This window comes from Anopheles gambiae, chromosome 3, assembly GCF_943734735.2.
Source record: "Anopheles gambiae chromosome 3, idAnoGambNW_F1_1, whole genome shotgun sequence".
Lineage (NCBI taxonomy): Eukaryota > Metazoa > Arthropoda > Insecta > Diptera > Culicidae > Anopheles > Anopheles gambiae.
This window is the reverse complement of record NC_064602.1, coordinates 87491445-87552392: the sequence shown is the minus strand read 5'-3', so window position 1 is coordinate 87552392 and position 60948 is coordinate 87491445. Positions and strand designations below refer to the sequence as shown.

The following is a 60948-nucleotide window of genomic DNA, read 5'->3' as shown; positions in this document are numbered from 1 at the left end:
GAGAAGAAAATGTGCATCTTAGTTCTTCTTTGGCTTAGAATTCCTGATACAATTTTCAGATCAACACTTCATAAAAACCTTCGTTTGTGTAACCACTGAACCAAATCTTATTCATATCCTAGATGAAGGATGCATATTATTTTTTGTTACTGAGTTTCGAGTTTTAACCTACCGAAAACTACAATTAAAATGTTGGTGCTCCTACCGAAATGTGCCAAAATAATCTGGCCACACTGGCTACAGCTGTCATTTGCTTGTTGACGTTTTTTTTTACTGGAGCAAAATTTCAAAGCCGCAGCAACGCGCGAAAAATAACGAAACAGTAAAGATTGTGTGTTGATCATAGTTTGTGTTATTTTGCCATTGAATTGCTATTTGAACCGCAAAACCAAAGTGGGTATAGGGACTAGGTGGGCTTATAGGTTTGGCGGGAAGGCCATATTGGACGAACGAATGACAGGAGGGGATTCGATTGTGATACGTAGTTTTTCACCTACACTACGACACATCAACCAAAACAGCCATTGGAATTCACACGCATACATCAACAAATGATCGAATCCCCTCCTGTCATTTCGTTTTCATTTTTCTACAGCACGGCTGTCAAATTGTTCGGGATAAGCCCACCTGTATAATGAACCCACTTTGCGCAAAACTCTCAGTGTGTTCAAACCAACAGTCCACCATGTCTACATCGATCGTAGGGAAGATAGCGTCCGTGTCGTTGCAGAACTTTGTGTATGTTTATCTTCTGGAATGGCTGCTGTAATTGCTTCGAAAGTGTGTGCTCTAATCTTTATAATCCTTTTCAGCACTTACGATTCGGTGGTGCTGTACCCGGAGGAGTATTTGAACATAATTCTTGGCCCAAACGGAACCGGCAAGTCAGCCATTGTGGCCGGCATCGTACTCGGGATGGGTGGCAACTGCAAGCTACTCTCCAGATGTGATAACGTAATATATATAGCCAGCGTAAGGCACGTGAAAGCTTGTTTATGTATGTGCCTTTCCCATTGCAGATCGACAGCTACATCAAGAACGGGAAGGACAGCGCCACGATCCGGATTTCGATCTACCGCAACAACGAGCGAGCCGTCCGGTGGTTTAGCCGGTCGTTCGATCACAGCGCCAAGAGCACGTTCGAGATCGACAACCAAACCGTGTCCCAGCAGGCGTACCTGCAGCAGATCCGTGCCTTCAACATTCAGGTGGACAATCTGTGCCAGTTTCTCCCGCAGGACCGGGTGCAGGACTTTACCAAGATGAATCCGCGCGAACTGCTGCTCAATACGCAGTCGTCCGTGTGTACGCCCGAGGTGCAGCAATGGTTCGAGGAGCTGAAGGAGAAGCGTTCGCTGCAGGAAAAGAGCACCAACCAGGGCGCGGAAGGTACTGCCCGGGTGCGCGAACTGGAAGCCCGGCTGGAGGCCCTGGAGGCACAGCTGCAGTCGATGCGGGCACGCGAAGAGTTCCAGCAGCAGATTCACGTGTGTATGGCCCGGAAGGCTTGGTTGGAGTACGAGGAGCTGTTTTTGCTGTACTCGGCCACGCTGAAGGACCTAAAGCTGGCAAAGAAGTGAGTCATCAGCAGCCCACCAACCGTGACATTAGTTTTCTCACCGATTCCATCGTTTGGCCTTTACATTTACAGATGCACCGAAGAGAAGGAACAGCAGTACAATCAGTTCAAGCAGGAAATGGAAGCAATACTCGCCCGCAAGAAGGAGCTGGAAACGTCGAAAGCGAAACAGGTAGCGATCGGACAGCGCAGCACGGACGAAATCAACAGTCTGGAGGAAAAGACGGAACGGCTGGAAGATACCATCAGCAAGCAGAAGCGCGAGCTGATGGACGCACTCGCCAAGGCAGACGAGCGCAAGACCGAGCTGGACGAGGCCAAGGTCATGCTGGCCGCCTTCGTGCAGGACTGTGCCGATTCGGCGACCGCGCTCGGGTCGGAGGACCAGGTGCGGCAGGAGATTTCCGTGCTGGATGGGAAGGAGGCCAAAATTCGGGCCGATAACGATCTGCTGATGGGGCGCCGGCAGGAGCTGAATCAAAAGATCGACACGGAACTCAAGCCGGAGATGATGAGCATCGAGCGCAGCATCGAAACGATCGAAAACGTGGCCAGCAACAAGCTGCGCATCCTGCAGACACGCTTCGAGGGCACGTACAAGGCGGTGCTGTGGTTGCGCGAGCACAAGCACCTCTTCCAGGGGAAGATCTACGAGCCGATGATACTGGAGCTGAATGTGCCGGCGCTGGAGAATGTGCAGTTTCTGGAGAATACGATCGGTGTGCGCGACCTGATCGCGTTTACGTGCGAAAGTACGCAGGACATGAATCTGTTTCTGCGCAAAACGCGCGAAGAGCTGCGGATCGACGGTGTGAACGCGATCCAGAGCGATCCGGCGGACAAGCTGCACTACACCGCCCGGCATCCGATCGGCAGTCTGAAGCGCTTCGGCTTCCACACCTACCTGATCGATATGGTGCAGGGCCCATACCCGGTGCTGAACGGGCTGTGCAAGCTGTACGGGCTGCACAACATACCGGTCGGTGGGGCCGACTCGGCCAAGTACGTGTCCGCCCTGCCGGACGAGATCGGGCTGTTCTTCACGCCGTCGCACCGCTTCCAGGTGTCGAAATCGCGCTACACGGGCGAAAAATCCACGCGCAGCGATGCGCTGCGCACGCTGAACCTGCTGAACCGCTCGACGGACCACGCGCTGCTGGCGCAGAAGCGCCAGGAGCACCAGCGGCTCGTGCGCGAGTGTGACAAGATCCGCAACCAGCGGGGCCAGATCGAGAACAGCATCAAGGAGCTGCAGGAGCGCTGCGCGGAGCTGCGCGAGCAGAAGCGCGACCTGCAGGAGCAGCTGTCCAAGTACCAGCAGACGAAGATGAAGGTGAAGCGGCAGGAGCAAAAGTGTAAGGAGCTGACCGCCCGGCTGGTGAACGTGGACGAGGAGAAGGTCAAGTTTGAGCGGTCGTGCCGCACCATCATCGAGCAGCTGCTGGACCAGCAGCGGCGGAAGGTGGCGGCGCTGGAGCGGTACGCAGCCGCCAGCCGGGAGCACGATCTGCTCGAGCAGCGGATACGCCTGTTCGAGGAGCGAAACAACGATCGGGAGGCAAACTTTCGGCTGCTGGAGGACGCCTACCAGTCGGCTAAGAAGACGCTGGCCAACGTGGAGAAAAAGCTGGCCGAGGTGAAGGCAAAATCGTCCGACAAAAACAGCACGGCGCGAGCACTGTGCGCAAACAAAACGCCGGACAAGCCGGACTTCCCGTACAGGAAAGAGTTTACCGAGCTGCCCGACACGATCGAGCTGGTCGATGCGCATCTGGAGGAGCTGCGCGTCCGGTTCGAGTGTCTGCCGCAGGCGAACGAGTCGGTCGCCGACGAGTACGCCCAGAAGAAGCGTCAGCTGGAGCAGTTGCGGGCGGGCGTGGCCTGTTCCGAGCAGACGGTGGCCACTTTGGAGCAGCAGATGGCGGAACTGCATGACCGCTGGTACCCCGAGATACAGAGCGTGGTGCAGTGCATTAACGGGAAGTTTTCCCATTTCATGAGCTCGATGGGCTTCGCCGGGGAGGTGGAGCTGATCCGGCAGGGAGAGGTAAGAGAGAGGTCAACATGTTTCGACATTGAGATGTTATTTCGTGTTTATTAAATGCAAATTTACTTTTTTTCTGCAGCGCGACTACGACGAGTACGGCATCCGCATCTACGTGAAGTATCGCAACGAGGAGAAGCTTAGCGCGCTCGATCGGAAGCTACAGTCCGGGGGGGAGCGTGCGGTGGCCATCGCGATCTACACCCTCTCGCTGCAGCACATGACGCAGGTACCGTTCCGGTGTGTGGACGAGATCAACCAGGGTATGGATCCGACGAACGAGCGGAAAGTGTTCAACATGCTGGTGGAGGAAACGTGCCGCACCGGGCAGTCGCAGTACTTTTTCGTCACGCCCAAGCTGCTGCCGCGGCTCAAGTGCAACGCCAAGATGAACGTGATCGTCGTGCACAATGGGAAGTACATCGCGAATCCGGATGTGTTCATACCGGATGTGAAGCCGTGACGGGGGTAACAACTGTGCCGACAAATTTTTGGATGTGTAGACACAAACAAGCGTTTAAACTGTAAGTAAGGGTTACTAGGGTTAGTTGAAAGCGTAATTTTTCTTTCGTTTCCTTTATGCTTTTCCAAGAACTAGTAGCATCATAAGGCGTCTATTTCAGGTTCAAATCTAGACATATATATTTATTATTACACTCTTGTTCCATAGTCATTGTTTCGGACAATCCATCTATTTGAGGATAAATGTTGGACGTTAGCAATATTACGCAGGAGTTTAGACACCTTTGTTACATGACAGATAAACATTGTTAGATCATAACGCACAGTTTTTATAGTAATGTATAATGTTCAGAATCAGTATCACATCAATTGAATCCAGCCATATCATTACCATTACAATGTTACTTAGTATTAGCATGTACTTCATAGGTGCGACACGATACGATATATAAATCGTTTTAAATTCAAGTACAATCCAAGCCTAACGAACAATGTTTCACAATTTGAACGAGCAAATCCTTGACGATTCTGAAGCTGAAAATACTTTCCGTGATTTTGCATGGTTACATTACATTCACGTTACTATTTTCACCAAGCTCTAAAGCTAAGAATGAACGGAATAAGAATCTATGAACGAATCAAAGAAATTTGCCAAGGCTTGCTCGAATTCTTCTGGTTCGTTCTTGTCCGTTGAAGTTGTCCGCTCTTGTCCGTGGGCATTGCAGGGGTCTTAATCCAATCCATATTCCAGGGCTCTTCGGGATGGTTAGTTTGCATCATTCTGCATTCTTGCCTCTGGTAGCAGAGTTGAGGTGCTTTGAGAACTCTTGCGGAACTCTTTTTGAAGAGTTTCTCTTTACAAGGACTTCGTCCATGCAAAGACCTTCTGTCTCAAGCTGTAGCTGACCCAACATCCATACAAACCACGCTCATTCATTCATTCATTCATTCATACGTACAGTCATTCATCACAAGCAAACTAGCGATTTACAACATGTAGCACAAAGACAAACATATGGAGTGGGAATGGGATACATAACACATTCAGCCAGCCATGCAAGAGCAAGCCGCACGACGATGATACATGACCGCACCCCGCTGCCAAAAACCGCGAAGATGCTACGAGGGAGCAAGTCCCTCCATAGCACCCCGCGATCCATGCCATCGGCGTGAGAGTGCATGACAACGACAACGACCAACCAATACACAGCCAGCCACAATAGATCTGTTATAGGAATATTACACAGTTCATCCGTTAGCCCTGCAGAACTCAAAGATGATCCCTAGAAGGCTCCAGTCTGACCCAGCTAGTATATCCCGGATGGGAACACCAGGAGATCTTCCCAGTTTTTCGACTGCATCCAACAAAGTGGGTCGTGCAGCCTCATATTCCACGCAAGACCATAGAAGATGGTCTATGTCGTGAAATCCAAGGCCGCAGCCACATGCTTTTGTGTCGATCTGTCCTATACGCTGGAGATGTGCGCCCAATGCGAAATGATTAGACCTACGTCTAGACATCATTCGAATGAATGCACGCTCTCCAGAGATGTCGCGGAACCAAGGTTTCAAAGCAACTCTAGGAGAGATCGAGTACAGGAACCTCCCAAGTTCATCCGTGTCCCACAAGCCCTGCCAGCGTGCAATGCAGAAAGCTTGTGGGGCTCGTAAGAACTCGTGAGGGAGGATAGGTCTATCGTAAAAAGACCCTTCCGAAGCACCCTTCTTGGCCAAATGGTCTGCTTTCTCGTTTCCTAAGATGCCGCAATGAGCAGGCAACCATACCAGGGATATTCGAAACGATTTTTCAAACAGGGATCTAATGACTTTTCGAATTTCTTTTACAAAATAGTTTGGGCTCTTAATAGCCTTCACGGATTTTAATGCTTCAAGAGCACTTAGGCTGTCTGAAAAAATTACATACTGATCCGGAGGGCATGCACTTATCAACAGTAAGGCATAAAAGATTGCGGCGAGCTCCGCTACATAAACTGAGCATGGTTGGCGTAATTTAAAATATGCTTCGGTACACGTGTTATATACACCAAAAACCAATGTCCTGCTCTGATGAGGATCCGTCAGTGTAAAAATGGTTTACATTTGGTTGGCCATGTCTTTCCACAAAAATGTTGGGAATTGTCATCCAGCGAAGATTATCAGGGATAGTTTTAATTGCCTCTCTCAACGAGGTATCTACACTTAAAATGGAACTGTAGGACTCTGGTAAGCTGGCACTACTAATGTTTTGAAAACTACTAGGGTGCACCTGTAGAGAAACAAAATCACGATAGACCTTCATGATTTTGCATTTAGAACCTATCTCTTGCAGTGTTTTAAAGTTCTCGATTATCAAGGGATTTGATACTGTAGAGCGGACGAAAAGGCGAAGCGATAGTAGCTCAAAACGAGGCTTTAGCGGCATCACTCCGGACATCACTTCGAGTGACATGTTGTGAGTCGACTTCATGCTACCTTGTGCGATTCTAAGACAACGATACTGAATCCTGAGTATTTCCATTTGTTACCGACCTATATTGCCCAACAATTTCGAAAGTTTTTCCCTTTCTCGACGCTTGGAAGGCACGTAATGAAACTAAAAACAATGATCATAATGTTTAGTTGTTTTTTTGTTAACATAAACATGTAAATACAGTGTCTTGTGATTTTCTAATCTCTTATCGTTAAACCTCTGCGACTTTCAAATAGTTGAGAAAGGCTAATAACGGTGATTTACCATCCGTCTAACTCGTGCTCGATCAACGCAAGAATATGATACCATGACATTCGAATTTAATTTTAAAATTTTCCTGTAATGTTTTTACTATGTTCCATTCTTGTCTTAATAATACATTTCACGTTACTTCTCCATTCTTCTGTAGATTTGTAGATTATCTGCAATTATGCCGTTATCATCCCATACAATATTTTTTTATAAAAAGCTGTCCTTTTAAAAATCTAAACATATTTCGGATCAGTATTCCTCGGTTGGCATTGGAAGCAGCGTGAGAGAATAGGGTTGTGTTGACATATAGTGATTAAATTTCTCAAACTCAAAATAACACATAATTTCGTTTGATTTTTTTTATTAGTTACTTGTACAGTCAATATTAAAGGCAAAGAAAAGTATTTCAAAACGAATAACTGCAGCAAACAGGTGTATGTAGGAACAGATCGTAAATCAAAGTTAACACTTTGACCGCCAGCCTGACGTCACAGTTTTTGAGTGAGCACGTAGCGCATGGCAAGAGAGCGATGAGAGCGACAGTTTCTCGTGCGATTGTTATCACTCTTTTGTTTCATTGCGATAAGCGGCGTAGCACATGTCGTTCTCGTTCTCTCTTTCCTACCCCATTCGTTCTCAAGAGAATCACTGAGCGTCAAGTGCAAAGCTGAACGGTGAGCAAAACCGTCATGCGAATTTATATGACACGGCGCTTAAAGTGTTAAAGGACTCCAAACACGCGTGCCTCTGTATCTTTTGCTAGAAAAGAAAGGTACAAATTATACAAATAATCGCGAAATTTCGCTCTCGGGAAGATAGAAAGAATGTTGATAGTGATTTGATGCCAGTAAACGTTGGATGTACGTATGTTTTATGACCATGCCACGCTTCCCCAGGGCTTTTAATGTATTGCTTTAAAATTAATATTGCCATTAATGCAACCGCTGTTATCAGGTAACCTTCGCTATCGTTGCGTACCGAAACTTTCTCATCGGCAGTTGCGCCACAGATCCGCGTGCTTCACGAAGAACCGTTCGTTCGGCCACTATCGGCTGCGTGTAGGAATTTGTCGTCCCATCATGCGGATCATGCGCAAAACCACCACTACAAGGCGACCGTGCCGCCGCGCAACAGGTTCTCCCTGGACCGCGCGAGCTGGTTTCACGCGGGCTCAAGATAACGCGACAACCATTTGCGTACTCACACGCGACGACGACACCGCAAGCGGTCAGTACACTCCCGGTGCGAAGATTAAAAACCGTTCGATCGTCGTCTTCGTCGTCGTCGCCGTTCCGCGCAATCGATCGCGATCGATCGATCGCGAAATGGCTAATAGCGATCGCCAATACAAACAAGACAGGCAGCGGGCGGGCGCATACTATTTATGTCAAACGGTGCGGACAGAAGCTGGCACGATTTATAAGAACATGACACGAAAAGTCAATTAAAAAATAAGAAGAAGGGAAGCCCAAACCGCCGGGGTGTCGAAAAACGATCGTTGGGGATGGCGTTTTCATGGCTTCTTATCGCGCCCCGTAGCCCGATGTTCGATGTCACTCCCCGATCGATCGGCTGATGATAATGATGACTTTTGAGCGGGGTTTTCGATGGTGGTGGAGCTGTGCATCCGCCTGCACAACAACCCAAACCCCAGGCCGCATCACCTGTCACCCGTCGCCGGCAAACATCGTCCTGCGCGACACAGCGACACTGGGGCCCTGGAAGGAGCCATAAAATTAATCCTATTAGAGCAGCATGCCGCGAATGTGCCAATTATGGAGCAGATTGATTTAATTGCCAAATGATGATGATGCGTACCGCTAATGCGTCCCCGGGCCGTCATCCGGCAGCATCATCCTGCGCCGGGTAGTTCGCCGCGTAATTGCATTCGCGTCCTAATTACCGCCTCTCGCTTCAACGGTGGACAAATTACTCGTCAACGCTACCATTATCAAACTGTAGCGCCTGTTGAGCACTTAGCGCGCGAGCCCTGTTCTCCCCTCGCCTGGAGGGGTGGCATTATAATGCGGATCTCAGGTCAATAGACGTAGCATGTCCGATCGGATCGGTTCGACCCAGTCGGCGGGGGAGCTGGGGAGCAAAATCGGTCGGTCGGAAAAGAAATTTTGCCCTCGGGGCGATCGGGTGAATCGGGCGCGCGATCCCCTGTTGGGGTGCGTTCGCATCCATCTTTTCTATCCCGGATCAATCACAGTGTGGGACAACAGGCACGGCGGGGAGAGGACAGCGGGTGATTGGATGCATGTGGAGTGGCCACCACGCATGCTAATGGATGCGGACGCTCGGAATCGTCACTTATGTGGTGCAATTAAGTGACCGCTGGCTCGTTTCGCTTCCGGTGTTACGCCGAGACGTCAGATCATGATGTCTGACATCGACATCGGCCACTTGGGTTGGGTTGGGGCGTCGTTGTTGGTATGAAATCGATACGAGGACACGGGGAGTGGATGGATAGCCGACGGACATGAGCCGGGCAGAGATGAGTTATCGTGCAAAGTAAGCTGTTGATTAGAGAATGATGTATGTTATTACGGAATTAAGATGCTGTGCTAGTGACAATTTTCTCATTTCGTGCAGTACGCTTTATCAGATGTTGCTTCCAAAGGTGTTTATAATTCTTTAATGCCAGATTTAAACGGACTTACAATGGAAATCTGTTAGCGTCTTTGATAGCTGAAATATGTTTCATTTAGACCAAATCTTGTAGCAGCCAATTTGAGCTTTCGGAGATCGTTATTAGAAAGCTTTCGTAGCAAGTTCTAGGGATTATAAGCAATATCTAAATTACAATTTGTGAAGGAGTATGTCATTTTGTTGTGTTATTCTTATCATTGTCAGCATATTGTCAGAACAATGTGTTCTTCTTTTGCTATCTGACTAATAGTGTACTCCTGTAGTGGTTAAAGTTAGTGATACTGCTCCAGGGAGAGATTAAAGAACCTCAGAATCCATCAGTTCAGTCCAATTACCCTGACTTGAGTCTCGAGTTGAATTGAGATGGCTTTATATCAGAGAATAAAGCTCAAGGAAGCTGGTGAGCGAAGTGATAGCTGATGCTGAAGATATTCGGAACATTTTCAATGCTATCCCGAATCTCTTTTTGAAACGATATTTCAGACTACTCTAAATCTGTAACCTCCGTTAGAAACAGGCAATAATTGATTTATTATATAGAGCTGGTACATTAGATATTTTCACATTATTGGTTATATTGCATCGCAGCTATCCTTTCACATATACGTCGTTAGACGAAGTATGAATCTGTAATGTTTTCCAATGATGGAATAAAGGATATTACCGATGAAAGTAGCAATAATGACTGTAACAACATCTACCTCATGAACTGAAGAATACACATGGAAATCGTTTAAACGACATTTCCAGAATCAATATCAGGTCTTTCTTAACATTCATGAGGATTCTGTTTAGGGTCACATTCTACGGGACAAGCATAATTGCCTCTTCTCTTATAGGCGACTTACTTCTAGGCACTCCTTAACGAATTAGTCAAAGACAATGACATCGGACGTTAAATGCTAGTTGGATGTTGGTGGCAACATGTAATTCTATAAGACTTGTGAGTGATAAGATAGGCGGAGCAGAAGAGGTTCCTGGTAACTCCGATCCTTAAAAAGCACCCTGGCAATGTTAACTTGACAAGTAAAGATAGCAATATATATGCTAATCAGATCGATTAAACTTGCCCAACGCCTTTTTCTTGCAGAGGAGTTCTCTCGCACCATCAGCCTCCTGATTACGTTCCTGATCGATGCGCAACGGAGTGACATTGGCTCTCTCGATAAGATTCCACCGAGAAGAATCGTTTGGGTGTCAATAAAATTATTAAATTTTTAATTGATTCTGTGCTCCCTCGAGGGCAGAGTTAAGGACTTGCGCGCATCTTATCGTGTAGTTCGCTCGGCGAACCAGCTCTGGAATGCCCCATGAGGCGATGTGGTTTGTCGTGTTCGTCCAGTGCGCTCCCGAGGTGGGTGAAGATAAACGTAAATGACTTCATTTATTATGTCGATAATTATACGCTTCATCATTTCGGCATCCCAATGGTATGACAGCGGCCAGCGCAAGGTTGGGCCTCAACGCAATGACACAACCGTAAGGGTGGTCTGCCGTTCACTAGGCAAAAGGAGCATGTGGCGATTGCCCGAACAACTGTCAGAGAAAGAGAGAAAGACACAGTTCCCTTCGATTGAACATAATTATTCACAAATTATCTTCGGCGGCCAGCACCGTCAACGGGGGCACTCTCAGCACACTCGGGCACAGAGTCGGGCGCGCAAATGACCGCTACCAATCACTGTCAACGCGATCCACCCGGGACGTCCTGCCGGTTTTAGTCATTCCGCAATACGCAAACCACCCGGGCTAGCGCAACGCGCAACGTGTAATGGTGTCGTTGAGTTTCGGAATCGGGCGGCATCTTTATCCGGCAGATCGGTGACCACCGGGTCCGCCGGGGAAACCGTTTGGTTCTTTTGATATCGTTTATTATGACTTGCACGGACGTTCGGTCGACCTGCTGCTGGGTGTGTTACAAATTAAACGCCAATCGGTGAACCATTTCGAGTGCTGGCGGGCTGCGCAGGTTAGGAGCACCTGTGAAATAGGAGACGATTGCAAGAAGGCTCCAAGGGAAAGCGATCTAATCTGGGAATGATATGAAAGATTTAGGTTTTTTGTTGCTCTGGTGCATTAATTCCGTCCTTAAATGGGAGTGGAAGGCCTATTAAAAAAGGGGAGCAATGTGATTAAATAGTGCAAATGACTTTAAGATTAAGCGTGTGCTATCGTGTGGTACGATTGTAATAAGCGTGTGTAGAGCTGTTAAAAATGATAATTGGAGGTCGCTTCTGAAGGGTTGATTAATTGCATTGGCTTAATAAACCTAATCATCCAGTTGGTTTAGTTTTTGTTGAGATAATCCAAGATCAAACGATGTGATCCAAAACGGAGATTAATGATCTTTTGAACATGCTGTTAGGAGTACTAAAAGGCTGAATGTTTGATCTTAATATCACTTCAGATTAGTTAGAATATATTTGCCGATCATTTCTCACATCGTAGGTAAGATGGGAAGACGGTATGGTAAAGATTTCGGTTTTCATCAGATTTGAACAGCGTCCATGTCTCAGAGGCGTATGTGAGTACTGGTACTATATAGCTGCTATATAGTCCCAGCTTCGTCCGTCGCGACAAGTTCCTTGAACTGCTGCTTTGAGGTGAGGCTGTAGAATGACCGGTTGGTAGACAGCATTCTTGCGCGCAACTCAATTTCCATAATATTGTCGTTGGTGACCTTTGACCCGAGATAGGTGAATTCAGGGACGACTTCAAAAGTGCGTTCACCTATGTGTACGTCACACCTACGTAGGTTTGGTTTCTTTTGGATCTGTTTGGTCTTTGCCTCGCCTATCTGCAACCCGAGGATCTCTGCTGCCTGCTCGATCCCTTGGGAGGCTTCTGCTACCTAGGAGAGCCGCAGACCAATGATGCCTATATCATCAGCGTATACCAGGATTTGGGTTGACTTATAGAAGATTCCCGTAGTCTCCAACCCGAGTCCCAGATGGCCCTCTCTAGCGCCAAGTTGCATAGATAACAGGCAAGCATGTCCCCCTGGCGTAGACCTTTGGTGGTAGCAATTTCATTGTTTTATGTACTTGTTGTTTTACAGAAAGGGATAAAGCAAATGAAAAATGATAAAACTCAAAAGTAAGTCATTGTATTTTTCTATAAAAATCATGAACAAAAAACACTTCACACATGCCTTCACACAAAACAAGGAACACAAAACTTGTCTTAAAATTAATGAAAAGCACCAGCAGTGTAAAGGATTTAATGTCTAAATCACGTCGTATTCCTTTTTTTGACCGCCACTGTAAGCTTTTTTGTAAAAAAAAACACACACGCACTAATAACTCGATCACTCGGGCTAACGATCTGTCACACGCGATCAATCCTATTGTTATCTCACAAACACAGCTACCACCGGATGGCTGACACGCATCATTTTATCGGCTACAGTTATCATCGTACTTATTCATTTCGTCCGTCTTAGTCAGTTTTTTTAGGACACAAAGTTAAAAAAAAAAACGCATTTTACCCTCGTCCCCTTGTGTGTACTAGTCTGTCCGTGAAGACAAAGCTAAGTGAATATGGCATTCGCGGTAAAGAAGCGCACCAACAACCGGCTGAACGAGATCGAAAAGGTAAAGTGTGTACACTGCACTGGTTTTGTGATATGGTGGTGACGTGCAACGTTTTGGGATTTCCAAGGGCATTACGAAGTGTGTTTAACTGCGAGTTGCATGGGTAAGCATTGATAAGCAGGTGCACTCGCAATGACACTGGCAAGGAAACGTTAATGTCTCTCGAAAATCCCAACACAGTGCAGACAGGCAGAAAACCGATCTTCGGAACAGGATAGCAAACATACACACACTCACACATCGTCGTCGTCGTTGTAACACATTTCCAAACAAGTTGGGACTTAGTAGGCCAGTAGCATTTATCGTACGCAGAATGGAAATCTTCTGGTCCACAAAATCCCAGTTCGATTGAAAATTTTGCTTTATACACTTCCGCGGTTCCTGTAATAGGTGTAGTGAACGATGATGTGAAACGCTTCGAAAACACAGGGAGTAGTGTGGAGGGCGTGTTATTTCTATCGAAAGGTGGTCGGTGAGGTCGATCGAGATTACACGCCCGCAGGGAAGCATCTGTGCAGAGGACGCGCACCGTACCGTGTACACTTACCACAAAGGTACAAGTCTTGCGTTTACATCCTACAGTCCCAATCAACCTGTAGAGTAGTAGAATAGAAGCTGAAAATAGACACACAAGGTGGTGATCGTTTGGGTTGGTGAAATCCATGAACCATTCGGATGCGATCGGATCAACAAAACCCTCCATGGAATGGAGGTGATGGTGGTCGAGGCCAAAACAGTCCCCCAGGCGCCGTTGCGTCCACTTTAGTCCCGGTAGTGTTCGGGCAATTACTCAGCGTCTCGGCGGTTGTGGTTCGGGTACACCGGGCATGCCGAATCGTTCCCGGCGGCACTCTGTACCGATAAATAATAGCAAAATCATTTGTACCGAATCTTTGCATCTGCCGGGCCCCGTCTGCTACTCCGTTGGGTTGGAAGAAGTTGGAGCCGAAAAGTGATCGCCGTATCGCCGTACCGGATCGGTGGGGAATGCCAGCACAGCTTCGATGGGATTTCTGCAACAACAGCAAAAAAAGACGGAGAGAAAACCATTGATGTTAGGGGAAAAACTGCACACACAAAATGATTGCTATAAATCTGGACAAAATTTATTGTCCAGCAATGGATAGAGGCGGCCGCTGGAGGGGTGTTTCGGGTTGGTTCTCTGTATCGTGTTACCCCACAAAACAATCACAACAACCGCGGCCTGTATGTTTATGCGCTTACTCTTCAAACTATTCCCCTCAGGGTGGAGGGGTTTGGGATAAACAGCTAACGATCATTCTTTCGTTTGTCGTTTGTTCGTCCACCCCCCCGCTTAGTGTCCCGAGACCGTTAAAATGTTGTGTACCATATGACTTCTGGAATGCTGCCGGCATACCGAACAACCATATATCCTTCGTTCGCATGAGGTTCGTTGCGGATCGTGCGGAAGCGTTTAAAAATGATTCGCCGTGTACGCTATACCCTAACCCCCTGTAGGCGTATGCATAAATCATCTCCTGGGAAGAATGGTTGTGCAAGAAAGCCGCGTATGGGGAGAGGTTTTGATTTTTTTCCCCGCTCCACGAAACGTCACCGTTTTACGTTAATCAGAAATTAAACTCCCTCGCTCCACTCCATCCCGAGGATGCTGTTGGCGGGTGTCATGTTAAAGTTAATTATGTACAAATTTGAACAATCCCTGCTTTGCCAACGGTTTCACAGCGTTGTGGTGCAAAAACGGAAGGCATGAGCAACAGTTCTCGATTGGCGGTGTACAGTTTATTGGTTTCGGTGCTTGACGGTGCTTGACATGTCGCGCATAAGGAGGGCGTCAAATGAACTTGTATCGTTTTCCTCCAAGTGGCACTGCTGGTACTGCTTGCAGGCGTTTCTGTCGCTACACTGGGTGTAGAGTATGTGACAGGCCATACCATTGCCGCTGGGTAAAGTAGTTGTTTGTTTTACCAAGACGTCACTTTAACACACACTGCACGTTTGACACATAAAAGTGGACGATCGTGATCCCGAGACGAGTGTGGAAAGGATTATAACCCAACTAAAAAGGGTAAAGTGGGGCTAAAATGTGCACCAAGTGATAGAAATTCAGTTTTAGCGATTGAAAATAATTTATAAACAACATTTTAATCCATTTTTCAAAAGATTGACACATTATAATTTAATGTTTTATAAAGTAAAATATGTATTACAGTCATATTTGTAGCAGAAAGGGTGATATTCGGACGAACTAACAATTCAAACTGCTTATCATTATGGGTTTCAGCGATTTGTTAGCAAAATAAAAGATTATTTGTATTCAACATAAAGCACTCGTGGTTACATAAAATTATGCCTTCCAAAACTGTACTGGACTCCCTAGTTTTAGTCCTAACTAGCTCGGGCTTATTGCGCCGATGCTTAATAGTGTTACTTTCGGGGGAATGCTCCACGATGTTCCCATCGGGTAGATGCTTGTGATCGCTGCTCCATCTGGTATGACACATTTTATGCCAGCCCTATTTTAGCAGTCTATTTCAATGCGATTGAAAGGTCATTTTACAGAGTTTTTTAATTCACATCATTATTCACTACGTCTATGATGTTTTTCAACAGCTGTTAAATGGTGTATTTGCATCGTAGTAAAATTTCAATTCTTAGACATGATTTTCAACACATCGCAAAGAACTTTCAAACTCACTCCAGCCTAAAACGTATTAAAAATTAGGTGGAAGAACTGAAAAATTATTGTGATGCAAATGTAATATTTGACTGTGATAAAACAAGCAATGAAAAATGTTGTAATCATTAGAAATTGACTCGGAAACCCTGCAGTACTTTATTCATAATAATGAAAAATTTATGTTTTATTACTAGAATTGAATCAGTGAGCATCTTTAGTAGCTTAAGCGCGACATTTAAAAACATAATTTGTTGAAAATGAATCATTCACACGTTTGCCCCGGTATACTCAAACACTAGGCTCACTGTGACTCGGCTTGCCCGTGAGAGGAGCTTTCACCGTTGTTTAGTTTTGTTGCCACTTTTTTTACGATTTCGCTACCATTTCGCTACCATTCCGCTTTACCGTACTCCATCATCTTCAAGGAGAAACCCTCGGGAGAAACATTTGTGCGCCCATTCACATTTTGTGCAAGTGTCATGCATGTTGTCAGTCACGGCCCCAGCACTAGCGTACCGCAGCCATCCTTCCACCGGCGCGCCGCGTAGGACTTAAAATTAAATCATCAACAAATGAAGTCCGTATCATTCCGCATCCGAATCAATTCAATTCATTCCGCACCATTAGCACAGCTACCAGCGGGCGAGCTGAAGCGAGTCGCAGTTTGAAGTGCCGCGTTTGATCATGATGGGCTGGGCTGGGCTGGTGGAAGTGCGATCACGACGACGACGACGACGACTCGTTCCGTTGGAGTTGGAGAACACTTCTGCTCCACGTTTGCTGCTGCTCCTCAACATTGCGAGCCAGGATCGCTTCTTCTGCTCTGGTTTCGATTAACCTTTATTGTAATGATACGTAATTTAAATAGCATTAGCAATCGTCCAAGGAGCAGCTCCTCTCGCTACGGTCGGCAAGGAATTACTTGTTTCACGGATCATAAACATGAATGTCACGAATCACGAGCGTGGTTTGGTAGTTCAAATTAACTACAAAGAAGGTACAGTGTAGCGCTTGGCACGCTGGTCGGTACTTTGTGTCTAGCGCTTCAATTTAGCGCTTTTTCTTCCCAAACCCAAAGATTACTGATAACGAAGCATCTGGAGCAACAATTGTTGCCCCATTGCTAAACCATTACATCGCAAGCGGGATGATTTTGTTGTGTTGTCTCTTCAGGCTTATTCCCTTCGCTCCGGAAGAAGATTACACACTCCCGTAACTGGGAACTGGACATTACACTGCACACACACACATATACACAGATAGACGTAGCATCCCACCTACATATTATTTGTGCCACCGGGGGCTTTTTTTTAATACACGCGTGGCAGCCATTCCCTTGCGGTCAGTTCCGCGATCATAAATTATGTAATTTCTATGCTACACAGAACGATTGATCGTGCTGGCCGGAGCAATGGGCGGTATCTTTCGGGGTGGTATTCTGGGGCGTTGCGTTTCGAATGATACTCTCGTTTTGGTGGCTCGTTGGTTGGCCAAGGGGTTTGGCGCGTAATGATTGGGTTTGTCGTTCGCATTTCGTACGATTACGGTTGGGCAAAACAGATGTACGTAGTACGTATGTGTGTTATTTTTCCAAAGCAAGAACACATTGTAGTGAGATGCAGATATGAAGACTAATGCTAGCAGATCAATTGCCGTTGCAGAGGTAACATTTACCAGTGGGGGGCATTAATCAGATAACAGTGATCGGTAATTGCACCGATGGGCGAGGTGCGAGTTAACCAGGAATGGTATACACATTGGAAATATTGCGGATTGCGAATAAGCTTTGCTGATTAGTCAATTGAATGAAATGATTCGAATGATTGTATTTTAATTTTACTTTTTCTTTTGATATTTTTATTGCCTTTTTATAACTCTTTTTCTTGTTGTGCATTTGTTAATATTTTTCAATGTTTTGGTCGATTTCTTGAATTGAATCATTGTGTATCCTCAATTTTAATCATTTTTATTAGTTTTTATATATTATGTTTTATTATTTCAGTTTGATGTCGATTTTACCATTTACCTACTCACATGATCTATTTATTCAATACGTTAAATCTTCTTTGTCTAGTAAGATATCGTCTAGAAAGAACCTTCCGTAGCAAGGACTCGCTTTACTGTGTATAAATCAGGATTGAAAGTTGAAGAGAGCTCTACGCACACCTACTTTCGAAAATAGTTGAAATTCACGTGTTTGCATAGTTATGGCCAAGCTAAAACCCTTACGATCATTAACTACAGGGCAATAATTCCTATTATGAAAGGCTTTTGCTCAATACGAACTCATTAGAAATAAAAGAGAAACCTTGTTTCGAGTAAAGCTTAATAATAAGACATTCCAGCTAATGTCGGATGACTCTAAACTATTTAAACAATAACCAAATCTAGAAATTGAGTTAATTCAACACCACGTATACACGGTGTCTAAAGATCATTGAGATGGCTGCAATGCTAAAGTACAAAATGATCAACATATTTTGGGTTTGTTCATAGTGATGTTCAAACTCTGAAATTCTGTAAAAAAGAATAAGATTTGAAACATTTTATTTCCTCTGAAATCTAAATTCAATCGCCATCAAATTGCAAAAAATCCTTGGCAATAGAAGTATTCCATCTAAAACGTTTCCTCCGAAACATTCTCGTTTGAACGTGTTCCAATACTTTCAGCATATTATTTACAGATCACACAAGAAATGACTAAAAGTAAGGGTCCTTCACTGTACTAATGTAATGTACACAACCTCTTGAAGTTATCACTATTACTTGTGTCTTGAAGCTATAAAATTACAAAACGATCCATTAAAAAAAGCCTGAAGTATGTCACTAATGATCTAGGAAGTGTAAAATCGTCTGAAAAGACAGTTAGCATAGAAGACACACTGTTAAAAGAAGTTCAGGTGGATCCTGATGGATAGTGTAACAGTTTTGGTATGCGAATTTAATTCAACTATTCTAGGGAACCGTTCTACTGCAACAAAAGAAGTTCTTAAACTGTTTTGAAAAGTCTTAAAAGATCTCAACAGTCTTAAAAAAGACTATTGATATAACGTAACTGTATTGGTCAACATTTCATACTCAGCCTCTTGGTGACCACCGACGATTATTAGCCCATACATTGTATTGCGCCCGGGCCGCGTCCTATCCATAAATAATCCATTTAATAAGGAATGGTTTGTGGTCGTGGTTTTCTAAAAAAACTACACGTGTGTGTGTGAGTGTTTGTGTACCTCGTTACATTTAGTTACGCTCCGGTTACCGCCGCCGCAGTTCACGCAACCAAGACACACGCTTTTGCATCCCTTGAGCACGGGCGACGCGGGTGCATGATGAAGCGACGGCGAAGGTGAATTTATTGCACCCTTCAAACCATTTACAGCGCGAAAAACAAAAAACAAAAAAAAAGTACATGAAGAGCGCTCTGTTCGGTCTCCAGGCTCTCAGGGCTCCGGGTGGTGCGTACACGTCTTCCGCCGGGACGTCGTGTTAAGCCAGGGGGTTGAAAGGTTTGACATCTCCTCGGTGGCGGGCGATGTGCTGCGGCAAGCGCACACTTGTTACTGTTGACACATCCTTAACCCGCTCCTAATTATATATTCGTGTAATGAGTCGCGCAAAACACATCTCGTTTGTGTGTGTTGTGGCCGGGCCAGTTCGGCATTCAAATTGTGTGGTGTGCGATCGATGCACACCCCACTGCTGGCGATGATGCTCGTTTTGGGTGCAAGGGTTGGAGGTACGACGATCGCTTCTCGTAGAGGGGGGGGGGGGGGAGGAACACCACCGATCCGCGTTCTCGGTAGGGCTTTTTGCAAATTATTTATGACGCGGGGCCATGCTTCGCACCTTTCGACGCCTTGTGTTTTTTTCCCCCGTTCTGCTGCGTTTAGGGCGGCCAGGCGTTTCTCACCGGAGCTCACGAGCTCGGCCCAGCCAAACGTGGAGCGCGCGCCGGTTTGTGTGTGTGTGTGTACGCACTAAATAAATTGTGTGTTCGCTAATAAGTGCAAGATTTTGCTTTTTAGTACGACGGCCATTAATTTCACACCTCTTCTTCACCACAGCTTCCCGTCCAGCGGGAGGTCCTGCCGGGAGGGCCTCCTCTTTGGGTCCGGTTTTTCCAGCTGCTGAACTGCTGCTGCGGTTCCATCCTCCCGACCGACCGAGCCGGGGGTTGGGTATGTGGGCGTCCACGTTTGTCGCGACACCGACTGTGTGTGTGTATGTGTATCATTAGGAAATGACATTTCAATAGGTGATTATTATCACGCGTTTGCTGCGTTTGCTGTTTTTGCTCCACCGTCTTCCCACAGACCGTTGCAAGCGCTCGACCGTACCATTATTTGTATCAGATGCAAACATCCAGCGCTTGGTGGATGAGGCTTTTGAGGACTGTGTGTGCGCTCCAGTTACACACCACCCTGCGAGGAAAAGCCTACGCGTGCAGCGAGTGTTATTGAACTCTGTGGAACGCCCGTGGTACTAATCCTATCCGCACTACTGGAAAAGGGTATCTGCGAAGGCCTGGAAGTACCTACAGGGGCAGGGAAATATTACAATGTAATCAATAAATTCTCTGCTCTACGCCTGGGACAGCGAATTTATGGCACTTTCGTTCCGCGCGCTCCACCCGTAGATAGGCATAGGGCTACGGTTACGCATACCCAGCGCGAAATGAAAAGGCAGCAAAAAAGTAAAGAAAAAATCGGTCCCATAAATTGTAGATTATGCACGAGTAGTGTTTGGCGAGAGTAGTGTTGTGTTCCATGCTTCCCCAACCAGAATGGCACTCGCGACATCCCCATGGGATGTGGAAGCGTTTCGGTAGCGGGCTACCGAAGTTTATCAGGAAGGTTGACATCCGGTTGGCAGATTGTGGCGATGTTTGCTGATTGCGAACGATTTCATTTCTAAATTGTCACTGACATTAGTGAATGGTGCCGTGCGGGGGGGACATAATTGTGTGCGCTTCAACCGCCATTACCAGGCGTATAACAGTTTCCCTGTATAACAGTGGCGCTGGAGCATTTCTGGCGCGATTGCTGTGCATTCTTTTGGTGCAACGACGCTGCTGGTGCAGCGTACAACATCCTCTGGAAATGGTAATTACAACCAGCAGCAGCACACGGTGTAGAAGAAATAATTCAATTTCCTGCACCTCCGATGCCGATTAGATTAGATTCGCCATAATATTCTTCGGACGAGAACATGCTCCAAACGTTTCCTCGTTTTGTGTGTGTGTAACGCTTGCTTCTCGTTTAATGTGTGCTTCCAGTGGTGTAAGCAAAAACTGGCTTTCCCCGGCAAGGTTGCGTTTGCGTGTGCAATTTGCGTTCGGAGTGAGTGTTGCGTAGGTGTCCCGGATCGCCCGCGATGGCCACCACCGCAGTGGAGCATTGCATGCGCTGCGCAGGGCACGCATATCGATCGTCCGGAGAATATGGCACATGGTCCGGTTTTGGAGCTCGTACCCACGGGGATACAGACAACATCAGTCTGGGGGCTTTCTGCCCTCCGCGCCCGTATCGCCAGCTCATTCGCACTTGAGAACGGCCCCATCTTTAGGGGGCAAAGGAACTCCCCGATCTTGGAGTGGAGTAAAAGTCCGGCGGGGCAGTAAGTAATTTAAATACAATATCAAGATTGGCGGAGCATGGCGTTTGGGTTATTCCTACGCACGCCAAAAAAACACATACACACACACGCTGGAATGGCTCACAGGGTCTGGGCTGGTGGCATTGGGAAATCGGACAAAAAATCCGATGGCGTCCGAGGCGTTCCACCCGAGATACCAATTAAAATTCCTGCACCGGAGTGCGACATCTTGGCGCTTTCGGAAGCACACGCATCGCATTTTTTTGGACGCCTCCAGAAGGGTTGGAGTTCGGTCGGGGTGAGAAACGTGTGGAGAATTCGATTCGATGAGGGGGCTACACATACTGTAATAGTACTCCTGCAAATACTGGAAGGTAATTAGCAAATCGTTGAAATTGGAGAAGATGAAGTAACACAAGGCAAAGATACTAAACATAAGCGTAAACTAGGGATTTTGGAATACGATAAAATCCGAATAAGATCTATTGAAAATGTTCTTACGATACATAAAGGATGCTTGTGTTTTAATTTTGATTTCTAGAATTGGGCAAAATTTATTAGTATCCTTAACCTTATCTCTATGTCCTAGAATAAGGTCCAGACATCTTGAAAATTGAAAAGTTGTGATTATGTCAAATCCATTTAATCAAAGTATGTGAAGATCCTATTCCTATTCATTCATTCTTAGAGGCATGTTTCTACTCATGAACTGGTAATTCTAGTTTGTGAGGCCACATAAACAGATATCTCGATATTCTATATTCTAAAAATTGGTATAAGTCTTCTGAGATTTCAAACTTAAATATTCCTGAAGTGTTTATGGATTAAGGTTAATCCATACATATTCTTGACAGAGGAAATATCAAAAACTTATAAAGTACAATCAGTTATGATCAAATCTTGAAGATCTTCCGGTAGAAGAATAGTATAATAATATTAGTTCATATATAAATGAAATAATCTATGAAGATGTTTTCACGACAGAAATGCAAACTTAAGCCTTTAACCTTGATACGCCTACTACCAATCCTCCTTTAAAGCATCAATCCCCATCGATCGGTGACGAGTTGCACCGTTGACGTGACAAGTTTGACCCAGACCGTACTGTCCCGTAATGTCCACTGTTCGCACGAATCTCTCCATCACACCTCAACGACTCACTCACTCACCAGCAAAAAGGAAAAGCTATGCTAATCCATCACCTTTATGTCTGTGTACGCATTTCCCATGGGACTCACCGAGCGCACTCCGTCCGCCCCGTGATGGACACAAACGGCTCATTCAATTTCAAAACCTCGTCACGTAGGCCCAGACTGATAGACACTATCGCTCAGACGCATCGTCAACGTGTGGATTTGTGAGTGTGTGGACATGCGCTCAATATTTATGAAGTCCTCAGCGTCGGGATGACGCTGTGAATCGCGATGGTGGCTTGGGAAGTTATGAAATTTTTCAATCAACACCAAACACCCATGGGAAAAAGCAGGCGAGCGAGAAAGGACGTATTGAAACGGGCAAGCGACACCGTGCTAGGTGTCATCCCGATCAACACCTCAATAGTGGAATCTTGCGTCCAGCGTTCTTTTAATTAATACTATCTATTCCCAGAAAAAAATTGAGAGCAAACATTCCAATCATAAAGACCATTAATCACGACATTGTATGAAATATCACACCGACTATCCCCAACTTTGGAGCAAGATCTCTCGAACAAGAATGAACAAAATAAAAGGTTCCTCTCCGGGCAAACCCGTTCCAAAGGTGCTCTCCCTACATGGACAACGACATTCCCGGCTACCGAATGCTCGCTCACACATAAATCATAAACCATCAAACCAAACCGATAAAAGCCTCATCGGGATGCCAGCTTATGGGAGCGTACGCAGCACATAAATTGATGCCGATCGCATAGCCGCGGATGGGGTGAACGCCGCATAATGATGTGCTGCTCGCGTGGATGTTTTTTTTTTATTGTTTAAGATGGACCAGCAGATGAATTCAATTTAACCGATCGCAAACCACAACGCGAAACCCAGCGTCGATCGATGCATAAATGCATCCACAATGATGATCTCACGAACGCGATGGGTGATGGGTGAGCATTCGAGAGACGTTCCTCACAATTCGCGATCGATACTCGTGATGCATGGGTTTTGAAAAAACGGGAACAGCGTAGGTTTTGCCTGCGATAGGTGCTGAAAATGGCGTGTGAGATCAAACCGTTTGCACCCCCTTGCTTATGATTATACTCCTCGCCATGGTAAAATGAGGTGGACATCTTGGAGTCTTTTTCTTGCCCGCACGCAAGATGATGAAAAACTCAATCATAAATGGTGCGAACGGCATAACTGAGCATGAGAAGCAGCCGCTTCTCAGTTCGGTGTAATGGGGCATGGTAATGGGAGAAGGTGATCTGGGAGCTGCTCATCTTGATTTGTTGTATCTTGCGGTGATCGATTGGACATTGGCAGTATTCTTCTCGTTAGCAGAGCACTACACGGAAATGGTTGAAATGTTGTCACCGTTATGGGAAGTCTTGATGACATCCAAAATAAGCGAGCCGGGAAAAAGGGCTTGTAGCGTAGGAAAATAATAAATAAGGAAATAAAGGTACCGTGAGATACTGAGAGGAGTATCTTCAAGCAAGCTGATAAAAAAAAAGTTTCCCTCAGAACTAAAGCCTTCATCTGCCGCAATATCGAGCATTGAAACCATTGAAAGGCATTGCACGAGACAGCTTTTCACAGCGGTTTGTTTTTCTTGTGTGATTTTCTATTTAAAAAAACGTCACGGGTGTCGGTTGATCCCGGCCTGCGGGAGATTTCAATGTCCCGCTAATGATCGGTGCAACTGATTTATCATGCAAAAGTGATGGTGGTGATGGTTTGTGCGCTCAGCAAATCACTGTTGACATTAGTGCGAAGTTGCGTCATGTTTCTGGTATGGGACGACAGCGTCCTCTAGCGGATGGCCAGATCAGAAATGTCAGTTTTATTGACATCTCGCACCCTCGCAGTAAACGGGGCAACGGGGTATACCCGGGACATTCTTCTACCGTTTCTGCAAAGGGAAGAAAAAAATCCTCTCCACCGGGGCCTGTTGGCGTCGGTCAGCACAGTGGATAATGGATGGACTTTACACACTACCCCAGCAGCACTGTCGCACACAGCACCTGGAACCAGACGGTTTTGTAACGGGTTCTTCGCAACACTCCATTTTACTCGTTCCCGCGCAGACGAGCGGAGTTGAATCAATTTTAATGAACTCTATTATTCTTTCCCGCACACAATAATGGTCACATGCGGTGAAATATCCCATTTATACGTGCTTCCTTCGTGTTTTTATTCTCTGTTGTGGTTGTTGTTGATCGTAGCCGTAGCGACCGCCGCTTATCCGCCACATTTTATGACTTGTTTATGATATTAAGACGTTTCAATAGTGTACTCACCGGGGATTGAGGTGCTTTCTATCGCACTTCCACTGTCCAGGTGACCAGATGGGCTGGGACAGGAATTTCCTGCCGGGTGTTGGCGGCCATCACCTGGGTCATATTATGTCTCATTGTCCGCCTGCGCGCGCGCGCACGCGGACAGCGAAAACGAACGCAGGGGACCTTAACACTCAACTCACTCCGGGCAACTCTCAAACGGTTCCGTTTCGATCGTTTTGTTGATCGAGCCGTTGTTGTTGCTGCTCTCTTTCGCGCTCGCTGCAGTTTGATGGCGTTAGGTTTGATGCTTCGCGGGGGGTTGCGGATGAACAGAAGACGATAATGACATTTCACGACACAGTCCTTTCGATCGTAGTTGCCCCGTTTGCATCGCTGCAACTTCCCGCACTTGGAACGTTGGGGACGTTGGAAAACCTGCGAAGAAAAACAGAGAATAGGGGCCGATAGTGCGATATAATAATCAATAAATTATGGAACATTTCAATTTATTGGAATATACGATCAAATTAATATGACATCTATTTCTGAGGGGCCGCCAACACCGCTTGGAGGGCCGATTGGGTCGATTGTGTTGCCGATGCGGGACTGTCTTTGCCCCGGTGTGTGTGTTTGTTAGTATAGGTAGGTGTTGTTACGATCGTTTTTGAGCCCGTTTGGGGCACAGCACAGCACCAAACAATAGACCATCAATTATAGTTCGACATTGTACGGGAGGATCTCTCTCTCGCTTAAGCGCTTGTGTCGCTAGATGTCTCAGATTGGAATGTGCCCAAAAGCCTACAAAACACACTCAAGTAATGCATCCAGAGCAGACTGCAGTCGTTTTCTTGACGGTGTTACTCCCCGCCTTGCAATGTAAGGGACCTCTGCCGTCTAGCGCTGCCTCTGCAAACAACGCCTCCGGGAAACCGGGGCGAGAAAGAATGGAGAAAAATCTCACCCCATATGTCTTCACGGCGCCCTCGATCGCCCGGGCAGTTGATTATCCTTTGCGGCGATATGGCGAATTTGTGTGTATGTTTAGCGTTTACCATGTGTATGATGCGTGTGCCAATTTAAAGCCATCTGGGCTCTGGGGCCATGCCAAGCAGGAGAACGGGACCGGTGCGGTAGATCTATAAATCACGGACCGGTAAAGTGGGAAAATGTGTTTAGCAGTTTATATGGCTTAACGGAGAGGCGGGCAGACTAACGCACACACCGACACACACACGCTCAGGTGAGGTGATCGTTTAGACATGGGAATTTTAGAAGAAATTGCTAGTAGCTTGTAGGGGCGTTCGAGTAGAAAACGGAGCTCGTTAGCTCGTTGACGTGTGTGGAGCGTTTAATTGGTGTGTATACAAAATTCCAGTGCTTTTCAACATTTTTCAAAAGTGCTCCAAATTCCTACGAAAGAAGTGTTTGCATTAGTAAAGATGAATTTTAACATTACATCAACGCAATCTACTCCCTGTTCAGAGCGATATCTTCAAACTTTTCTTCAGCATCTTTCATCGAGGGAAGGAAATTCACTCCTCTCTTCTCGGGATCGTGCCACAGCCATTAATTATAAGCCTCAACCGTTTGCCAAGCTGCGACGCAAGAAATATGCGCGGTTCGTGTACGCAGCAGTGTGCCCCATTTGGCATGCAATGTCGACAATGGGAGAGGAGAGCAAAACCCCGTCCGAAACACGCGGAACATTGACGTGCAACACCGGAATTCTGTTTCCGTGTGATTATAGTTAGATCACGAAGCTTTTTGCTGCCCAGACGACGACGACGACGACGGCGGGTGGGCTAGATCTTCGGTCGATCTTCACTCCCTTGGCTGCAACCAGTTCCGCATCTAGGGCCTGCATCTAGGGATACTGCAACGGGCGATTTGACCCGCCGCTTATGATGATGACGGCCACCACCGACCGGGTATCACCAACTCCATGGCACGGGAGGCTGCGTGATAATTTCCGCACCACTACCACCATTCGGAAGGGCAAAAGACCGCTTTTCCTCCGAGTGAATGAATGCTTTTTGTATTTATGTATGTGTGTGTATGCGTCGGGTTAAAAAATTTATGGCCGAATTGAAAAATCAATTTTAAATTTACTACCGTTTTGTTGAGCATCTCGAGCTCACCTCACGCGGGTACATTTTTCATTTGTCTAGGTTCGGGCAACCGCCAGCCTGCACGGGTTGCGCATAAATGGGTTGCGTTAAATTTTCGCGTAATGTGCGCGCGCACGCTTTTGCACGCCGTCTGCCATCTCGGGTGCGAAACGTGTCGGTGGATGGTTAGGAGACGGTTTCTGGGGCGGTTTTGAATGCGGCGATAAATTATCGTACATCGAGAGTGTCACCGGCGTAACGACATGGCGTTGTAAGTGGTTACACGTACGGCTGGGTGAAGATGTGGGAAGGAGCGCTTGGGAAGAATTTTGCGTACGTTGTAGCAGGATTGTTAGTGTCGGGAAAAAATAATTATTACCGAAGAAGAAAATACTGCGTGGAAAGTTGGGCTTGATGGAATTATTGAACAGTTGTAGGAATAATTGGTGAAACACTTCAGAAAAACTTGTTCTAGTTGTATTTCAGTTATTGAAATAGTGGTTACTTTAGCATTAGTAGCAATTAAGTAGCCGAAGCAGGTGATCGATACTATAGAAGTAGCGGAAATAGGTGTAGTATGTTCTGTACTAATAGAATAATCCACTACAATAATAAAAACAGGATTCACTTATCAGTCTCACGTGATTGGAACAGGTTTAGGTCAACTTCAAATAATGTAAGAATGGCTGCACCTCTTGTGATGATCTAATGCATCATGTTTTGTCTTTCAGTCAACCACAATGTTTCTACCTCTCCATATAGTTTATGATAATCACCGTTACCTCATCTCATTTGATCTGATTTAATGTGTTACATTTATAATCATCTATTTATTACGATTTTGGAATTAAAGTTAAAAAATGTTTTGCAGCTTTGCTTGCTGACATGGGAAATTCCTATTACATTCAAAATGATCCTGTTTAACAAAGGTGCCGTCCAACATCCTATAACAATGAGACAATATTGGAGTAGGCACCCTTATCATTAGGCCACAGGATATTAGGATCTAGCATTTGTAAAAACTTTCAATGACTTATATACCAAACAAAAGTCTACTGAAAAGGGATTAGTGGAAACCCAATGAACCCAGAATTTAAGATTAGATTTAGATGGAGTTATAGCTAGACAGGATTTTTTTGAAAATAGATTGCTTTTATTGCAACATTTATGTCCATTCATCAGTAGTAATGGTCATCTCATGAAATAGTAAGAGCTCTTGAGACTTTGATTATTTTCCTTGCTTTGTACTGGAAGAGCTGCAGCTACTGCTATAAAATATGATTATGGTTGTTTTTACTATGCAGATCTATCGATCCGACAGTGCATAAAACCCCTTCAAAAAAGCTCCCATACACTAGTCTTTCGTTAAGAAATCTTCACCGAATCGCACAGAAAACGTGATGTTCGTACCCCAATTGACTGTTTTTTTGTGTTTGTGTCGCTGATGTTGTTGTTCTGTACATGTCACGGACGAGTTGTTAGTACATGCTCTAATACGGCCCCATCGGCCAGGTCGGTTCCCCGGAACGAAATCAAAACACATACCGCCACCAAACCACTAAGGCGTGCCATTACCGACAAGGGAGTCGATCAATACACACCCTCTCCTCCACCGTGGCGCGCGTAATCGTGGTGGTGGAATCACAAAAATTAAAATATTTACATGGCCAGCATCGAATCCGACCCCGGTTCCGACGTTCCGGGGTGTTGCTCGGGGTTTTTTTTTGTGTGAGTGCTCTGATGTTTGTTGCCACAGTGCGACAGCACACGGTGCGGAGAAATTCTTGACCCGGTTGGCATTACCATCGCGCGGAGATTCGGGCTGACGCTGTACGCTGTTTTGGAGCGAACTCGTTGGGGGAAGAAAAAATCGATCATGGTGGGCAAAAAGGCTACGCTGAGCGTCGATTGCTTTTACGGGGCGAGCAGTAGGGTAGGTGCCATGCAGGGCCGATTGAGTACAAAAACCCCGCGTTGACACAAGAAAATGGTCCTCCGATATACCAATTTACATACATCGATACATCGATCGAGGGCACTAAATCTAGCGAGTGTGTCGTTTCATTCCTTCCGGGGAAGAGGGTCGGAGTGGGGTTTTTTTCGGTCTATTGCGACAAACCACCCTTAGCACGCTCTTACCTATTCCCCCGCGTTTGGTTGCCCGGTGTGTGTGTGTCTGAACTGCCCCAGAATGAATGATCGTCTCGTGCTGCGCGCGCTACATCGCAGCCACACATCGTCGCCACATCGTCGGCGGCTTCTTATTTCGCGAGCTTCTGGCACACTCGCACAACGCCGCCAACTGCATATGATAAAAAGAGGCGGCCGCGGCAGCGGCAACGGGAAATTAGAATCGACTCAATGTGGAAGCGACCGAATGTGTTCATTCCGTGTGCGCATGTAGCACAAATTAATTAAACTGATTTATGTGCAACAGAAGCGGCAGCAGCAGCGGCAGCAGTAACAGCAGAAGCGGGATTTGTGGTGACGATCGTGTTAACAATGCCGTCGCTCCTGTACCCCGCGTTTGGTGGTTGGAATAGCTAGGTTAGGAATGGAGAGATTGCCACGGTACCGTTACCGTATGTGTTGTTTAGCGATTTTGCATAGGAAAATTTGATCTCGGAAATGAATCATCGCTCGGTTGGACCGCTTAGGTTGGGGGCTGAAATATTGTTTTGTGATTTGTATGGGATTTAATGGATTGTTTGTAAGTGACTGGTTTTATGGACGGACATGACAGCATACATATTGTTCTTAGTATTTCTTAATGCATTTTTCAGGTGATGTCTTAACCGTACATTGGACTTTGAAGTCAAATAACTCTTGAAATTTATTATAGGATAACGGGTGTAAATTATTTTGTTTTATTCTCATTTCAATTTCAACTACTTTATGAACTTTGCAATGATCCAATGCAGATTATAACATATTACTATTGTACTGTAAATCGTAAAAGTCTTATATCTCTACAAAAAGTTTATCTTGTCTCAAATTTTATTACAGCTTTGCAAGAATAATACAATATTCCGCAATTTTTTATGTATCATTTCATATAAGACAACATATCTAAACAATTGTCAGAAAAAGGTTAATTTTTGATATCTGATGTTGTTGTTCAAATATTTTGCCATATTACACAAATCTTAACAAGGAACTATGGCAATAAATTGAAACAATTTACGTATCAAGTCAACTGAACCTACAAATCTTCTTGACACTATGGCTAGGAGTTTTGACAGAATAGCTATTTGAAGGTTTTATCGATTGAAATATTCTTGAACTCCAAAAGATATTGCGTCGTATTTGCATTCGGAATATCTACACGACGAGTTTAAGAATATTGGGTCAATATAATAGAATATACCTGAGAATAGCTCAAGCTTAAGATGACTCAATGGTTTCAGATTGAAGACTTTTAGGACTCTCTTCTGTTAGTTTTCATATGATCGACATCGTAATGACAAAAGCATAATTCATCTGTGGCTCTCTTCTGAAACTGTAGCCTAGCAAATGGTAAAACCTATGAAAAGGAACATCAGATCACAGGTTACCAAGCTTCAAACAAAATAATAGGTAGCATCATCATCAATCTCCAACAAACTTTCCAGAATAACTCAGCTTGTGAGATCCTATTAGACATTTTTAAATGTACATGTAGATATGTACACAAATGATCAAGAATAATCCTTCTGGAGTTACAGTCCATAGACAATAATGTGTGGGATTAGCTGTTGGAAGATAGTGGCTTGGAATCGTAACTGGTTTTAGTTCAGCTAATAAGCTTACAGCAACTACTGAAAAAAGCTGAATCGGCAGTAAGATTTACGACTGTGCTGCCTTTCCTGGAAAGTAGATCAATACATTACAAACAAACCGATCCATTTATTAAGAAAGGATCTCAAATGAGGAACACATATTAAAGAATATCTACACTGTCATGTAGTTTGAGTGCAATTTAATGTCACCTAAATGTTTACTATCATTTGTTCATAAACGGTCCTGCTTTGTGCATTAATGAGCAATCCAACTGGTATCATCAAGCGTATCTTACTCAATGAGTACACCTGCTGGACGCCCACATCAACAGTTTCAAACAAACCATAAATGTGTGCTCCTTAATAGCCTCCGCTCATAATGACCAGCCGCGAAATAGCACCAACCAGGCCCTCCAGCAATGATACTACAATGCTGTCTGCACTCCAACAGCCTCAAACTCAAACCCTCGATAGGCAGGCAGATACTTTCAGGGGCTGTGAGCATTAATGAGCACCCCGTTGTTTAATCGAACGATCCATCCCGAACGATCGTCCCGAAGCGCGTGCCGTCGTGTGCCTGAACTTTGCTGCCCCAAACCATCCTCATATGTGCGCTGCATGGAGGCGTGGATGTCGGCTGCCTGCACACGCGGCCCGATTCGTAAGTATCGATATTATTACCCTTTTATTGGGTTCATTAACATAATCTCATTGCGATTCTGATATATTTTACATGTACGGGGACGCCTGCGCACGCTTCGGTCACGGGGATCGTTTCGCTGGCGGGTAAATAGAATGTATCTGTAACGCTGTAGCATACTCCGGGTGTGTGTTTGTTGGGAGCAATTTCTTGCGTCGTCGCATCCGGGGACGATCGACGGCTTGCCTCCGTTTTCTTCCCGTGATGTTTCCCCCATCGATGCTCCGGAATGTCTGCCCGGTGCGCACGGGCACAGGTTGGAATTTATTCGCCCTTCACCTCAGTGTCAAGTGAACCTCTTTACCACCTCTTTCGGGTGAGTGTAAACTTCATTCTTCTGCTAGACAGTGTGCCGTTCGCCATCCGCTGAGGAGATGGTCGCCCCCGGGCACGAGTCACGCGTAGAAACTGACCTGCGCTAGCTTGGGATACTGTTGCTTCAGTTTTTCCTTCGTGGCCCCGTTGGTGAACGATGAAACTTCATTCCAGCTGTACTGAAAAAAAAACACCCATCCGTACACACGTTTGTTGTACCCACTAAATGAACGATTTCAATCACGTTGTTTTCACGCTCGAGGATTCATTTTTTTGTGTTGCTGTCTCTCCATTCCTTCGCATGCGAAGCTGTGAGGGAAGATAAAAAAAATCGCACCTAACGCGCTTTTGCGATCGGCACTAATTGTGCCGTCATCATCGGTGAAACCGAGCGGCAGCAGCAGCAGTTTCACCCAGGACGGTTATAAATTGGGTCAGACGCTGGTGCGCATGGTGCCCGGTGCAAAATGTCAGCGGTCGCGGGGCCGTCGTATCGTTCAAATGATGGTGATTAAAATGACCGGACAAGGTGCAGCGATGGACACCGAGGGTGGATGATGAGTGGGGGAGAGATGGGGGAAATTTTATATTTTTCCACCTCCCACACTATCCCACACCATGAAGCATGAAGCGGCCAATCATTTCTTTTTGCGCACCGTAAACCGTTCTGTTGGCCGGCTTGATCATGCCGGGCCAGGACCCGCGGGTGCAGCGATTTTTCGTGCGCTTCAAGCATAATAAGCTGCTATCAACATTCCACAAAATTACAGTGGTTCACTTTAGCACAGCATTGCAAGTATATTTACCATCAACCTAACTAGCTAGGGATTGGGAGGGTTTTTTTGAATTAAACATGGAGCTTGATGTTGGGTTGCGTGATGAAATGGAACGAAATGGAGCTGGTTTTGAAGGAAGCTACCATTTAGAGTTCGATTTCGGTGGAACAAAACATCACGACTTGAGCTGTAAAATGCTCATTATGATTGAGAAGAAGCATCCGCAACGTTTGTAGTCGTTTTTATTCAACATAAGATCTACATCTGAAGCTGTCGAATTCAAAGTTATCTCTTACTATCAAGTCGCTTATAGCGTGCATCTCGTACTGTAGCTAATTATTTTAGGTTGATCTTTGAACTTGAAAGTAGCCATACCCTGTGCTAGAAACAGATTACGGTACTGATCAAACATCACAACAGATCAAATCGAGTAATGTTTTGCTTAAATAATAACACAAATTTAGGAATGTTCGGGAAAGATTCCAGCAAATCACTGTGTTCAATGAGCAGTTACAGTTGTTGTTCGCTAAAAATGTGATGAAAACTAATCAGACGGGATTAAACTGAAGTCTTTTCTGCGCTAAATGGACTTGTCTTCAATCACTGCCTACCATGCTTCAACGTCATGATTTATTGTTTGTTACCTTAAGTCATTGGAATCATGGACACCGTTTAAATGTAGCTCCATCAAGCGGCATCCAGTTGGCTGTGGATTAATCTTCGATCAAACGAGCCTCGGTCAGCTTACAGTTTGCTGACATAAAGACAGCAATGGAAAATCTCGGCTGCGAGCTACAGGGCATCCGTGTCTGGGAGTCTTGTGAGATGACTTAAGATGACTTGCAAATTGCGATGATTGCGCTGTAATTAAAGCAGAAGTGTGCCCATGCTATTAATCAATTGCTGCTTCATTTCGATCGATGGTACGATACGACTTCGGGGCTAAACAGCTTGATCTTTCCTGTGCCCAGAGTGAGGGCAAGCAATCTGGTCCAGGTTGTGTTAATCGTGCACAAGCCCCGCAACATTGTACACGTAGTGCGGAAGGTATGAATGTGTAATGGAATTATAATTTATCATTACACACACGAACGAGACAGTTATGTTACGATTCTGGGAAAAGCGTGCGCTACCCTCCAGGCTGATTGAGGACGCGATCCCGGCATGATGTCTACCCGATGGCTCAGCAGCACCAAACAGCAGTGCATCATGGGAGATGATTCCTGAGCTTTTATAAGCCCCAACCAGTTGGAAAAGTGTTACTGTGTTGTATCCAAGCAGACCATTGCGAGTGTGCACTGAGACGCAGCTTCAGCATGTGACGGCGATTAATCTCAGAATCAAACGACGCAGATGCAGGGATGAGCAGCGTCGGTTCGCTCAGCGACCTCACGCAACGATGCCATCGGGGTGTCTCTGCCGCTGCTTGTCTAATTATTATCTCCCACTGGTAGCACAAGGCTTATTATCATTCCGACGATCGCTGGAGCGCTGGAGCCACCGGCCTGACAACCAACCAATGACATGGGGATGCTGTGTTCGTGTACCCAAGGGGGTCTTAGTACGCTGACTGCCCATAACGTGCTACTGAATGTGTTCGGGATGAACATGGCCAAGATGAGACGCAAGACAACATCGCCTTCAAGGTGTGACCGATGCAAAGTGCTTACAAATTGAGCAGCACACGTGTGATCACTTCGTTTCATGCGCCAAGATATGGGGAAAATCGTGAAACAAGGATAAACCAAAGGCGCCTATCGTATCTTGATTTGGACAATGTGGAACCGGTCGCGAAATGATCAAACTGTGCATATAAGATGACCGAAAGAGACTCGAATAAAGATCGGGAGAATCGATAAGGATAATTTAAAACACATTGTGGCCAAAAACAAAGGATGCCGATAGCATTACCGGCTAAAAAATAATTTGACAAGCATCTATTGGTCGATAATTAGGCTGTAAAAGAATAACATGGTTTTCAAGTAGGGTTTTATCTCGCACATTTCTGAACCATGAAAATATGATCTAAATTCTTACTTTTACTGCACATGAACGATCATCTCCTTTACAGTCAGCTCGTTACAACACGTAGACACCTGTGCAAACATTCGTGAACTTCCATTTAATGGCACCTGTTTCGATCCCTCCGAGCGGCCCAAAAGACTCACCTCAGCCCAACCATTACTAAACGTATCACCATCATGAATCATACAAAACCCAACCACACGAACACGGTCCAACGAGCAACGACAACGACAGCGACGGTGTGACTGCCCTCGGCCACCACGGATTCTACGCGTTCGCACAGTAAGGTGCAAATGGGCATGTTTTTGTGTGGGCCGAAACATATCATCAAGATAGGCGGCTCGGACCAGGCCCATAGCCTCGACGGGATTACCAAACACATTCCAGCAGTATTTGCATTGGTCAGATTTATGCACAGCCCCGTGGAAATTGTATGACTAACTCACGGATTAACTTCCACGACCGTTCGAACGAGGTGAGGAGTTTAAGGGCTTTTTTAGGGATCGCTAAAGATACACTCTCTGGAATGGAATGTACTGTTGTTGTTGTAGGGACTGCTTTGCACTTGTCCGGAAGGGATTCTGTGTTGTCGCTGACACACTGTTGGCAATCTGATCGAACCAGACAATGAACGAACTTTCGAGTAACAAGAGATTGGACGATTCACAAAAAGCGGACAAAGAATCATAACGTTGGAGTATCATAGTTGGACCTCCTTGCTGAAGTCTACTTCCTTGTGGATGAACTTTGATTTTCTCCCTTCAACTTGTGCTACTTTTCTTCTACTGCAGCCAAGATGCTCGTATCATACAAGTAATTCCACTGCAGAGAACGAAGGGAACTGTCTCCGCAGCCGGCATGTCAAAGGAACGATAATTGTACAATTATGGGCCATTCCGTGGAGGAAACGTTTCAATTAATGCTTCTCTTTGATATTCGAGGACATTCCTATCAAATCTCAGAGCTTATGCAGATTCAACGACGCCCATTTTTTCTTTGCAAAATATCATCTTCGTGTGTGTCTAAGCACTGGTCTGACGGTTGCCGACGATGATAAGCTAATTTTTATTATTAGACGCAATTACTATTTTCCAACTACCAATGATCGTCGACGTTGGAGCTTCTTGTCGTGTGACAAGATTATGGAGCAGTTTAAGGCAAGACTAATGTTGGACGTTTAAGCGTTTTCTTTGCCCACTGAGCAGAAGGTTTCGATGCAACAGGCCAATCCTTTAGTGGTTTGTTTGGACCGGGACACTCAATTCAATCAATTCGTACCGATTGCTTCTTGGTTTGAGGCAAACTGTGCTTGAGACGTTGTCACTTTGCGGACGGTTCGTTGGACGGGTGAGTCGTGAGTCGAACAGCAGCGCGGTGCAATAAACGACCACCAGAAGCACTCAACTGGCGCACAAGTTTATGCATCCGAGTGACATAATAATTAGCGCCGCTACCATACCAACGGCAACCGACGGCGACAGCAACCGCGATCGGGACGGACACACGATTGCGCTCACGATTTGCGCGAGATATCACGCAGAAATGGGGTCGTTAATTATTGTAATTGTGTACTCTTTTTTATATTCTGCACACAATTTCCTGACCCACAATTATCCAAAGCTTTACGATATCGCGACAACGGAGCGGACGGGTTTTTGCGAAATAATTTGTTTAGTGGTGATTGCTTGAGTTGCCGAAGAAATGGCCCTTACACAGGGTAACATACTTTATTAACCCAAATACTTACACTAAAATACGATACACATACACCCATACACACACCATGCACACAAACGAACGATAAAGAGAGACATCGCGTGCCTCGCGCAAACAAACAGCGAACGCGATTTCATTTCAATAATGGACTGTTTGTTTTATGAAACATTGAGCTGGCGCGCCCGGTATCAAGCTGATCTGATCTCGACTTGTGGTCTTCGGGACGAGACTCCAAGAAAACCAAGCAAGCAACCATCTCGCTTTGGGGGGTCTTCCTCTCTCTCCCTAGGGACTGCTACTGGAAGACGTCCCATCGCTTCGCAACCGTTCGCGCACATTTCATTTGTGCCATTTTACAACATTTGTATTTAAATTAGCCTTGTATCTGTTTCAATTCCAGCCACCGAGCGTCCTGAAAGCGATCTAAATATATAAAAAATAAAGAATAAATAGCGGAGGAATATGACGTCCTGGGGACGGGACAAGACTGCCCGGTTGGATGCTCATGCTGTGGACTGTGGGTTGAAGAAGCATTTGGAGTTGTTTCCAAGAAATCGTAGGCTGAGACATTGCTGAATAATATCTCCATCGTGAGATTTGCAGCACAAATAAGAAAAGGAAAAGGGAATGCAGAAGACGTTCGAAACCAAATAGAAAGATGTGAGTTTGCTCTATTTTTGATAAGTAAGTGCCTCTGTTCGCTAATGAAGCTAAAGCGAACTGATAAGTCCATGATTTCTGAAGTATATGGGGTATTGTGTTGATGCCTAAGTGAGCATGGACGCAATATGGGTTTAACGCAATGATTTCTCCTATCATAGGAGCGCTCGACAATTCTGTCTGTTCTGCGAATGGTTTTAATGGGACTTATTGCATCTAGCCCGCAATTATTTGTTGCTTTTATCAAAGGAACTATTTTTATGCTCCATAGAATGCACAAAACCACATATTTTACACCACAATTAAGCGTTATCAGTGTGTTTAATGTTCACCTTTGAAGGAATTCCACCTTTAACTACCAAATGCTCACACCCCACCTCGAACTTTCAGTCACTTCTGTAACCTGGACTAACTCCATCTCTACATTCCGCACGGCAAAGGAATTCGTTTTCAGTTTGAACCCTTCCCAGTCAAGGGAAAGTGTGAAGAGTCAGCAGGGGTTCGAAAGGTGTTCCTTTGCTACCCTCGACTGTACAGCTTCTTGGCTCGGCATGCTTCAACTCCAGTGACAGTTTGGTTTGGCTGGCTAAGAAGGTGGTTCGAACGATCGTTGGTTCGTTGGTTGGGATTAAAACGAGCCGTGGTCAGATGCTGTTGGGTAGTTGGCGGATTGGTACTAGGGAAAGAGTTGTGGTGGTTGATAAGATTGCCAATGCCTAAGGGTATGTTGGTTCCGGAGTAGCAGAAACCTTTTAACAGTGAAGAGCACAATTCGTTGTGCAAAGACGATTTTTGAAATTTACTTTAGCTTTCTGTGACAAAGAATGCACACAAAGTATTTTGTATAAATTGTATATAGCTGATATTCTTTAAATATTTATTGTAAGTTATTCATTCCGCTGCATGATCGTTCAGCCCCGCTCGACATCATTCCTGGTGCTTGTTTTTATTGCAACAAGTAATTAAAACTCCAACCAATCGCGGAATATTAAACAAAGCACCTGCAATAAAGTAAACCCCTTGGCATAATTACAAACACGGCGTGATTAAAGCATTAAAGCTCGGGTGTGGACCGTGTTTCCGACCGACAAGAACATGCACACAGAACAACGTTTAACATATGATAATTTGATCAGCGTCCTGCCTTGATTACTTAACGGGCGACATTTATAACATCTCTTTTTTATGACCCGACCGCACCTGCTGATCGCGGCATGTGCAGGCAGAAAATCAATTACATGAAAATGATTTCTTAGCACATAAATTAGTGACTCAGAGCAAACGGGGAGAGTGTGTCTTTGTACCTCTGTGCATGATCTTCTCTTGCAATTTAAAACATGGAAAATATTCTGTTTCGAAGTTTAAGAAAACGCTTAGGAAAATCAATTAGTGACAAGATTTATGGATAATTTTAAAACCTCAAAACAAAATTCCTCAATGAAGCTTTTGTTTCCCCTTTTGAAACAGGTACTTCTTCTGCAGGTTGGGAAATATAAATCTGTCACGAGACCTATGAATATTCATTATGCTCAAGTGCATATTTCAATTACTTATTCATTTCACGTGTGATGTACGACATATTGTAACACAGTCACCAGGAAGCAACTCTCGGCAAGAGCCGCATTGATCTTCACTCAGCCTCACGCAACGCAAGGATAACATGCACGCAAATGCTAATAACTGCCCCAAACATCGACAGGATATCCTTGCTGATACGATACGCTTGTCTTGTGAGATGTCTTTTGCATATCGGTTCAGCCTTGTCTTGCGTTGCGTGATTTATCTCCCGACAAAACAGTCTCCACCCATCAAGCGGACAGGGTGAACCTGTTCTACGCGATGACGCGCACCGAGACCGATTTCGTTCAGGTTCGACAGGAAAAACAAATCAGCTGTTGTCACATGCGAAGGAACTGTACCGGTAAAACCTGTCCCAAAATTGCTGGAAGTGAATCAAGAGGAGACAAGAAGAAAATTGCTGTCGATGCAGTGACTCTGTTACTCTCAATACTTGGGGTTTTGCAGTTGGAACTGACCTGTTGTACTGTGTGCAGATTCAAAACTGGATAGTGATGAAGTCATTTTGGCTACTGTCGAATAAGATTGATCGATTGGATCGTTGTTTGTTTGAGTAAGGGTTGTTCAACAAAACGGTTCGTTGTTTAATGTTCCAGCACACGTCAAGATTCAGAGATTGATTTGGAGATTGAATAGCAAGAATGATACACATGATTGCGTAAAATATTGTTCCTGAGAGCTAAGACCACACACATCTCCAGAAGGGAATGTCTTGCGTGTTAGTAATGATGATTAAATGAACCAAACGTAGCAGCGGAACAGGAAACTGGAATACTTTTGCTCCATATTTGGCAGCGTATCGTTGAGCGATAATTAAAACATGATTCAACGCACGCGAATGATCGGCTGTCGATCGGGAATACCTTTTAGGGCAGTCGTAGAATAAGCAGCAGGTACCTTAACTTCTGCCACGCGTCTGTAACATTCTTAACCGAGGAGGAAAATGTTTGCCCCTGAAACATTATCAATTAAACTCGTATTCGCTTGAAATTCCAGCAGCATCAAGCTGGAAGCTCGAAGGCTCGTGCCTCGTGCTTGTCGTATCTTGCCAATATCTTACGTCTCCAAATAAGGAATGGTATTTAATTAACATAGTTCGTCTTTCGTTCGCTTCCTACCAGAAGGCAAACGCGAGGGGGCATCAAACACCAACTGCACTGGGGTTTGCTCTGTGATTTCAATTAAATTTTAATGGTAAGATCGGTCAGATTGTTATTGCGCACTGATTCGCTGGCAATAGATAGCTTCTTGGATGGTTTACGTTTCGCTTCCCGCACTGCGGTAGGATCGAAATGCAGGTGGTGAATTATTTTAGCGACCTCCCCCTTTTTCTCGCTTCGGTAGCTTCCCAGTGAGGCGTGTAATGCTTCACGACGCGCACCGCGCGCACTTTGGTAGGGATGTGACCAAACGCCTCGGCTACTGTTTTGTATGAAAAGAGGGGCTGCAGTACCTGCATGCATATGGCCATTAGTATTTGGACACCGAGCGCCGCGCGCGCAACACGTATGGTCAATATTGGTTCCCTCTCCAATGCGCGAGCAATTAGGTGCGACCGTCATGGGTGAAGTGTCTCCCGAGCATGGAGGTACATTTTACACACTGCTATTTTCAAAGGCGTGGTTTATAGTTCATCCATGTTGCTGGAATGCCACGAAATGTGTATAAAACAACTTAAGATACCAATCAAGACGGTTAACATGAACTCGGAAACGCATAGCGTAACATCGGTACCATAATTATCATCTCTTTCTGTTTACCATCGATGGCAAAACGAACGGCCGCGGTAGAAGTGTTTAACCAGATTTATTAAGCTTCAATTAATCAACTTCATGCTGGGCTGATATGAGACTGCAGATAATTTCCCAAATCAGCTGCGCAACATCGCGGAGTATCATGCTGGGAAGCATAAAGAGCGCCCTAATACGCTTAGGAGCTACAGGAGTTGAGGCTAAGTTGAGGCTAGAGCACAGCAAGAGTTCCATTCGATCCACGAGTGCTGTGGACCACACGGTGGAGATGATGCTTCCCTCGGTGGTAGGTTGTGGTGCTGTGTGAAATATTGCCATGTCATAGAAATTAATAGAAACATTGTCTTACCAGCTAACATGATTGACTTTTATCGACACGCTGAAATCATCGGTACGGCGGGGTGAGTGTTTGACATCGTTAACTATGGTTGTGATGTTTCTATTTTTGAGGAATGTTTCTGCAAGGCAAGAGGAACTGCGCTATTCCTGGAATGCTCCTTGGTGTAGTCGATCGGACAGACGATTACAGGGATGGGAAGAGCTTTTTGCATATGCTTTATCGATTTATGTTTGCAAAATCAATGGAAAGCAGTGGTGGGGAATGTTTTGGATGTGTTTGGTGATGAAGATAAATGGTTGATTGATATGTAGGTACGCTTGCTTTATGCTTTTTCACGGTGTGGAGAAATGCGAAGCCATTTTTGCGTTTAGGTCAAACAATGATTATTCGTGTGATTATATATTTTTATTCCAAAACTATTTGCGTATTGCTCATTTGGAATCCAATAGGAATTTCTAATGTGCCTATCCGAAAAGCGTGCCTTAGAATCCAATTCCCAACTCACCCGTAATAGACAGTCAAGAAACTGTCCCAGCATTATAAGAACCCCTGAAAACCCCTGTGGTGTATTTAAAAACTTAATATGAGATGCATTTGATCATCTAGGGAGTATTTTCGGGAGCTTGTTGTCACCATATGCCACCATATTCACTCGATAATCATAGTGTGAGGGAACGCTGGAAGTACTTTCAGTAACAGAGTGCACACCTTTCATTTTGGTGGCTCCATCATATCCACCTGGCCCGGTAGCAGCATGATATTTATCACTTGATTGATGAACGTCGTTTGGAAAGGGGCAAAAACTGTGTGGAAGCAATCGAACGCCAGAAAAACAAAATCAGCTTTCCCCCTTCTGCAAGAAAAACTGTTACCACCCTGGGGGCAAAAGTTTGATTGATGAGACTCGTTTCAAGCCGATCGTCAAACGGAAACAAAATTCAATTAAACAACCATTTTGATCACTGACAACAAAAGGCGCAGCACACCGTTTGCCTGCGTATCACTTTCATGCCAATAATTCCAAAGAAAAATCCCTCTTGCATACTAAAGCTTACCAAAAGGAAACAGGTACCAAGAAGTAAAGTTGGCAAGGAGTATCATTAAAAAATGGAACAATTCGGAACGATTGTGATTGATTGAGTAGGTGATTTCAACGGCAGGCGGTTGGCTGCCACTCGGACTATGGTGAAATTATACACCAACTCTTATCATCTCTGCTCAATCTCAGCTACTGGGCATTTTGCTTTATAGCTGCAGGGGCTTTGACAGGGAGTGAAAAAAGAAAAAAAAAACCCCAAACTGCATCCGGTTGCCGTTCCAAGCGTTCATTATCGCACCCATAAAAGGTGCAGATCGAATGGCGCTGAACGGTGCACCGAAAGGAAACAACTTAATATGGCCCGATGATCGGTTTTCGGGGATTCGATTTATGTATGCGGAGCTGGAGTGTTCGCTGATTTGGCCGTGCATACTGATTGCGCAAATCATGCCGAAGTGTGCAGTGGCATTCAATAATTATAATTAACCGAAATGTGCCACCTAAATTAACACATTTCGGCATCGTTTCGGCGATCGATTGGAGGAAGTCCTTTCTACTTGGACGATTGTAACTGAAATTGGCAAACTGCCCTTTGGGCAAGAAGTTTAATTTGAGTTGATTCTTACTGCTCCGAGCAATGCAAGAGTGAGTGGTGGGAAGTAAAAAACTAAAAGCAAGTGAATTGCTTTATACAGTTCACATACACATCTTTAAATCTTCCCACGTAGCGCATTATAAAACACTGATTACACCTCGTACCGATAATCACACCTCAACCGGGCAGATTACATCCTTGACTCTGCAGCCTCTTGCAAAGCTTATGACCCAGCAATCACTGGCACGGTATGCTTTCTGGCTTTAATTAAAAGCATACACCAATCGTCATAAACGTCTGCCTCATCGGGATGCCATGCACGGCCCTTCGATCTCATCCCCAGCCGCGGTTTGCAACTGACGGGGAATGTTTTAATGATGGGCAAAATGAGGAGTAAATATCCACACGGACAAACAGACAGACAGGCTGAGAGGCCGGCGAGTGCTGCATTGGGTCGTGATTGTGCAGTCTAATAACTTAATTACAGGCGAATGAATTCATCCCATTTAATGCGTCAGTCATCCGAGTGAGATGCCATCCCATCCTTGGGATCGTCTTCTTATTAAAGACTCCCAAGAGTCCTCAACTACCTACAGAATTATGCGTTTTTTTGGTCACACAATACTGACCACAGACAACCGCTTCCCGCCTTGGAAATGGAACAGGTTTTGTGGTGTCTCGCTGTGGGGAGACGAGTGCGTAATTGGTGTCGGAAATGGAACCACAACCTCCATGGCCGTAATCGATGCTCATACATTTATATGAGCGCTGATGATTGTTTGCGGTAAATCGTGCATTTAACAAAAACATTAACGCCTTCTCACACAGCCACCGGACCACCTAATGGTACTCGCAAAGCTCGGACAATACTGGAGAGCGCTGTGTGAGGTGGAAAACTGTACCAGTTGAACGGGTAATTGCTGTAGAACAGGAAATCGGACCATCCTGTTAATTGGTCCGGTAAAACAACCAATGCAATCTTTCTCCCCTGGGTGACAGTCTTCTTCCTTTGCTCTGAATTAATTCAACAATGCGCCTTTAACGGGGAGTATGGTCACGGAATGCCAGCATCGATCTTTATGATATCGATATTCTCTTTTCCTTCTGCTGTACCACTGCGGCTAAATGGAATCTACTTTTCTATATTTCTGCTGATGATGGATCTTCGCCGTTGTTGTTATGTTACTCCCGTTCGCCTTCCTTTTCGCTGATCATGATTGAAGGGCTCTTTCGTGCCTTCTCCGGGTGTCTAGCTCTCTAAGCTTAGGTTGAGAAAAAATCGCGCACACAACCCAGTAGGTTGGTTGATAGAAGGGGTTGTTATTAAAATTCAATTTAAAAGCAGTTCCGCAAGGCACTTTAGCACATGGCATTTGCACGCCCGGGGTCGCCCATACTCGATGGGCTGGGACATTGGCCCCCACATTCCATACACTGCTGGAATAGAGGGGAAACGGTTGAGTAGGTTGAAGCAGAGCTTGTGACGCTTGTAAAAGTTATTATTATCATTCGCAAAAATGTTAATCAATGCCTTGGGGAATGATAACAAATGCTCCGATCGTTGCTTTTGATCATGGAGAAAACACAGAATTCTCGTTTAAAACGGTGTTTGATCCTGCAGAGGTAACAGATTTAATATAACTGATCCACTTTACGGGTGAAACGTGTGTCTAATAAGCTCAGAAAATAGTCATCCACCCGCTTAAAGAAACGTTCAATTTCATGCCCAAGCATAGCCGACACAAATTTTCGTTTCATTTTCTGCTCAAAATCCAATGGTCAAACACGCCTTTCAATATTTCATTCAACATGATCGGCCACTTCGTCTAAAACGAGTTTTTTTTTTTTCGTTGTCCGCTACTGCATATACAGGTAGACATCATTTCACTCTTATGATCTCGTTTTGGACAGCGCAAAAAGGGGAGAGAAAGAAAAAGACACCAATGGGAGGGGGGAGATGAAGAATCTATCATCCCGTTTGGTGCCATGTTTGAATAGGCAGTTCATCATACCGTTCGCCGAGGGAGGCAGGACGGAGAGGAGTGGCAGGAATTTGGTAGATTGATAGGCCCTGTCTGCTGGAGTTAATATTCGGGTTCACCTCATCAACTGGACAAAAGGTCCTACTATTGTGAACGAACGGTGGCAGCCTGAGCTGAAGCCGCCGCAGTATTCAGCCATGGACAGTGTTCGATTTTAGGAGCTGGCTTCTGGACAAGCGGAACTGACAGGGCGTCAGGTTCAGACGCTTCCAGCAAGACTGGTGTCGTGTAAAGTTTAAGCTAATCTTGGACATCTTGAACAGTTTAACCGAGGATTAAAAAAAAAAATACTCACCATGAAACTAGATGAAGTTACGACCCGTAGCGTTTTGGAAAGACTGTCTTCAACATTGGAGTGTTGTTTTCTGAGTTAATTTTGAAGGAGCTCTTAAATCACAGTTTTGCATAAGTATTACCAGCACACTTATTATTTTCTGTTTTATAATTTTTCACAAAACCACTTGAAGAAGGATATTGATAGAATAGTTTGGCTGAAGTTCACTAAATGAAGAAGTGGATTTCATAAAAAAATAATATCACTTTCACAGATTCAACTAAACTTGTCTCAAATCGTGTTTTCTAATAAGTTAAACCACTTTTATAACTCTTCAAAGGAAAGTGTGGCCCAATTACCTTCAACCTTTTCCTCTTTTCATAATAGGAAAATTTCCGTTCGCTTTAAACACTTCGACAATTGCCAACGCTTGCAGTCACTCGTTTCCTGCCAACTTCCTCTCGGGCAACTTCCTTTTCCCAGCAACGGAACGCACCGTGTTTCATCACTCACAACATCACTGCGCGCCTCACTTTAACAGCTTAATCATTACACCCAAGCTGCACCGGGGCAGCAAACGGCACTGATCGAACAAGAAAGAAAAAAGAGTCGCGCTAGGTGAAAGGCGTCACACGTCCGGTTCGGGGCGCGTCATGTAAGCCTGGGACCGCTCGACCGCTTTCATCAAACACTGCATATTCACTGAACTGCATCGCGTCCGTCAGATGCACCGTATGCTCTGGTTACATACTGTTATTTTTTTCTGCTGGGTTAACTGCTGCTGCTTTCCTGCATGTGATCGCCACGATCATCGAACCACACCGCTCGGGATGCAGGGGACAAACTGCAGCAGTCGGCAATGCTTCCACTTGCACGAATGGTTCAATTGTTCGCGTTTAAACTAGGACCTCGGTTCGGCTCACGATCGGGCTTGATCTCGTTTGTCTAGCGCTTTTCTCGAGGCACGGCAAGACACGGGAAGCAAGGCACCTAGACAGTTCGGGGTTGCTGTTTTGCTGGCTCTTCGTCTTTCGCCTGCTCTAGTTCTCTCCGTACGCGGGGAAACGGTTAATCTAGTCTCAGTGTCTCTCTCTCTCTCTCTGATTTTCTTCAATCTAGGAGCTTTTTGCACGAGCGTCTAATACAGCCTCCCAAGAGCCACTGAGAGCGAGTGCATTAGAACTAGGTAGGAGATCAAATGGTAACAACAACCCCACCGCGAACCTTAGGAGCCTTTGAGACAGTTTGCTCGCCGCTCTCCAGCCTTACTAGTAAAGGCAATAGGAGCAAAACATAGATACTCCTCTCTGTAGAGTCGATCCGAGTAGACCCACCACTGCTCGTGTTTCTCTTCATCTTTCCAAATCACAATTCAAGTCTCTCCAGCATCCCAGCAGCATCCAGCGTGTGGCCTGTCGCACGTGTTGGCCCGCCTCAGAGACCCGTTAGTTTTGCCTTGTTCGCGCAAACGCAGCGTCAATGAACGCGCGCGACGCTCGAACGACCTCCAGAATTGCTCATCAGCTGACCGTGCTGGTGCTGCTTCGGAGGGGGGAGTTTGCAGGCGCGGTCGGCACCAAGGCACATCTCGGCACGCGTGTGCTGCCCTCGCCCATTCGGTGCACGCGCCATTGCTGCGTTTGGCTGAACGGCGGGTGCTGCTTCGTTCGAGGGGAAAACTTGCGTCGGAAGAGCGAGCACGTAAAGAGCGTTGGCGCACAAGTGCGCTCACCGGTAAGCCCGTGCTCGGATCGGGTCGCACCGAAACGGTAGACGCTGCTGTAGTGGGGTTCGTCGCTTGCAGTTTCAACGAAAGACTTCAATCGCTGGAATGGCGTGGTAGGGCAATGACGCTGAAGTTGTCGTTATTTTTCTCTCGCTTTTGACGTGTTTCAGATTGTTTGTTTGCTTGCAATTAGCGCCATAATTGTTTTATTTAATTTTATCAATGTTTATGATGTATAGAAAAGATTAATTTTATATTTAATTAATTAATTAATATTAATTGTAGGATGGCTGGACCATGTGAATTAAATCATTTGTCACCAATTTTTTTGGCCCTTTCAAAGCTTTAGTGGGTTTGTAGTATATTTAAAAAATTTATTTCTCTTTCATTTTGGATAGCTTAACCCTGCGAATTCAATCATTTTTCAAACATTCTTTTGTTTGGTTTTTGCCCATTCCTTGAGTTGGTTGTTTTTAGCAATAATTATTTATGTTAATTGTGTCTTTCTTTTAGTTTAGAGTTTTTGCTTTGAATGATTTACAAGCATCAAACGCTCTGTTTGAACTAGTATTGTGTATGTTTATAATTGCTCGGTAGTTTGGGATAGAAAAGAAGAAAAAGTTCAGTCTTTTTGGATTTGTTATTTGTACATTCACTCCAAGACTAGCTTGAACAACATTTTTAAGGATTGTGGAACGGCTGGCATAGCTTAAGCTTTAGGTTTTTAGGATTTATTTCTTTGAAATTGTTACATTTTGTGATCTATTTGAATCTCATTGATTCTCTTATTTAAAAGTATCTTACTTCACATAAATTGTATGTTTACACAGCTGTTACATAGTTCTTATTACATATATATATTTCGTTCAATAATTAAATCAACTTTGACAAGCATTTTAACACATTCTTGCCAGCCTGTTCGTATTGCCATGCTGAGCCAGAACAGCAAAATCATTCCAAAAACCACTCATGATTTCGCAACCTGTTAAGCGAGAAACGGTGTACGGCGTGTTATCAATTCCCCCCTGCCCGGTGCGGTCTCTCGCTCCGCCGGACTGCCATAAATTACGCCGAAAGCACGACAAAACATTGGCCGTGGCACGCGCCCATGAGCCCACCCTCGCCCCGGCGCGCAGCATTGCGCTTCAAAGAAAAAGCGCCGATGGGCAGAGTGTGTCTGGATCAGGAAGAGTTGCGCAGAACGTGTGCGCTACACTTGTGTGTCGCCCTGCTGGAAGCATAATTTATGAGGCCACGCTTGCCACTTTGGACACGAAGCCATCGCGGTTCCCAATTCCATCACGCATGGCCCGGCCCGACCGCGCGCGGTTTTTCAGGTGCATTGAAAGGGCTAATGGTATTGGACGGCTTTTGCTGGAGTTGCCCCACGAGCATGACACGCACACCGGGTAAAGCCATTACCATTTGAGGGACTCGAGCCCCAACGATATTGCACACCGAAAAGGTGTACTTATGTCTGCTTGGTATTCGAGTTGTGATAGCGTGAATGTTCTTACCTCTTCCACAGCTTCAACAACCGGCGAACTTTTTGCCCAATTCCTACGGTGATCGATTTATTCCCCGTCGATACGCACTGTCCCGATCGAGCCGGTTCAAGGCTGAAAGCATGCCGGAACAGAAAACGGATCCAATGGTGATGGTACGTCGATTGAAACATTTTAACGTATATAATAAACAAAACAGAACGACTACACCCACATAAAAAAACGATTCGTTTCAGAAGGAGATGCCTGGCTACTGGCGTACCCATCACTATTCGAGCGTGCTGAAAAGCCAGCTCGGGCTGGTCTCGACGCACGATAAGATACTGTCCTTCCGCGATAGCACCAGCCGGCAGGTTTGCAAACGGCTCGCCAACAAGCGCCCGCTGGAGTGCATCGTCCGCCCCACGTACAGCAACCAGCAGAAGCTGGACTGGAGCTGCCATCCGCGCACCAAACCGATCGGGTTCATCGAAGCCGTGCACGATCTGCCCAACATCAAGACGTACTATCACAAAATCATCGACTGGTCCGCGGCCGGGCAGATTGCGGCAATCTTCAGCAAAAAGCTCGTCATCTGGACGCCCAACACGGACGAGATCATTGGGCTGGGGGCCCAGTACGCGACGTCGATCGCGTTCGAGCCGGCGGGCACCCGGCTGGCCATGGGCATTTTTATGATGAACCGACCGTGGCTGAACATCTTCGACGACCCGGCCAGGCCGCAGTCGGAGCGGCACGGCTCGCTCAAGATGCTCGACCCGCTGGACCACCCGATCAGCTGTCTGACCTGGGACGGTAGCGGACTGTACGTGCTGTGCGGGTTTGGCAATGGTCAGATTTCGATCGTGCGCATCCGGCCGGCGGCCAACATTAACCAGTGCGAAAGCAAGTACTGCGTGCACAAGGGTTCGATCATCGCGATCAAGTTCTCGTGCGGGTGCCGGTACATGGCGACCGCGGACGATCTCGGCCAGCTGTACCTGTGGCACTGGAGCGCCGGCAACCTAACGCCCATTACCAACTGGGACAGCTCGATGTGCGCCTTCTTCGACTGGCATCCGTGGCGCGAGGATGAGATTGTGATCGGTGAGTGTGGTTGGGCTGGTTGATATGGGCCGAACGCAAATGGCCGCACACACACACAGACACTTACAAAACAGGATGTTTAATTTTATTAGCCGACAGCGAACCGATCCTGATCGCACTGTACCACGTCCCGAGCCGCCAGGTGCTGTCGTACTATCAACGTCGCGAGAGTGATTGTATCTTGACGACGCTTTCGTTCAACAAGCTTTCCGGCGAGCTGGTCGTGTGCTACTCCTTCACGGGTAAGTAGTAATTAAACGTCATTACGCGATTAATCGTTCGCGGTTGGTAGATTGCTGCGCGGGGCAGATGCATCTGCGTGCGCGACATGTGGGCTGTACGTCGATGAGGTGTCGGGTGCGAGAATGGTTTGGTTGGAACTGCTAGGACACGGTAGGTTAGATTTATCATTGATGGTGTTTATATCGAGACACACAGTTTGGTGTTGAACGAAATGGCCATAATCGCAGAAATGATCCGAACATGTACGATCAAGTGTCGTTGTTGTAGTTGGATGTTTTCACCAATGATTTTTACCATATTTTATTGAAACTGTACTGAAGTATCTTGGCATTTGATAAAGCATTAAAGAATAATTTAAAATAATATTTAAAACCTGCCTATCTAAGCCATTCTGAGATTTTAATGTGCAAGATAGAGTCAGCATATTGTCTGCATTTTACTCATTTTTACAGATTGCCTATTGATTGGTTGCGTTGATTTCATTTTAGCCTTTTGATCACACTTCCATACAAATGTTATCAACATCGACCTATCATAAGAACTACACTTAAACATACTTTTACAAAAAGTTTTTGTGTATTTAAGCCTTAATCATTTATTATAGCAACCTTCCGTACCAAGGCAACATTGTAACAGACTGTAGAACCTGTAGAGAACAATACGATAAATGATCTTAAAAATGTGTTTAAATTTAAGGAAGCAAACATAAACAACGCTTACAATTGTGTAAACAGCTTAAAACATTAATATTGAATGGATTACAAGCTCTTTGCCCATTTGCAACTTTGTAACAAACCATCGGAATGTACAGCCACTCGATAGGAAATACTGAAAGTCTATGGGTTTTAGTGTTAACAACTCGGGCTCCTGCTACGATCGAGAGTCCATATTTCACTTGCTACAAACTCAAATTTGTCTACTGATCCCTTTCTCGCTTGCTTTCAGACAAGCTCATTCCACTCTATGCTCCCTATGTAATAAAACTAATAATCATGATCAAGTGCTCCACAAAGCTATCGGCTAGAGTCTGCTAAAGCATGTGCCCTCTCTTATAATTATTGATATTGCTACCTTCCAACCACCGTCCCATAAGATCCCTTCCTTCCCTGTGGCCATTACGATTGGCTTAGCGCTACACACCCAGCGCCAGCGGTTGTGTCCTCCACATCGGTTCGATCAATGAACATGGGTAAACCACGGCAAGAACGCGAAACGGGAAGCAATTTCGCTCCGGCCAACATAGTTTTTAATGATACAAATTTAATAAAGCAGCAAACGGTGCAGGAGCAAAGGGCATCGATGTAAAGCCGTTTGCTGAGTCGGATTAAATTGAATCCCCATTTCTTTAGCTTCTTGTTGTTTTCTCTGTTATACCTCCAACCGTAGATCTCAGCAAACCACCCGAAATACTTGTTCTCGCGTCGATGGATCGCGTGGTGGATGTGATGCGCAATCACGATGACTGCATCGTACACCTCCTGTGGAGTCCGGATGGAAAGCAGCTGGGTTGGTTTTGAGTTGTTCTAAAATTGTGGCCCCCGTTCGGAAGTATCTATTAATCCTTATTCTTGCGTGTTTTCTCTCTTTTAGCAAGTGTAGGGTATGATGAAACGCTCACGATTTGGAACTTCTTCGGTACCTCACCCACAAACGAATGCAAGAAGAGGAAGCTGCAATGCGAACCGCCGGTCAGTAGCGGTAGCTCACGGACCGATGGAAGAGCGTGTGGCAATGCTGGCAGTTCCTGGGACGCATCTCGCATCCCGTGCAACCGTAACAAAGAAGCCACCTATCGTGATCTGGCCTCGAGTTTTCTTTTCAAGGCAATGCGCTGATGCTGCTGTTCTTCAGTATACCCTGCCCGTAGAGTCAAACAGGAAAAGCAAAGGAACAGAAGTCCCCTTGATATGGTCAACTTGCAACGAATGCGAGTAGGTAATTAAATTAGAGACATAAATAATTGCAAAGGAAGGAAGGAAATGAAGACAAGCTTTTTCCACCTACGCTCCGGAGAAGATGAGGAAAGATAGGGGACACATTTGGACTGAGTTTGTTTACAGGCTGCTGAGTGGCCTTTCGATAACACAGCAGAGCAGATAGAATGCAAACATTGTATAGGCATAGGTCCGATATTATAGTCGTAATGTTCCAGTTTGTTTATTTATTTTATATTTAAAGTTCATTGTAAAGTTTATAAATCGTCAAGAAGTTTGTTAAACCATTTTACCGAGGCCTTCGTGCTTTATACTCATCAAATCTGATCATAACACTAGTTCTTTATTATTTGATTTGTCTGGCGCAACTACCACAAGCCTATTAAAACATTGTTAGCAACAAGTGACCTTTTGTGTTGAAAAAAATAGTCCCGAACAACCGTGTAATATTTTCATACATACTGAACATGTTGTCGTTTCGCGTCCACTGCTGTGCGGTTGTGTGACAGCCTGAGCGGGATAAAACCTCGCACTCGGAACCACGAAGGTGCAGCATGTTAAGCTGCTGGCAAACGTATTTTGTACACCTGACAGCACCATGCCAAGCGGATCTGCCACCGTGCACACTCCCCCATCCATGGTGTCCGTATAATCAATTAGTAAAACTTCTACTCCCGTAACCTGTCAACTTTAATCCAAACTCTACATACTCATATTTGTGAGGGACTTTTTCGCACAATGTCACCGTGAACAGCAAACGGTAGGACATTTCTTTTCATTTGTTGATTTGTGTATTTGTCATTTAGTGTCTTGCACCGGTTTGTTGAGTTGTTGAGGTTAAACAATATTTTTTTATATTTTGAAGCATTTTTATCGTTTGGTTTATAGGAATGTACAGATATTGAGAACGTAGGTAGCTCACGTGACCTGAGCAGTCGTGCAGGAGCATAAAAATTAAGTTTTTCTTACAGGTAGGGAGAGCCTATGTCCCCGCGTGTCTCTAGAGTTTGTCCGATTACAAATCCTATTAGTAGGATCCATCCTATTGTATAATGATGAATCAAGGATCATACCAAGATCCCTGACTGATGACAAGCGAGACAACTTGTGACTGTGTGATGAGTATTCAAAGTTAAAAGCTATTCGTTTTCTGCTGAACGTAATTGAGCTACATTTATCTCCACAGAGGCTTAGTTGGTTTGTCAATATGAATTAACATGATTTGCTCGATTTTATTGATACAAACATCAATTTCAACTGCGATTTATGAAAGACTTTTCAGAATTTTTAAACTAATTACAATATCTATTACCAGAACAAAGTGACTTTATAGTTTTCATGAATATTTATTTTTGTGGACATATACTTTTCCGCAGCAGTCGATACATGGATCAAATACAATTAAATGCTTATCATATACATTCTATTAGTCTCCTTTTTTAAGAACACCTTACCCACACCTTTAACTTTATTTAAGGTTTAAATTGAGTGACTAAAATGTCCACTCCTTGTCGCAGTGTGGGCCTGTTCCTCCAGAGCCTTAGTTTGTTACTGACGCTGGTGGCGCACGCTGGAACCGATGCGATTAGGCAAAGTGAAAGCTTGCTTTATGGCGGTTAGACAGGGCAAAATTGTAGCTTCATGGTGTGGTTAAGCCGGGAGCTTAGTTTGATTTTCTGCGATATGGTGGCCATTGGATGGGATGGGCATGGTCCATTCCAGCACTGTGTTGCCTGCCCTGTCTCATTATCATGGTACGGTTCCATGTAAATGGCATCGTGATTGTATTGCAGGATAGAAAATGTTGTACATTAAGGAGTGTTTTGTATGTAGGGAACTTATATTGCAAGTGTTTTTTTTTTATTGAAGCAATATGACTTCAGGATAACATCAGACGATTGGAGTCTCGTCTCTCGATGGTTTCTAAAATAATAATTAAGAAGGTACAATTACCTTCCTGTCAACCGGATCGTCTCGCTAATCAGTCGATTCTATCCGCTTAGTACTCTTTTGCGGGTGCGTGCCACTGTACCATAATGATGCGTTCGGAATGCTCGATCCCTCCCGAATCGACGGTAATGATCTGGATAGAAGACTCTCTGCGCTCGTCACGCCACGCCATTTATTAGTGTGCTGAAATGTGGCTTTCCAATCGCAAAACAGGTTCTTCGTTCTCCATCCCGGGACGAACCAACCTTAAGATGCACCCCGCGTTTATCTTTGTTCTTCGATCTTTTATGATAACTTCTACCGCCGGTTCTGGCTTCAGCTCGACAAAGCGTACCGGTGGTACGTGGTGGCGGGCTTTTCGGCTTGCGTTCGATTTCTGTAATTGCCCGACTCCCTGCTAGTGACGATCTTTGACGACCGGCCGTGATGCGTTCGATGCGGCGTGGTGGAGATGCTTGTGGCGATCTCTCGTGACTGAAATTTCATCTTGATTGATTTAGATTGAGCCATCACGAGCCCTCGATGAAAGTGAGGCCGTAAATCTTGACAAACGCTGACCGACCGGTGGGTTGGTTGAAAGGGGCTAGGTGATGTCACGTCATTTCAGTGCCCCAATTAATTCAAAACGTTTTGTAGCGTGCTCAAGAAAGCGAAGGATGCACCTGAAATGGTACAAAGCGAAAGATATCTCAATAGTAGCACCAGCTTTCGGTTAGGTTCTGTTCACCTGTCCGGGCACGGTATTGCAGGTCACGATATTGACCCTGTGGAACGATTCCAGCTTATGCAATGCACGATCTAGCTAGAGGAGGCAGCGTTTTGAAAAGAAATGCAATATTCACTCACCGAGTTTTCCTCTCATTAAACGTAATAGTAATGCCCTAAAGGTGCAGGCGTGTAGGACAGGATTGAGGCGAGATCATTCCATTTAACCTGTCTGCACACGATGGCTTTTGGCAGGCAATTCAATTACGGGCAACTGTAGCACACTTCTTTTTTACTGTTATTGCACTTAATGCAAACCAGGCAATATTGAAACAACAACAAAAAACGCCACAGAAAATCGTGCATTTAATCGTGCTCGATCGGTTAAACCAATTTTTCCAATCGATAACAAAACGTAACCCACCTTGCAGTGCTGGCTGCTGAAGGATCTTTCATTACGCTTATCTGACCTACAGCATTAACAGACAACATTAACCATTCACGCGCGTAATGAAATGATGCCCATCCATCTTCGCGCTATTTTCCAGGACGCACACAGCTAATGCTTCCGCACAAATTGAAATCAGATCTCGAGCAACCGATGAAGCACCGTATCGTAGAATGTCTGTGGAGTTGTGGGCTGTTGTACAAGCTTGCCTCTCCCAGTGCGGTTCGATCCCGGGTGCACAACACTTGACGTGATCACGATGTAGTTTTCAAATTATCAACACCTTTTCGCGCGGTGTCGTGACTGGACTTCCAGACCACTGGACGCGGCGCAAAGTTGCTTATGCATATCCGTAAATATTGTGTTAACACCGGTAGCGGTTGGAAGGAGGCATGCCACACGGATCATGCCACCGATGGACCACTGGACTCTGGACTACTGGACTGGATGGCTGAGAAGTTGAATAAAAACTCACCTCCCGATTAAGATGGTGGAAAAGCGGATCCCACACTTGGGAATGATTGAATTGACAAGACTCCTCCAGCAGCAAGGAGTGAGAAGTTAAACGTGTGTCAGCATTGGAAATTGAATCGAAAGTCAAACCATCCCTCACGGCAAGTGCTTTTCAAGCAATAGGGCGATAAAAAGGCGTACACCAGAAGCGCATCAACGATTGGTGGGAGAGGGCTTAAAATTAGAGCATCTCAAGTCGATGGCCTTCCAACGCTACTTAACAGGTTGTCAGATTGAGCGTCCTGCATCGGAAACGGGCTGTAAAACCAGCTGACTCATTGGAAGCAAACTCTCGAACGCGCGAACGCCGTGTGCCTCTTTCGTTCACCGAGGCTCGGGAGGTTCATTATGGTTTATTGGAATGTTGCGGCCCTTCTTTGGAGTGGCGTAATTAATTTAGCGCAAATCACTTGTCATGTCACGATCGTCAGGATCAGCCATGTCATCCGCGGACAGACGGACCCGTCAGTCAGTACGGTTGGGGGACTTCCCTTTTATCGGATATCGGTTTTCATGTTGCGTTGCTTCCCTTGAACGAACTGGTCTCTGGAGGGATCGAGTTGAAATGGTGGAAATAGGTTATAATTTGTTGCCTTGTAAAGATTATGCGTTTTTGGGCCGTTTTGCAATTAAACACTACTTTAGCGGAGTTGTTAGTTAATTGTCAATCACTAATTGTCCCTTAGATGGTAGCAAAACAATTCAAGGTAGCTAAATTGAACATTTGACTCTGTTTGGAATGTAGATAGCGTAAACAACTGTTCCATAGTTGAAGGAATGTCACTCATACTGGAAGAAATATGAAGAAATAGGAAATACTCTATGCACAAACACAGCTTACAGGACTTAAAAGCATGATATGCTGCCTGTTTGATGGTTAGTCCACTTCAGGATCTTGTTGCGTGTTCGCATCAAGCTATTGAAACTAACTAAAATGTCTTCAGGCATCTATGCCCCATGAGCGCATGAGACACAAAACCCCAAACCTCAAGCACCCAACCATCGATTAGTTCCTCATGCCCCATCGGACACATCGAATGATATAAATCTTCGCCCTTTCAACAGTTGAATTCCGCCTGTCGTTCGGCGTGCTCCAAAACATTCCAGGCACGGCATGAGTATGTGTGCGTTTTGTACGTGCATTTCACGGTGAATGTTTGCTAGGCTTAACAGGCGAAAGGAAGAAGAAATTAGAGAAGAAAACTCTGAAAGAGAGTTAGCACAGCACAGCTAACCAAGACAATTAAGACATCAAATAGTGGTAGAGTTGGGGCAAAGCACCCCCTACGTACATTGCCGACGGGGCCGTATCGTGGAGGCATATGGTATGCTTCAGATGAGGGTCGCATGGGTCCTTTTAGCGATCGGCGATCGGAAAGAACACGAAGATCGGTTGACTTTGATAGTGAGATCTCCTCGCCGGTTTACAAGTCTTGCACGCACGAAATATAGATGTCGATCTCTGCAGATCGATGTGATTGGATGCCAAACGCGGACTGGGGAGGGAGATTTCTGGAGGGATTATAATTAATCGATAGTTGAAAGAGATCCAATATCTGTGGCACGCGTGAGATCTTTATTTAGAGCTTCCATGTATCACCACTGCCAACCTCTGGCAGTGGTAATGTTATATTCAAATGCCAATTGCAATGTGTCTTAAACATATTGTTCCTAACTATCTGCGTACCTACAGATCTCAAGTACATGTACGTCAGACCGCTGGACCACAAACTGGACCTCAAATCCAGAAAGGTGTGGAAAATGTTGCAAACCCCTTGTGGGCCACTGTGGGCGTTAATGGCTTCGCATAGCATCAGGCACTGCGGGGTTTGCGTTTGTGCCGGAATCAAAATACAGCAACATTGTTGTGGGCCAGTTCGGTGTACATGCTCAAACACACAGACATGTTTTATTTCTCTTCTTGCATCGTTCGCTTCCCGTTTGCGCGCATGTCTCACATCATAACAAGAGATTATCATGCTGTCATATCATAGTCATAAGTAGCGCGATAATTGCGGCCTGCTATTGCGGTTATGAAAATAAACTCCCAAAGGCCTCCAGTTAGGTTGTCACAAAAGCTTCTCCAAGGGTGACCATTTACACCGTCACGGGACGGCGGCAAATAGTGCCCAAGGGTGTGTTGGATAGAGGTTTAGCCTTGCCTGCACTATTTGCAACACATTGTACAGACTCGCGGTTTCCGAGCATGTGTCTTGCGTGGACGACATTAGATTGTGTCACCTTGGGAATGTTTGCAGTGTGAGCGCGCTTAACAAGAGGAAGATTTATTTTCCCTGCAAATCAGTGTAACATCTCCGGAATAGGCCATAAAAATGTTACTTAGTGTAGAACCGGCACATAGTAATGAGGGTGACAGTCTCGTACTCTACTCACGCGCCCATGATGAAGGGTATTCAATTACGTTACGATCTGATCGGGATGATTGATCCACACGAGGGCTTGATGATTGATTGAGATGCTTGATCCGTCCAGTGAACTTCTCGTACGGAAGCTTTCCCTCTCACGGATGATTAACGTGTTTGATGTTTTTGTCACCACCTGCTCTTCTGTCCTCTCTTCCATCCCACCGAACACAGATGTACTCCCTCATCGACACGAATTGTTGCAATTGATTCTGAGTTTTGTCTCAAGTTGATCGTTTCGCTTCCTACGCCTCGTCATCCACCTTCTTCATCCGTCCTAATGGAACTTGATGTCTCTGTTCACGTACACTCAATGTACGCGATGCAGGCTCTACTGGAGATCGTCTGCTAATGGAGCTCGAGGTAGATCTCCTCACCTTTCCGCTTTTCCTCGCCCTGCTGGGCAAATATTTTATCAACGGAACGATTTTTATTGCTTGATCCTCGGTTGCCGTTTTTCGTTTGGCTCGATCATTCCCCGTTGAGCGTGGATTTTCGCGTCTTTTTCCAACGGACTAGCGTCCATAAATCTTGCACAAACCTTGCGCACACGTTCCTCACCACACACCACAGAAACAGCGATTGGGATCGCTCACACACACACGGAGGGGAGAAGGAATTTCCATTTCCCAACCTGTGCGTTTGGAGCTCGAGGTCGCTCTAGGAATGTTCCAGTGCGCTTCTCGCCCTCCCCCTTCTATCGCTCCGTGGCGGAGAGAAATATTACAAAAGTAGTAGAATTGGACCATAAATAACACTTAACTTTAATACGGTGCAACTGATGCGGTGCAGCATACGGGTACGGCCAATAAATCATGCATTATATTAATGTGCATTTTCTTTTTCACTTAATTGTGGATATTATCGGGATATTACTTCCTAGCTCTTCAGGTGGGAGAGCAGACGGTTTCACTGGAACCCGGCAGAGCTGTTGGTAAGTTCCGGCAATAAGTCCTTTGATGTCTGGAGTGTGTCGCAGTGCATGGAGCGTGCTTGGTTTAGTCGGTAGATCCACCATAATCACGTATCAGCGATTTGGAGACATATTATTATGGATGTCTAGGGGTGGCGTTTGAAAATAAAGACACATTGGACATAAAAAATGGCCTCCACGTGGTACACATTGTGATTGGAGTTGTCCGGAAAGTAGCACCACAAAGTACAACTGGGTTGTAGCAAGGTGCATAACAGGCTTCTAGGATTGATTGGGTTGGACGTGAGGAGACAATCTTGGAGCTTCAAGAGATCATGTGATAATTATCACTTCTTCAGGTTGTAAGGATCGCAGGCAATGGCTATGGAATGTTTAGGCAATGTGTCATTAAATAATTAACACGTTATTACCTAATACGGGCAAATTGTTTTGTAGCTCACCAATGGTTTAATTTCCCACGACGATCATTTGTTGCGTTGCGCTAGTCCCGCGAGAGCAAAACAATACGTGCAGGAATGCAGCCCGCTACAACAAACTATGCAGTAGAATCCTTGTGATGTGATATTCGTGGCACGTACGCGATCGGCAATCCAACATCATGCTGATAGGTTGGATCGAAGGTTATTGATCAAAGCTTCCCTGGTGTAACACATTCCTTGCCTGCTAAATGGCAAATCAAATATGACAAACTGTGAGAAAAGCGGCAACAGCTGCAACTTTGTACCACTGATTTGCCTCAACACCCCAAGGCTATCGGGCGCTTCGGCAAACTCGATATTAAATTCATCAATATCTGCCAGAAGCGTACCCAGCGCGTTGGTTCCGGAAAGGAGAGTTTTAGTGTTCCAGTTGACCGAACCTGTGTCTTTGCTGCCCGTAAGTAACCAGCGGCCGCACGGCAAATTAAAACTGCAAACGCAAAGGCTCACATGGCGGCTGCTCAAACGCGCGTCACACCGTGTCACCGTGTGTTTAATTAAAACTTGTTCGCTACACTGTTGCAGCGTGGTGCGTTTTATGTAGCCGGTTGATTGCGTTAATCATCGTCGGGCCGCTCGGCAGCGGCTACATTCGGCGTACGGCGCATCAGGCAGGCGCAAAGCATCATCGACAGCCAGCTTTCATCCGCTAAACCTGCCCCGAGGGGGAAGAAGTAGACCGAACCCGAGCTATTGATTTTCACCACCTCCTCTCGGCCGGTGTTGTCGTTTGGTTTCCCCATAAGCATAGGTTGAGAAAATCTGCACAAGCGAATCGGGGTCCCCGGTCGGTTGCCGTGATCGGACCATCGAATAATCAGCACTATTGATTAATAATGACAATTAAACCACTATCCCTTAGGGTTCGGCACTGCGCTCGATCTGCCTGATGCCATTACAAATCGAAACACCCCGATTTTCTACCCTTTTTGTTCTGCAGACAACCGCTCCCTCGAAATCCCCTTGAGGGGATCTACACACTCGCTCGGATGGTGCTCGGTGCTGACCATCGCCACTGCCAAATGACTTAAACGCTTTTTTTCTCTCCTCCGCTGCCCTTCGGTGCGGCCATTTTTCAGCAAAATATCGACAGTTGCGCGAAACGTTTCGTTTGCGAAACCTCTTCCCTCGCTCGAAAATAGCCCCTTCGGGGGGGGGTTTGATCCCTTCGTGTGTCGCGTAAAAAAAGGCCACGTTTGGCAGCCAGCTCTGCTGCTGCTGCTGCTGCCGTGGAAGCTGTCGTTGCAATTAGTAAGGATTAAAACCCCGGAAGGGAGAGAGCTGCAATGGGGGAAGAAGTGGACGTTAAAAAAAAGCAATCTGTAGCTAACAATAAAACGGTCCTTTTCAAAACTGGCGGCGGCATCGTTCGGCTCGATCGAAGATATCGGGCATTAGCTCACCGACGCCGAGCAAGAAGAAGCTTACTTCTTTGCCAAGCTCTTCTGCAGCTTCGAGCTCGATCGCGCATTGATTTTATCGGTGCCGGGAGGCTTGTCTAAACAACCTGATCCACGCCAGGCCGATGTTGCTCTCGGTTATGAGTTTGCACACTCCACCCACTCCAAACCCGACCCTCTTGAGCATCGTCAGCGCTGCAAGTAGAGCGCGGCAAGGCTAAAGCAAAAAAAAAAGGCAAGTTTGCTGAAACGGAAATCAATATGCCAGCAGCAGCCAATAACAATGAGTATAAAGGGTACGCTAATTGAAGTGCAGAAGTTGCAGCAGGGTGCTTTAATTTGTGCAACATGCAATTAAATGTAGCGCGTGACAATTGTATGGCTTGTGTCGATGACTCTGTCACGACGGCGGAACAAATCGACGTGGAACGGCAATAACGGGCGGCTGCAAGTGGCAATGTTTTGCCAGACATTAAAGCGTGTTGAACAATTAATGTCAGCTGATGATGTGTGAGAGAGAGAGAGAGAGAGAAAGATTTTGTAATTGATTTTGCGGTAAAAGAAAACATTTAGTAGTTGTTGTAGGACGAAGATGGTCTGTCCTGTGTAATTTCGAGAAACAGAATGAACAACATCAGATAAGGAAGATAGTTTTGGCTCGAAAGCACAACTATCGCACCACATACAACAAGTCACGAATGTCAATGATATCTTTCCCGTGCTTCAACTTATCAGGTGCTTTGAGTGCTCTGTAAAGCACATCCTTGCTTCAGTTGACTGTTTCTCCAGTATTTCTCCGGCAGTGGGGTCGTCAATCAACAGGTACGAAGCGTCGACAGAAATGATTTGATTGGTGCGAGACGTATTTAAAACCAAATTAATCCCGTGAAAGTAAACGATGATAAACGCCACGGAGCACGGCTGCCGGGAACACGGCATAACTAGCGTAACGCGACGCCGCCCAAGCTCATTATACCGGAGCCCTCTCCGTTCTACCCTCCGGGCGGTCTTCCCATGCCAAAGTGTCTCACGTAAGCACGCCACACTTGCAGCAAAACGATTCAATCAATCTCGCGCGAAGCCCCACTTGCACGGCGGTTTGATTAGCCGCCACCGATCCAGTTTTAACTGCCATAACCACCCAAAACACAAAACCATTGCTCCACTGCTCCACTGCTTCCCCGGA

General features: G+C 45.5%; 2 protein-coding genes across 5 annotated transcripts; both read left to right on the top strand.

The window, feature by feature from the left end:
• Nucleotides 1-245: 245 nt before the first annotated feature.
• On the top strand, nt 246-4559 carry LOC1281007 (structural maintenance of chromosomes protein 5). 3 transcript variants are annotated; one of them, XM_061655489.1, is made up of 6 exons: nt 246-393; nt 596-738; nt 813-954; nt 1020-1576; nt 1652-3626; nt 3706-4559. In XM_061655489.1, the coding sequence occupies exons 2-6, from the start codon at nt 635-637 to the stop codon at nt 4084-4086; spliced, it is 3159 nt and encodes a 1052-aa protein (XP_061511473.1). In that variant the 5' UTR covers nt 246-393; nt 596-634; the 3' UTR covers nt 4087-4559. The 3 variants fall into 3 exon arrangements, with proteins under 3 accessions (XP_061511473.1, XP_061511474.1, XP_061511472.1); XM_061655490.1 differs by having other exon boundaries at nt 247-389; nt 657-738; XM_061655488.1 differs by having other exon boundaries at nt 247-738.
• Nucleotides 4560-6466: 1907 nt separating this feature from the next.
• LOC3291384 (protein cortex) lies at nt 6467-51235 on the top strand. Of its 2 annotated transcripts, none has more exons than XM_061655492.1 (6): nt 6467-13055; nt 47671-47802; nt 47887-48733; nt 48826-48975; nt 50363-50482; nt 50567-51235. In XM_061655492.1, the coding sequence occupies exons 1-6, from the start codon at nt 13002-13004 to the stop codon at nt 50809-50811; spliced, it is 1548 nt and encodes a 515-aa protein (XP_061511476.1). In that variant the 5' UTR covers nt 6467-13001; the 3' UTR covers nt 50812-51235. The 2 variants fall into 2 exon arrangements, with proteins under 2 accessions (XP_061511476.1, XP_061511475.1); XM_061655491.1 differs by having other exon boundaries at nt 47884-48733.
• Nucleotides 51236-60948: the final 9713 nt, after the last annotated feature.

Coding starts and splice junctions, on each gene's coding strand:
- LOC1281007 (XM_061655489.1), top strand. CDS start 635: ATGAACCCACTTTGCGCAAAACTCTCAGTGTGTTCAAACCAACAGTCC. Junction 739..812: donor GTGTCGTTGCAGAACTTTGT/GTATGTTTATCT, acceptor AATCCTTTTCAG/CACTTACGATTCGGTGGTGC. Junction 955..1,019: donor TACTCTCCAGATGTGATAAC/GTAATATATATA, acceptor TTCCCATTGCAG/ATCGACAGCTACATCAAGAA.
- LOC3291384 (XM_061655491.1), top strand. CDS start 13,002: ATGGCATTCGCGGTAAAGAAGCGCACCAACAACCGGCTGAACGAGATC. Junction 47,803..47,883: donor AAACGGATCCAATGGTGATG/GTACGTCGATTG, acceptor GATTCGTTTCAG/AAGGAGATGCCTGGCTACTG. Junction 50,483..50,566: donor TCCGGATGGAAAGCAGCTGG/GTTGGTTTTGAG, acceptor TCTCTCTTTTAG/CAAGTGTAGGGTATGATGAA.